Source organism: Cucumis melo, chromosome 6 (genome assembly GCF_025177605.1).
Source record: "Cucumis melo cultivar AY chromosome 6, USDA_Cmelo_AY_1.0, whole genome shotgun sequence".
Lineage (NCBI taxonomy): Eukaryota > Viridiplantae > Streptophyta > Magnoliopsida > Cucurbitales > Cucurbitaceae > Cucumis > Cucumis melo.
The window spans coordinates 33,075,473-33,147,561 of NC_066862.1; the positions used below are offsets into that span (position 1 = coordinate 33,075,473).

Consider the following 72,089-nt stretch of genomic DNA (forward strand, 5'->3'; position numbering starts at 1 on the left):
GGCATTAGAGAAAGTCACAACATTTAAAACCTACTTCAACTAAATCTCACTACTCAATGGGCAGCAACTTAACAAGAGATCAAAACATAAAAAATGACAATGACTATAAAAATGGCAGCAACAACATTCACAACAAGATGTTGACAGTCACAACAAAATCTTACTCACTAGGCGAGATTTGCTTGCTCTCCATAGTCCACCCATCTTTTGTAACAAAAATTTCTTTTGACATTCATCAATATTATATCGTGCCTGAAGAATAACAGCATTTAGGTAGTGATCATATAAGACTCATTATATAAATATATAACTATAAATTACATACTTGAATAGAATGCCACAATATTTCTTTTTGTCTCGTTGAAATTTTCTTCCAAGTTTCAACATTTACTGGCACCACTTCTCTAACCAATGTACCCAAGAATGAGGACAACCCAACTGATGTTTCTCCAATTGATTGTCCATATCCATTGTACCTTATATCTAGTTTCATTTCTGGCTCCATCGATATTTTTTGCATCTTCGTTCAGCCTTTAGTCTTTTTGGGACTTGGTTCCTTGGTATGAACTTCCTCACAATCCACATTTTCATTTTCTTCCAACTGAGATTCAACCTCTTCAACGGGTAATTTACGAACTGCTGATCTAGTACAACCAGCAAGTGAGTCTAATGGCCTAAATTGTGGTCTTCTAGCCTATGGATGAATGGTCGCATTGACATGTGAAGATGGAAGTGGAGTAGTAGCTTCCTCACAATCTACGTTACTGTGGTGAAGTGGGTCAGGAAGAGGTGATGTTTGCTTAATCTCTCTCTCTTAAATGAAGAGCTTCTCCCTCATTCTCCTCATCATTGCTACTAGGTTGAGTTAAGTCCATACTAAACGACTTTGCAAATCTCCAGGATGTTTTGACCAAGGTTCGATCCGATCGTCGTCGTTCTAATGTATGTGTTATGGAACGAGGTCTTTTCGATTTCTTACCAACGGTTTGTCCACTTTTTTCCTTATCAAAATCCTAAGACATAAAGCATTGAAATTAGTACAATAATATATGTATATATATGATATCTTCTATCTAAATATATAATTAAAGATAACTTACATGCATATTTGACTTCATGTCTTAGTCAATGGTTGAAGCTCCTTGACTCAAATAGTTCACACACAACCTGAAAAAAAAAAAAAGCACTAGCATAGCGATGGTTAAAGTGTAAAATATATATGCTGAGCGCTACAAGTGAGAATAAAGAGAACACTTATATATATATATATATATATATTATCCATGCAAAATATCTGTCAGCGTTACAAATTGAAATGGTTCACAATGCACACACCTAACAATTGTCTGTGCATATTTACAAAATGAATGGCTAGCACTATATTCACAAAAAAACCAACTAATATTATAAAATATGAATTGCTAGCTCTATATTCACAAAAAAAATACCAACTAATATTCACAAAATGGCCACAAGTGACATGTTAGAGCAAATTTACAAAATAACCGTAAGTCGTAAGCTATCATAATAAGATGCCTTCACAATTTTTTTCCCATGAATTGTTGCAACATTCAAACTCATCATCAATATCATCAAGCATTAGGGAAGATGAGATGCCCACAAAGCTTGTATCAACATTCTCATCATATTTGTCTAATTCATGAAATCCTCTCGGTGGTGCTTTCAATACAACATACCAAGGAGAATTGTCATTTTCTCTTGCATAAAAAACTTGTTTAGCTTGTGATGCAAGAATGTACGGCTCGCTTGAGAATTGACTTTGGTTTTGATGTAAATTAACAAGTGTAAATCCATCGTTAACTTTAACACCATTATGGATTTTAGCCCAATCACACTTAAACATTGGAAGCCGGTAGACATAGTAATCTAATAAAATTATTTCAGTTAGGACTCCATAATATGTAACCACATCAATCTTTGGAGATCCATCTTCATCGCTTGATCTACATATTGTACTTGCATCAATTGAAACACCACTATTTTGAGTCGATTTTTCTACGCTTTTAATACGGAATTGTTGACTATTTATAATATAACCTGAGAATGACATTGCGGTCTTGCGTGGTCCATTTGCAAGCCATTTCAATATATCTGAGTCTTTTGTGTTACCAACATCTAATGAAATTTATTCCAATTAAAAGCTATATAGTTAGATGAAGTCATGATTGAGTCCATTATCATAAATAAGCAAAACATTACCTTCTCTTTCAACCAATAGGAAATTGTTCCGAGTGAACCTTTATTAGTTGACTGCACTTGAATTTAAAGTCTTTTATTTGAAAGGATCAACTCGTTCCTGTGCATTCTAAAATATTTGATGTACCACTAATTAACATTCGAGTACAATTTTCAAAGGATGATAAATAGTGTACAATTGATACATCACTCACTCTATATATGGTTCAATTGCTTTTGTGTTGAACAAGACATATTGATGTGCAAGGTTGAGCACTTCATCAGATAATGTAATTTCCTTTCCAGTAGATATAGGACGACCTTCGAGAATGATATCATTATTAAATTATTCATTCTGACGTTGTTTATCATCAAGTCCTATTGAACCTTCAACACAATTCTTATAAAAGAGGATGCATTCTTCGGCTAAATAACGCTCTGCAATGCACCCTTCTAGACGTGACTGATTCCTAACAAACCCTTTTAGAGTCTTCATGTACCTAAGGTAAATATCATAAATATTATAAGATACGTAAGATATTTAGTTGTATGCTACCTATAATGTATGATATGAAAGCAACATACCTTTCGAATGGATACATCCAACGAAATTGAACAGGTCCACACAAACAAATTTCACAATCCAAATGAATAACCAAATGAGTCATGATGTCAAAGAACGAAGGAGGAAAATACCTCTAAAAAAGGCACAATGTTTCAATTACCTCTTTTTCAATCTCCAACATACTTTCTCGATCAATTACACGTTGGCAAATTTTATTAAAGAATCCACACATTTGTGTTATTGAATGTCTTGGGCCCTTTAAAAGCATTCCCCTAATGACATGTAACGACCCAACTTTCCAGACTAAGCTGAGGTCACTACTCAGTACTAAGACTCGACCACAAAACACAAAAATTCATAACGGACCGGTTACGATTCATTAAAACGTTAGAAATATTACAAAAACAGTTTCGGGCCCTATTTTAAATCACAGTCACGAAAGTTTCAAATAAAATACTCAAGTCATCAACTCAAAATCACAAAACCAAATATTCTAACAAAATACATCAGCGGAAGCATAAAGAAAACCAGACGCGTCCATATGGCCTTCACGCGTCCTTCCTGCCTCTCGTCGGTCTGCCCCTCGCTGTACCCTTACCTGAAAAGTTAAAGAAAAGAAAGGGTGAGTATAAAATATACCCAGTAAGGGACCCACTACTAGGCCCGTCAGGGAACAACAGTTAACTTCCTATTCAGGGGTACCCTACGTAAACAGTCTACTGGTTTCGTAGAACGCACACATCAGTCCCGTGATCCCGAAGGATGCACGTATCAGTCTAGTGATCCCGAAGGATACACCTATCAGTCTAGTGATCCCGAGCGATGCACATATCAGTCTAGTGATCCCGAAGGATGCACGTATCAGTCTAGCGATCCCGAAGGATGCACGTATCAGTCTAGTGATCCCGAAGGATACACCTACCCGTAAGGTACACTACCCTATAGATGAAGCTAACCGTTACCCCTCATTCCTTACTAGATCGTCTATAACAGTCACACTCCGACAACATCCATATTACAATTTCGCCATAGGCTTTGCCAGCCAGATAGTATAGGTTTAAACAACAACATCCTCAGTTGCTATATGCGTTTCCAATTTACACACCATTGTGATATTCCTTAGATCCAGTCAACTAGTCAAATCAGAATCGAACACATAGTCCTTCCACGACAACACTCCATGATCAACATCCAGACAATAGACTACCACACACCTAACCTTAAGATTGTAAAGACCAACAACATACAATTCCAGTTCACATCGTAGCCCATTAACACAACTACAATACACCGAACATCCGGGCATCAGTATCTAGCCGTAAACAACTCCTTACACCCGATGGTACACAAGCTACAACTAGCGGTCACGTACATTTACATCAGACAAGAGCATAGCAACGATACTTAAAAGTCAAACATACATCCATTTATTCAGTACAGTTACTAACGCGTAATCCCCTATGGATTACTACGTTTCCAACCTCGATCCGAGGTCCAGTAGTAGGAAAACCCTTACCTGAAACTTGGTTATGCCCATCGATCGAGTCCACGCTCAACAGATCCACCTAAACGAAAACACCAGGGTTTAAACGATGACACCAGTAAAAGTCACCTTTTTAATTCATTCGAAACAACAACGTCGGCTTACCCGAGTAAAGGGAGCTATTCCCAAATGAACTTGTCGTGGGACCCAAGAACTTGAGCGTCAAATCCCTACTACCTTTAAGGAACGAAAGATAAGACCCAGTCTTACTCTAATATTCAAACTCGAAACGGTTATAGCAACATTGGGTAAATTACCAAAATGATCCTTACCGAAGACTCACCGTGACCCGAAGTGGAGGGAGAAAAAAATATGGCTTAGGTGCCTCGGCTCGGCTTGGCTCACCCTCGGCTCGACTCAGCTCACCCTCGGCTTGGCTTGGCTCACGACTCGGCTCGCGGCTCAACTCGGCTTGACCCGGCTCGCGGCTCAACTCGACTTGACTCGGCTCGTGGCTCGGTTTGCGGCTTGGCTCGGCTCGGCTCGTGGCTCGTCGGAGATGGCGGCTTGCGAGGTCGTGCGAACAGCAATGAAGAACGACGAGGTACGCGGTCGTTCGTGGGCGGAAGACGAAGTTCAGAGGGTGTCGACGGTGAAGAAAGAAGGAAAAGAAAAAGATGAAGGCAAAGGGTTGGAGGTAGCGGACGTCGGCATCGGGCGAAGGAGGAGAATGGAAAAAGGAGAAGACGCGGAGATGGGCGGCGGCGTGAACAGGAGGAAGAAGAAGACGAAGTGGAAGAGGGGGGGCCGTCACGCGCCTTTTATGGTTTTTTAAAAAAAATTATTATTATTATTATTATTATATATATATATATTAACTAATAATAATATCAAATAATAATAATAATAATAATAATAATAAATAATAATAATAATAATAATATTAATGTTAAATTATAATAATTATAATAAATAATAATAATAATAATAATAATAATAATACTAATAATAATAATAATAAATGATAATATTAATATTAATATTAAATAATAATAATAATATTAATATTAAATTATATATAAAAATTATAATAAATAATAATAATAATAATAATATAATTATTATTATATTATTATTATATTAATTTACAAATATTAATTTAAGGAATTTCATATCCCTAAATCTCTTTTTTTTTCTACCCTCTTCTAAGGAAACTGAGAAATTACTCCAAAATTTTAAATTTCTGAAAAATTTACACAAAACGATAAAAGTTTACCTCGAAAATTCGGGGCGTTACATTCTTCCCTCCTTAGGGAACTTTCGTCCTCGAAAGTTTTATTCCTCGAACAGTTCGGGATAACGGGACCTCATGTCATCTTCTCGCTCCCATGTGGCCTCTTCGACACGGTGATTCCGCTATAAGACTTTAACCAAAGGAATTTCTCTATTCCTCAACATTTTCACCTCTCTGGCCAGCACCTCAACGGGTTGTTCCGTATAGCTCAAGTTTTCATCAATCTCTAGTGGCTCGTAATCCACTACATGGGATGGATCTGGCACGTACTTCCTTAACATAGAAACATGGAACACATCATGAACTGTCGATAGTGATGGTGGCAACGCCAAGCGATAAGCTACAGGGCCAATCCGCTCCAGAATCTCAAACGGCCCAACAAAACGGGGACTCGGCTTTCATTTCTTTTCAAAACGTAAGACACCTCTCATAGGTGCTACCTTTAAGAACACCTTGTCCCCCACATCGAACTCAAGATCCTTCCGTCTAACATCAGCACAACTCTTCTGCCTACTCTGTGCAGTCTGCATACGTGATCTAATTTTCTGTATCGCTTCGTTAGTAGACTGAACTAACTTAGGACCCATCAATCTCTGCTCGCCCACCTCACCCCAGCAAACGGGGGATCTACAGCATTTTTCGTACAAGGCCTCAAATGGTGCCATGCCAATAGTAGCCTGAAAACTGTTATTATAAGCAAATTCCATCAAATGCAAGTGGGAGTCCCAACTACCTGGAAATTCCAACGCACACGCTCGCAACATATCCTCTAAAACTTGGTTCAGACGCTCAGTCTGACCGTCGGTCTGCGGATGGAAAGTTGTACTAAAGTCTAACCTCGTGCCCATAGCAGTCTGCAAACCCTTCCAGAATTTGGAAGTGAAACGGGCATCTCTATCGGAAACAATCGACACTGGCACCCCATGTAATCTCACTATCTCAGACATGTACAACTCTGACCACTTACTAGCGGTATAGGTGGATTTACCCGGGACGAAGTGCGCTGATATGGTAAGTTTGTCCACCACAACCCAAATCACTGTAAAACCCCCCAGAGTTCTTGGCAGCCCTGTAATGAAATCCATGGACATGTTTTCCCACTTCCATTCCGGTATGCTCAAGGGTTGTAATAAACCCGCTGGTTTCTGCCTTGGTGCCTTAACCTGCTGACACACCAAGCATTTACTAACAAATTCTGCTACCTCCCTCTTCATGTTACGCCACCAATAAACCCACTTCAGGTCCTGATACATCTTCGTACTACCGGGGTGCATGGAAAATGGGGAACTGTGAGCCTCAGATAATAATTCTGTTTTAACCGCACTATCTGATGGCACACAGAAGCGCCTCTCAAACAAAAGTCCACCATCAGAGGATATGGAGAACTCAACCGCTTGCCCTGCCTTTGCTAGGCCACGCTTCTCAACCAAATAAGGATTGTTACGCTGAGCATCAATGATCCTTTGCCTCAAAGTCGGCTGTACCGTCAACTGGGCTAACTGTATAGTGACTGCCCCCACTGACAGTGCAATCTCAGCCCGCTCAAGATCTCGATGCAATGAGACCTGTCGGGTAATAAGTGCTGCTAAATGTGATACCTTTCTACTAAGAGCATCAGCTACCACATTTGCCTTGCCTGGATGATATAGTATCTCACAATCGTAATCCTTCACTAACTCAAGCCATCTTCGCTGTCTCATATTCAATTCCTTCTGAGTAAAGAAGTATTTCAAGCTCTTATGATCCGTGAAAATCTGTATCTTTTCACCATATAAGTAATGCCTCCATATTTTCAAAGCAAAAACCACTGCTGTCAACTCTAAATCATGTGTAGGGTAGTTCTGCTCATGACTCTTCAACTGACGAGAAGCATAAGCGACTACCTTACCTTGTTGCATCAAAACACAACCCAAACCCTTCTTGGAAGCATCACTATAAATCACAAAACTGCTAGAACTATCAGGTACAGTAAGAACCGGTGCGGTAACTAGCTTCTGTTTAAGGTTTTGGAAACTGTCCTCACATGCCTTGCTCCAAAAAAAAGGAGCTCCCTTCCTGGTCAACTGAGTAAGAGGAGTAGCTATACGAGAAAAGTTCTGCACAAACCGTCGATAATAACCTGCTAAACCCAGAAAGCTACGAACCTGACTGACTGTGGAAGGTCGGGTCCAACTGGTGACTGCCTCTATCTTAGCTGGATCCACAGAGACTCCAGCCTTAGAAACCACATGGCCTAGAAAGGACGCATGCTTCAGCCAAAACTCGCATTTCGAGAACTTTGCGTACAACTTATTATCGCGAAGTGTTTGTAAAACCATACGTAAATGCTCCTCATGCTCGACCTCCGTCTTGGAATATATCAAGATATCATCAATAAACACGATCACAAAAGTGTCTAGGAACTCCCTAAACACTCTGTTCATCAAGTCCATAAACACTGCCGGAGCATTCGTCAAACCAAAAGACATCACAATAAACAAATAGTGTCCATATCTGGAACGAAATGTTGTCTTCGATACATCACCATCCTTAATCCTCAGCTGATGATATCTCGACCGAAGATCAATCTTAGAGAACACTGTAGCTCCCTGTAACTGGTCAAACAGATCGTCGATCCTGGGCAAGGGATATCTGTTCTTAACGGTTACCTTATTCAACTCCCTGTAGTCCATGCATAGACGCATCGATCCATCCTTCTTCTTAACAAATAAAACTGGCGCACCCCAAGGTGACACACTCGATCGAATGAACCCCTTATCGAGCAATTCCTGTAACTGCACTTTTAGTTCTTTCAACTCTGCTGGGGCCATTCTGTATGGGGCTCTGGATATAGGAACCGTGTCCGGCTCCAACTCTATGGCAAACTCAACCTCTCTGTGAGGAGGTAACCCTGGAAGTTCTTCAGGAAAGACATCCGGGTAGTCCCTCACCACTGGTTCTGATGACAGGGATACATCGACCTCTCTAGTATCCACCACGCTCGCTAAGATACCCCAAGTACCCTGACTGAGCAGTTTACTGGCCCTGATGGCTGACATTACCTGAGGCGTCGACCTTGACCCTTCTCCCTTAAATTTAAAATTGGCCATCGAGGGAGGGTTAAACGCTACCTCCTTACGGGAACAATCTATGCTGGCATGGTTAGCGGCCAATCAATCCATACCCAGAATTACATCAAAGCCGAGCATGTCCAGGACTAACAGCATTACTTCAATCACATGGTCTGCTATCTCAATCTGGCATGCTTTCACATTTTCCTTCGACAACATACACTCCCCAGAAGGAGTAGATACTGATAGAACATGGTGAGGGGCTCTACCTCTAAGCGGGCATGCAACACAAATGCAGAAGAGATAAAAGAATGTGACGAACCTGAATTAAATAAAACTAAGGCGTAATGCCCCAATATCGGAAGCGTACCTGTCACCACCGTGCCTGCCCTCTCAGCCTCAGTCTTGTTGATAGCAAAGACTTTACTCTGATGTGGAGCACCTGCTCCCTGATTCTGCGCATTCCCCGTAAGTCTCAACGGGCATCTGTCAGCTGTATGACCCTCTTGCCTACACTTAAAGCAAGTCCTGGTCCCGAATAAACAACGGCCCAGATGGTGCTTCCCACAAGTGGTACACAACGGCTTCCCTCTGGCAGCTTCCCCTGCCTTAAAAGGTTTCTGCTGGAAGCGGCGAAACTCACCACCTGATCTGAAGTTCCGCTGTGGCACTGGAACAGGTTGCTGCTCAGCCTTCCTCTTCTGTCCCGAGGTTGAACCTCTACCAGCGGCCTTAGACGAGTTAGCCCTCTCCTGTAAACTGAGATCCACTGCAAGGCGCACTGCATCGGCATGAGTAGCGGGTCGGAAAGCTCGAACCAAACCCTGAATGTCCAGTCGGAGGCCTCTAACAAACTTATCAGCTCTAGTCGCCTCGGTCGCTATCATCTCGGGAGCGAAGCGGGATAACATGTCAAACTCTGCATCATACTGCTCCACTGTCATGTCACCCTGCTCTAAGTTCAGGAACTCCTGCCGCTTGGCATATCTCAAACTAGCAGAGAAGAATTTCGCATAGAAACTCTTCTTGAACTGTTGCCACGTGATCTGACCCACATCACCACCTAGCATTCTCTTTGTTGTCTCCCACCATGCAGTACCTCTGTCTGTCAACATGAAAACAGCACACTGAACTTTCTGATCCTCAGGGCACTTCATGTACCAGAATATGGTCTCCAAAGACGATAACCACAAATGAGCCCTGGTGGGGTCCTCCAAAGACCCATCAAATGTCGTGGGGTTATACTTCCTGAAATTCCTCAGGTGCTTGGCCTCTGCTGACAACTGATCCGGCACGACCTGGGGCACAACTGGAACTGGAGCCGGAGCTGGAGCAGGAGCTGGTGCTGGAGCTGGCGGGGCAGGCTACTGCTACTCCCGCATCTGCATAATTAAATCCCTGAACCTCTGCTCCATGGCAGCTAGGTCCGCACGAGTAACTGGCGCAGCCGGGACAGTGGCTTGGGCTACAGGCTGCACCTCAGGTTAAACACGTCCTGCTCCCCTTCCTCGGCCTCCTCGGCCACCCCTACGTGCACCTCTCCTTGGCGGCATTTCCCTAACAACCACCAATGATCCCTTTAGTCATAAGTGGTAATTAACTTCGCAGTTTAACTTAGGTAAGGTAATGCATATAGAGTTATACATATAATTTCATGAGAGCGTACCTGACGAGTGGCAAGGATCGTTTTAGCCATAAGGACACAAAACACAAACTCACATCATAAGTCAGCCTACATAACCTAAAACTTAGGCTCTGATACCAACTATAACGACCCAACTTTCTGAACTAAGCTGAGGTCACTACTCAGTACAATTACACGTTGGCAAATTTTATTAAAGAATCCACACATTTGTGTTATTGAATGTCTTGGGCCCTTTAAAAGCATTCCCCTAATGACATGTAACGACCCAACTTTCCAGACTAAGCTGAGGTCACTACTCAGTACTAAGACTCGACCACAAAACACAAAAATTCATAACGGACCGGTTACGATTCATTAAAACGTTAGAAATATTACAAAAACAGTTTCGGGCCCTATTTTAAATCACAGTCACGAAAGTTTCAAATAAAATACTCAAGTCATCAACTCAAAATCACAAAACCAAATATTCTAACAAAATACATCAGCGGAAGCATAAAGAAAACCAGACGCGTCCATATGGCCTTCACGCGTCCTTCCTGCCTCTCGTCGGTCTGCCCCTCGCTGTACCCTTACTTGAAAAGTTAAAGAAAAGAAAGGGTGAGTATAAAATATACCCAGTAAGGGACCCACTACTAGGCCCGTCAGGGAACAACAGTTAACTTCCTATTCAGGGGTACCCTACGTAAACAGTCTACTGGTTTCGTAGAACGCACACATCAGTCCTGTGATCCCGAAGGATGCACGTATCAGTCTAGTGATCCCGAAGGATACACCTATCAGTCTAGTGATCCCGAGCGATGCACATATCAGTCTAGTGATCCCGAAGGATGCACGTATCAGTCTAGCGATCCCGAAGGATGCACGTATCAGTCTAGCGATCCCGAAGGATGCACGTATCAGTCTAGTGATCCCGAAGGATACACGTATCAGTCTAGTGATCCCGAAGGATACACCTACCCGTAAGGTACACTACCCTATAGATGAAGCTAACCGTTACCCCTCATTCCTTACTAGACCGTCTATAACAGTCACACTCCGACAACATCCATATTACAATTTCGCCATAGGCTTTGCCAGCCAGATAGTATAGGTTTAAACAACAACATCCTCAGTTGCTATATGCGTTTCCAATTTACACACCATTGTGATATTCCTTAGATCCAGTCAACTAGTCAAATCAGAATCGAACGCATAGTCCTTCCACGACAACACTCCATGATCAACATCCAGACAATAGACTACCACACACCTAACCTTAAGATTGTAAAGACCAACAGCATACAATTCCAGTTCACATCGTAGCCCATTAACACAACTACAATACACCGCACATCCGGGCATCGGTATCTAGCCGTAAACAACTCCTTACACCCGATGGTACACAAGCTACAACTAGCGGTCACATACATTTACATCAGACAAGAGCATAGCAACGATACTTAAAAGTCAAACATACATCCATTTATTCAGTACAGTTACTAACGCGTAATCCCCTGTGGATTACAACGTTTCCAGCCTCGATCCGAGGTCCAGTAGTAGGACAACCCTTACCTGAAACTTGGTTATGCCCCTCGATCGAGTCCACGCTCAACAGATCCACCTAAACGAAAACACCAGGGTTTAAACGATGACACCAGTAAAAGTTACCTTTATAATTCATTCGAAACAACAACGTCGGCTTACCCGAGTAAAGGGAGCTATTCCCAAATGAACTTGTCGTGGGACCCAAGAACTTGAGCGTCAAATCCCTACTACCTTTAAGGAACGAAAGATAGGACCCAGTCTTACTCTAATATTCAAACTCGAAACGGTTATAGCAACATTGGGTAAATTACCAAAATGATCCTTACCAAAGACTCACCGTGACCCGAAGTGGAGGGAGAAAAAAATATGGCTTAGGTGGCTCGGCTCGACTTGGCTGACCCTCGGCTCGGTTCGGCTCACCCTCGGCTCGGCGCGGCTCACCCTCGGCTTGGCTCGGCTCACGACTCGGCTCGCGGCTCAACTCGGCTTGCGGCTCGGCTCGTGGCTCAACTCGACTTGACTCGGCTCGTGGCTTGGTTCGCGGTTCGGCTCGGCTCGGCTCGTGGCTCGCGGCTCAACTCGACTTGACTCAGCTCGTGGCTCGGTTCGCGGCTCGGCTCGGTCCGCGGCTCGGCTCGTTGCTCGCGGCTCGCGGCTCGTCTTGGTTTTCGGCTCGGGTATGGGTGGTGGCTCGGCTAGCTCGGCTCGGGTCGGGTTTGTAGCACGAACCGATTTAAGAGGGCCGACGAACGAAAAACCAATGCCGGCGATGACTGGGCGTACACGGCCGGTCGAAGATCGGGGTGAGGAGCCGACGACCTGCTCGGATACACGAAAGGAAGAGAGGGATCGTCGGGGATGGCAGCTTGCGAGGTCGTGCGAACAGCAGTGAAGAACGACGAGGTCGCGCGGTCATTCGTGGGCGGAAGACGAAGTTCAAAGGGTGTCGACGGTGAAGAAAGAAGGGTTGGAGGTAGCGGACGTCGGCGTCGGGCGAAGGAGGAGAATGGAAAAAGGAGAAGACGCGGAGATGGGCGGCGGCGTGAACACGAGGAAGAAGAAGACGAAGTGGAAGAGGGGGGGCCGTCGCGCGCCTTTTAGGGTTTTTAAAAAAAATTATTATATATATATATATATATATATTAACTAATAATAATATCAAATAATAATAATAATAATAATAATATTATTATTAAAATAATAATAATAACATTAATGTTAAAGTATAATAAGTATAATAAATAATAATAATAATAATAATAAATGATAATATTAATATTAATATTAAATAATAATAATATTATTAATATTAAATTATATATAAAAATTATAATAAATAATAATAATAATAATATAATTAATATTATATTATTATTATATTAATTTACAAATATTAATTTAAGGAATTTCATATCCCTAAATCTCTTTTTTTTTCTACCCTCTTCTAAGGAAACTGAGAAATTACTCCAAAATTTTAAATTTCCGAAAAATTTACACAAAACGATAAAAGTTTACCTCGAAAATTCGGGGCGTTACATGACAACTGGTAGAAGTTGTTGCATTAACACATGATAGTCATGAGATTTTAATCGCATTACGTTGCTTTCCTCCACTGAATCATAGTTCGAAATGTTTGAACTATAACCATCAGGTACTTTCAACTCGTACAACCTCTTGCAAAACAGTTGTTTCTCTAATTTGGACAAAGTGTGTAAAGCTGGAGGAAGGTATACTCGACTACCGCGTTCTTCTAGATGTAAGTCATGTCGTAGATTCATGTCTTGCAAATCTTTACGAGCATTGTATCCATCTTTTGATTTTCCACTAATATCCAACAATGTGTCTATCATGCTCTCACATACATTTTTCTTAACATGCATGACGTCTATGTTGTGGCATAACACAAGTTCCTACATTAGCGTAAAACATGTCAATGCATTACCTAATGTACAATGAAAGACTAGCCAATTAAACGACATTAGTAACAAAGTACGTACCTTCCAATATGGTAAGTCAAAGAAGATTGATCGTTTTTTCCACATTCCTTTCAACTCTTTTTGTCTCTTTCGTTTTTTCTTATCAACTTTTCCAAAACAATTTTGAAAATCTTTAAGTCGGGTATCAATTGCATTCTCACTTACAATCCTAGGAACTTGTTGGTCTTCAACTTTGCCATCAAACCATGACTTCTTTCTTCTATACAGATGAGATGGAGGCAAAAAACGTCTATGACCCATATACACTAATTTCTTACTATGGTACAACCACTGAGAATGTGTGTGCTCCCCACAAATTGGACATGTCGTCTTGCCCTTCGTTGTACACCCAGCAAGATTTCCATAAGCAAGAAAGTCATTGATCGTCCACATAAGCACAACTCTCAAATTAAAGTTTGATTTGCTAACTACATCGTAAACTTCCACTCCATCCCATAACAATTTCAAGTCATCAATTAATGGTTGCAAAAAAATGTTAATATCATTGTCAGGCTGTTTAGGACCAGGAATCAGTAAAGTTAACATTATATTTTCTTTCAACATGCATAACCAAGGAGGTAGGTTGTATGTCACAAGCATGACCGGCCAACAACTGTACATACTACTAAGGTTAGAGAATGGGTTGAAACCATCGGTTGCAAGACCGAATCTCAAGTTTCGTGGATCATTCGAAAAGTCGGGCCACTTTGCATCAATTGAGTCCTAGGAAACACAATCGACTGGATGACGCATCTTCTCATCACTACTTTTATGGTTCATATGCCATGTCAGTAATTCGGCTACATCATGAATTTGGAACAATCGTTTCAATCTTGGAATCAACGAAAAGTATCTTAACACTTTTGTTGGAACACCCTGTTTCATTCTTTTAGTGCGCTTATCCACCTCCCATCGAGAATGCCCACAAATTGGACATGTCTCTAAATCTTTATACTCTTTTGTAAACAAGCAACAATCATTTTCACAAGTATGAATCTTTTCATATCCTAGATCAAATACTTTTAAGAACTTTTTTACTTAAGTAGATTTTGGGATAACATTATTAAAGGGTAGCATATCATGCAACAACTCTAAAAGGCTAGTGAAACTTTTATCAGTCCAATCGTTAATAGTCTTTATCTTATATAAAGATACCACCGTTGACATTCTTGTATATTTTGTACAATGAGGATACAAGGAAGTGTTTGCATCTACGACCTTTTGATTAACATCACCATTTACGAATGGTTCATCAACCTTTTCGTCGCTCATGAAAGAAGTATTACAAAAGGGTTGGCCATCAAACCTACACTCTACCGGTACTTCTTCACCATGATGGTACCAAAACCTATAAGTAGGATCCATACCTTTTATAACCAAATGTTCATATACAACATCAAAGGTTTAATGATTCATGTTCCTACATATCTTGCATGGACACAAAATTTTTTCTATTCCACCCAACATGTTCTCTACTTGTTTCACAAAGTTCCATGCTCCTCTCAAATATTCATTAGTTGCTCTATTGAAACGATCCAAGTGTGCAATTAATATAACTAACTATATTAATCTATTTTAATTTGCTAAAAAATTGACATTTACTTACCTATTCAAATTAACCCAATTTTTTTGAAACATTATATCTTCAAATTATTGCTACAAGAATGCGGAATGTAATTGAGAACCAACTCTACCCAAAGTGAAATCGATTATACTAGTATACGAAGGTAACATCAACAAAGTAATAATCACCATTAACACCAACAGAGTAATAGTCACCATCACCATTAAAAAAAAGAACTATCATAGTAATGACAAATAAGCAAAGACTAAAGAAAACTTATATCTAAGACTTTAAATTCAAGTGCAGTCATGATATCTAAAAGAATGATACAAAATAAGTTCCAGAATTTCCACAAAACTCAACATTTATTTATTTAGGACCTATACGCACATATATTTTGAAGTAAATTTCATATCAAGAGTACTAAATTATGCTAACCCAAAATAAATATGGACCAAAAAGAAATGACACAAAAAACAATCTTATGTTCATATAAACACTTCTAGTCAAAGTGAGATAAAATAAATGAAAGTTGAGTTATTAATTATGAATTAGCAATTTAATAAATAGCTAGAATACAAAATAAATTCAAATAAATGTAAAATTAAAAATATGTACAATTTAACACAATTTAAATTGTTATCAGATAAAATCAAACATAACTCAGATTTAATTGCATGTATACATATCTAACACAATTTAATTGTTATGTGAATAAAATCACATAACCCACAGATTTAATTTCATTAATGTTAAATTTGTCACCAATTTGTTTAATTAAATTCCTTTTATGTTCCAATGTTCAGCAATTTTCACTTTCTTGATACATAACTATATATATATATATATATATACACACGCATGCGCACATAGATATCCAACAAATAGAACACTAATCACACTAACAAAACAAACATAGCAACACAACTAAATGAATAGGTATGCTAAAAAACGATTATAGAAAAAGGTTGTACCTGAGATGATGTAAAGACCGTTTGATTTTTCAGTATCAATGATGAAACAAGATATTACTTGTTTAAGAAAAAAAATTAAAAAAATCATCAATACGAGGAAAAAACTAGTTATGGTTTCAAGCATATTTTCCTCAAATTGCTACCAATTGTAAACTATGATCAACTTACCTTGACAACAAATTGAATAGTTGCGCCGAGAGCATCCAAAAGGGGTAATTTCCTCGGCTATTTTCTATCATTAAGAATCATAAGCATCAAACTTGAAATTTCCAGGATCTTTGATGTATAAAGGCCATGCAATGACACATAAAGTTTGACAAAAAATAGAGGAAAACATATATACCCATCAATTCCTAATTTGCAAGGATTCAAGGTTCACATCCAACATCAAAAATTGATTCCTTGAGAAGCTGCAATAACTGAAATTTGCAAATTGCATGTTAGTACTAAAACATGCATGTCACTGAAAGTATCAATCATTTGAATGATAACAATATGCAAAATTAATATAGTGGGATATACGAGAACTAAGAATCATGCTAAGGTCACCATAATCAACGTCAGCTGCATAACTAGGATTTTCTAATAAGAAAGTTACATACCACTTGTAACCTTTTAATAGAGAAAATCTAAAAGGTGAAAAATGATAAGCAGTAGCATACTTCATGAATATAATCATCACAGAAAGGTTGGCTATCATCATAAGTATAGATGGATTGGTTAAGGTTGGATCTTTGCCTTCTAATTTACTTAACTTTAGGTCGCGGGGGAGGGTGGAGCTTAGTTAACATAATAATAAATGATAAACGCAACGAAGCCTCCACATTTCAATTGTATGATATATCCAGTTTAAACATAAACACTTATGACTTTGCTTTTGGAACCACTCAGAAAATCTCATACAAGTGAAGACGATTGTTCTCGTTTATATACCTATGACCACTCTCTTCTTCCTAGTCAATGTGGGACTTTGTTTGCACCAAACAACAAAAGAGATTGATTATCGTTATCCCACTGTTTTGACAATACTTTGTCAACTAAATTACAAAAGATAATTATCTAACTTTTCCCTCCTTCTTTCATATGATGTACTCATATTCTTTCAAAGTTGCAACATTACTTTTAACCTTTAATCTTGTATAAACATTTCAAAACTACTTTTAAAGTAGAAATTCACTACAATGTTAAACAAAAATTAAAACTCAAAGTACAATCATATCATTTTAGGTCATCGTTACCCTCAATTGAAGTCTCGACTTTTTTATAAAACTAGATTTAGAGATTTAAAATAAGTGAGAAAAGGAAAAATAGAAGCATTGATATTGGCCCATAGGATGGGTTACAGATATTCGACATCACCATAACGTTGAAAAATGAAATATGAGACTAAGCTTACCTAACAAAACACGTCTTCCCATTTTGTTCCAAATATTGTTAACATAAAACATTGATTACATCATTTTAAGTCCAAAATCAGACAATGCAATTGGAAGACATAAAAGAGAGATTAAACATAATGTATCCCAAACTAAAATACAACAAATATCAGAACACACATATACAGTTTCAAAAATCTACATCCAACAGTTATTCTATAATGTAATTTTAATGAAATAACCTACTCTATTAAATAGTTATTCTACTGGCAGCTGACCTTGTTATTCAACATATAATTGGTAAGTTTTTTTCCCCTGTTTGTTTGTTTGTTTTTTTTCCATCTCTATCAAATCATTTTTATTGCTCTTTGGTATATCTAATCTACTTATACCATATCCATGGCAAATGACAGAAATTTGATGAAATTGACTAGTCATCTTGGAGTAGTCCTTCCATTTTGGATATCATTCACTTTCATGATTCTTTTGTCACTTTTCATAAATGTCAACAAACTTTTTTAGTTGTCAATCATTTCAGGGTTGCAGTTAGCAAAACAAGCAAGCTATTAAGAAGAATCATAAATTATAGCCTTAACCATGTAGAAAACATCATTCTAGCTTTAAGAAAATGGAAAGAAAAAGAAGAGAAACATCAATGTTGACTAAACGAAGCTAAGGTTTTCGAAATTTTGTGTTTATTGTAGAGTTTTCTAACTGGGTTGAACATGTGGGTGTGGAAATAATGGAAATTGATGGTGTTCTCTCTTTTCTTCCTTTTCTTCTTCTATTTTTTTTTTTTTTAGTTGTTTGCTTTGCTGCCATCAGGTCAGAATTGTTTCTGCAGATCACTACTAGAAATCAATGAAATCACAGATAAATAAACATCTTTTTAGAAGTTTGCACAACAAACTTTGGTCATTTCTGATACTTTTCTCCTTCTCTTTCTATCCCAATACTCATTGTTCACACGAGATTTCCAGAGAAATTTGATTCGTGGAGTTGAACTTGTGTTGATGTTGTATTTATGTTAATTTGATGCGATGTGGTTCGATCTCTAGAATTTGATCCTCTGATTCTCTCTCGGCTGGATGCTTACGCTTGATTTGAGGAAGCGAAGCACATGATGTTCTTGGAGTTGGAGTCTTGGAAGAAAGCTTGTATCTTCGAAGAAGCTTCAATCTTCGAGGGTGTTCTTGAAGTTGGTCGACTTCAGGAGTTGAGGAGGCTTCTATCTCTTGGGAGAATTCTCTCTAGACCTTCTGGAGTCAAAAATTTCCAACCCTCACAAATGAAGAAAACTCCTCTATTTATAGAGTTCCCTGGTGGGCTTTTATGGACTTGAGCCTTTTCTGGTCCATGGACCATACCCATGGGTTCAATCACATGGATTTGGGTCATATTTTATTTTAGGCTAAATTAAGCTTATTTTTGGGCTCAATTGAATTTTAGTCTAACTAAATAATATTTAATTGAACCAAAATAATTAATTTGACCCAATTGTCATAATAAAGACACGTGACATCCTTAGAATTGTCCAATTTTTCTTTAAATTTAATTTGGGACATGCCAATTTTTAGTTAATCCCAAATATAATTATTTTAGTAAATGATGTGGCAATTTGTGATTGGTTCCAAAAATTCTTATTCAACACTCATTCCAGGTTGAGAGTTCTTGTAGAAATGACCTTTAGATAGGCAATATCACTATTATAATTCCATAGATAGTTTTAATGCCTCATTCTTCGTAAATCAACATTTGTTTTGAACTTCATGACCTTATCTTTGTCGAATGAGTTTGTAAATTACCTTCAGTTCTTGAGTTCTTTTTACATTTATTTATTTAGGTTCATTTTGATTTATATACTTTCAACATGTATTTTCTTATACTTTGAATTTTAGTTCATTTTGGTGTTTGATTTTTTTAAAAAGTGACAATTTGGAGGAAAATTAAAATGAATGGATTAAAACACAGTCATTTGTTGAAAAATTAAAATAACCATTAAAAAATAACACATATACACATCTAGCTTCTATGTATACATATACATACCTAATTTCCATAAGGGTCCAAGAAAGAACAAATTGATACGTACAAACAGAAGTCTTGGGAATAAGCAACATCAACTTAATTTTTTTTTCACAAATATCCTTGCCAATACTCAAACATCAACTGAAAGGTTTTCCATAAACATCAAACTAAAGAAAAAATAACCTACATTATATTTAACACAAACACCAAACAACCACAGACATCAAACAACCAGAAACAGAAAAAAAAGATAAACTAGTCAAAGAATAGACAAATTAGGGCAACGGAAAGATGTTCGAGCATACCAGATGAAGATGGATTGATAATCCGGAAGAGCCCTTCGCGTCAAACTTATGCTACTCTACCTTATTATTCCGTGGTAGGCAGGGGGACTTACAGAAATAGATGGAGCTTGGAAATGAAGGTGATGGACTTAAGAGAACAAAGAAGACGAAGTAGAAGATTTGAGTTGTCGAGAAGAGAAGAGAAGACGATAAAGAGAAGATGATGGAGAAGACGATGGAGAGAAGATGATAGAGAAGACGATGGAGAGGAGAGAGCCAACGGGAGATCAAGACGTACAATCGATTACTTTTAGGTGTTTGGGCTCGAAATTATTTTTCGCCCAAATCTTTCCCGCTTTTCTTTTATTTTTCTTTTTAATAACACTTCGGTTATGTTTTTAATTTCTTTACTCTTTTTTCTCTCTCGCCCACTTTTCTTTTCTTTTTTTCTATAACATTTTATAATACATGTTATTAAAAAATGTTATTGAAAGCCTAATTTGTTGTAGTGGTAAAAGGTTGACCTCTCACGACGCATTGCATGCAACGTCAGCAGTTATGGGGAAAATGACCATGCATACACGCATGGTGTCGTGAAAGGTCTATATTATTATTTAAATAACGTTTTCATGGCATCTTCTTGCTCGGTGTCGTGGAAGCCTCACCCTCTGTCGACGTTTGTGCGACGTTGCCATACCTTCCTACTACCAATGTCTTCTTCATGGCATCGCTAAAAGGTTCTTCTTACGACGTCCCTTTTCCCAATGCCTCTTTTGGCGGTGACAGACCTTCGATTTTTTGTAGTGGTCGAGAATGGTGTCAACCATTCCTGGTGCCATAAGAGAAATGTCGGAAATGGATTGAACTATTTTTGACATTTCACTTTATGGCATCGAAAAATAAGGGATCTCTCAATCGAAGCCTCACCCTCTGTCGACGTTTGTGCGATGTTGCCATACCTTCCTACTACCAATGCCTTCTTTATGGCGTCGCTAAAAGGTTCTTCTTACGACGTCCCTTTCCCGACGCCTTTTTTGGCGGTGACAGACCTTCAATTTTTTGTAGTGGTCGAGAATGGTGCTAACCATTCCTGGTGCCATAAGAGAAATGTCGGAAATGGATGGAACTATTTTTGACATTATATTTCACTTTATGGCATCAAAAAATGAGGGATCTCCCAAGGTTTTCGAAGTGCATCAGGAGACCCCTTATTTATTTGAGTTCTGTGTTCACAGAACACAAAACTCAAAATGAAAGGAAAAACAGATGAGGCCGAGAGAGAGAGAGAGTGATCGTCATGTTGTTGTCGTTGTGTCGCTGATGTTCGCCATCGCAGTTAGGTTGCTCCGTCGCTCACTGTCCTCTCCTCGTCGTCCTATTTGGTCGTCGCCACTCGGCACCTAGGTTATGTTTTAAAAACGAAAGTTAAATAAATGTTTTGAATGAATGTATATTCAAATTGTTTGCATGGATAGAGTTAAAATTGTTAAAATATATGCTTAAACATATTGAAATTGTTTATTAAAATTGTTTAAAGTTTATGAATGAAATTGTAGGTATAAAACGTATATTGAAATTTGTTATAGATTTAAGGTTGAAATTGTTGAAATTTAAATACGTATTGAAATGGTTTAAAGTTTAGGAATGAAATTGTATGTATAAAACGTATATTGAAATTTGTTATAGGTTTAGGGTTAGAATCGTTGAAATTTATATTTAAATGTATTGAAATTGTTTGAAGTTCAATAACGAAATTGTATGCATGAAATGTATATTGAAATTATTATAGGTTTATGTTTTCAATTGTTGAAATTTATGTTGGGGTTGAGATTGTTAGAGTTTTAGGGTTGAATTGTTGAATTGTTTAAATTGTTGTGGCTATCCTACAATTATGGTAGACTCTAGTTTTTAATATTTTACTATGCTTTGTTTGTTGGAATTAAGTATTAGTTAGATTGTAAGATTGAAAGTATGCATTTTGATTCATTCGTAGTAACTATCTTGCAGTTATGGTAGCTTTTAATAGTTTATGATTGATTCATATGAGCAAGAGATGCCTTCAGAGAAGTTAGCAAACTAAGAGCTAATAACCTAGAAAATGCTAACTGCTTAATTGAAGAACGACGAACAATGTCAAAGTTGCATGCTCGAAAAATGAAAAAATGCCCAAAAAGTGAAAGAAAATGCACGAAAGATGGAAGAGATGAGGAAGATGATTAAGGAAATAAGTCAGGCACATAGAGGACCATGAACACTTGGGGTACGTATTTTTCAACTTTTAATTTGTTTAATTTATCATCGGTGATATATATCTAAATTTACTTTTATGTAATTGTAAGTTTGGAATTCATTGAATTTGGCATCCGCGGCAAAAATTAGGAGGTAATGTAGTTTTTTTTTTTCCCTTTTATGTAATTTGTTTTGAAGAATTTAAAGTATTTGTAAGTTTTTATACATTCGGATTTACTATTTAATTTTATAAATTACAATTTTTATTTTGATGATTTGTTGTTAATTTTGTGTCTAATGTATTTCATAACTTGTATTGAATTTATATCGAATTAATGGAACCTAAAAGAGTACCTCATGATAAAAAAAATAATTTAAATAAAATATAAAAAAAATTAATATAATAATATCTCCCGATGCAGACAGGACGTCGAAAGTAAACACTTTTCCGACACTCTTTCCATGACGTCAGAGAATATATTTTCGAAGCTGCGTCAGAAGAAACTACTCTCAACGCCTTGATGGGACATCGGGAGTAAACAACTATTGACGTCCAACATCCTGTTTGCGCATCAAGAATAGATCATTCTCGACACTGTCCCATTTGCACGTTAGAAATTACTCTCCCAATGCACTACTCCCAACGATCTTCCTAATGAAGCTTTTGACATCCGAAGATGTTTTCCTGATGCCTTAGAGCGTTGGGAATTTTCCTATTCCTTGTAGTGCATGCATACAAAAGAATGTTTGGCTTCAAACATATTTTTTTGTCGTGAAACACAATGAAGAACAAGCAATGCAACATGTGTGGCAATCCTAGCACACTTGAAAGCTTTTTGAGCTTAAATAACATTGCGAAGCAAGAAAAATATCCGCAAAATAAATCAATAGGGCTTTGGAAAAGGAAGACATCCAAGCGAAACAAATTTGTAGATTAATAAAGTAAACATGGAAAGGTAATATTCCACAAAAGCAGCGACCTTAGAGACCATTGTTGCGACAAGAATATTCTAAATCGTATTTAGGGATAACCACAGAAACAACTCAGCAAGCAAAATGTTGGAAAACTTAAATATATTTATCTAATTACAAAGGTACCAACAAAGAGTTTGAGTCCCTTTTATTTTTTCTAGTGTGGGATTCTCAACATACCCTTTAAGATGGTGCCTCTTTTTTTGTTCACCCACTACTAGAAAAAAGGCCTTTCTTGACGGTTGTAAATTTTATTTCTTGACGTTTTTTGAAAAAAAAACCGTCAAGAAAAGGATGATTGGAAGAAGAAACTGTCAATAATTTTTATGGAAAATCAATTTTTAGCTTTCTTGACGTTTTTTAAACGTCAAGGAATATTTTTTTTCTTGACGTTTCAAAAACGTCAAGAATTATCTATTAAATTCTTGACGATTTATAAAACGTCAAGAATATTTATAATTTCAAGATTCTTGACGTTTTGTAAACGTCAAGTAAAATGTATTTTTTCTTGACGTTTTAGAAACGTCAAGTTATATCAATGAAATTCTTGACGGTTTAAAACGTCAAGAATTTTTATTAAAAGCGGAGGGAGTTATTTTCAATATTTCTTGACGTTTTAGAAACGTCAAGATTAACTTTTTAATTAAAATATTAAATTTTTTAAAAAAAACTACAAATCTTTAAAATCCAAATCACGCGCTCAATATTTTCGTGGCCTCGCTCGTCTCCCCCATTGTCGAACGTCCCTCCGTCTTGCCGAATGTCGCTCTGTCTTCAGCCATCGTCTTCCATTCGCTGATTTTGGTCGTCGTCGTCATCTTCCATCTTCGGTCGTCATCGTCTTCCATCAAAAAATCCCTAGACCTCTCTTTCATCTGGTCGTCTCGCGTTCGGCCATCTTCTATCGTCTTCGCGTCCGGCCATCTTCGATCGTCTTCGCATTCGGTCGTCTCGCAGAAAGCAACCCATCGTCGATCTCTTTCATCTTTGTCTTATCGTTCGGCCATCGTCGATCTTCCTCCGGTTAGCTCATTTTCATATTTCACTTTTGCTATTTTTTTTATCTAATTCGTAAATGCTCTGAAAAATATATTGGGCTTGCATTTTTCAATGTATTTGTGTTTTCCAGTGGTCATTGCTCTATTTTTCAATGGGTTGTGGATTTTGGTAATTAAGGGGATTTTGTTGTCCCTTGCACTGGTGATTTAGAAGTGTACCTACTTTGGGTTTCTTTTACTTTCCTTTAGGAACTTTGTTACGTTTTTTGTTGCTGTTCTAAAGACTTCCTTATGAGTCATTTTAGGATTTTGAGTTTGGAGCCTTCTTATTTCATCTCTGTCCCAAACACAAACATATTAGATTGAATAGTTGTTTTAGGAGAAACACTCTAACAGTGGTTCTTGAAGCACTTTTCAGATTTGTTCATTTTATAATATTGTAACTGTAATTGTTTGTCAATGTTCTTACGTTTGTTTACAAAAGGAGTTGTTGCAAGAATCGAGTCTTCTTTAACTTCATACTTAGAAAATTTCAAGTTTGATCTTTAGAAACTGTCAAAAAACTTCCCTGAATTCATTCTTTATAAGTTTATTTGGGCTGAACGAACAAAGGGGAATAAAAGAGATTTTTTATCAATAAAAGCATATAAAATTATGGGTTACTTAATGCCACTTTTGAATGACGAAGAAATTATGTAGCACAACTACAACTACAGATATGATTATACCGTTTCTGATTGTAAATTAGGATTCTCAAGTTTATGCATCTGAATCTTGTCATTTTGTTTAGATAGTATACAGTGTTTGTCATGATCATGGAGATGCCTTTATTTGCACTAACATGGATTTTCACCAACACATAGATTGTATTATACTTATATAAGGGCAGGAGAGCCAACTGACCTTAATTCCATTTTGCATTTAAAACTTTCTCTTTCACTCTTGTTATTCTTATATTGTAGATTAGTTTCCCCTCAATTTGATGTTTACACCATGATTCAAAGATATACCTATTTAGTTTATTATTATGATCTAAACATTTATGAAAACCATTCTATAGGTTAATTTTGAAGTGTGGTAAGTGTGTAATCCAATTAGATGTTTAATTTAGATTTACATAATTTGTTTCAATATTCATATGTGTTACCAATGTATATTAGCTAGGATGAAACAAAAATTTGATGGTGATGATCGTTATTATTATTATTTATGGAGAAGGAGCATTGTTGAAGGGAAAAGAATAAAAGACGATGGGTTAATTTAGGGAAAGAATATATACTAGTGCTTAACCGTTGTGTTTGGTAATTTGGTAATATATACTAGTGCTTTTCTGGGATTCTCTCTAATAATCAATCACCTTTTGTGCTTTCTATTGATGTTCTTTTCAGACATTTTTTGTTAAATGAATAAATTTTTGTTACCACAATTATGTATATAGATTATTTACATAGGAAAAACAAATTACAAAGTAATAGTTAGAGAACAGAATTTATAAATTGTCATGATAGTTTAGGGACTTAGGAATAGAGCAAAGTATGAGGTGGCCCCTAAAGACACTGTAATCTTATTTATAAATAGTTTTAAGTTCTTTATTTGGTTAGTTGGTGGAAATTTAGTCTTATTAAGCGAATGTTCAATCTCCATATTTGTTCTCTTTTAATTATCTCAACAAGACTTTTTGAACTAATTTAATTTACTTTATTTGTCAATAGATTTACAAGTATGGATAAATCATGGATGCACAAAAGTAGATTATCCAAAGAATATGAGTTGGGTGTGGAAAATTTCATCAAATTTGGATTTTCGAGTACAAGTACCTCCTACATTCGTTGTCCTTGTTTAAAATGTGGGAATTGTGAAAAGCATAGTAGAAAGGGTGTCAGACATCATTTATGTAACGACCCAACTCCTTATACTGAGCCGAAGTCATTACTAAATGTAAAACACATGATTTAAGCCATAAAGTTTAGTAAAAACGAATAAAACTTCAGAAATTTATTTATGAAAATCAAATCAGGGTAATATGCAAAATGTAATTAAATATTAAAATCCTACTCGGGCCCTATCTACTTTTAAAGAAATGAAATAGTAAATAGTGAAGAAAACAAAACTCAAGTACTAAATGTCTAAAACGAGGTATAAGCGGTCTCATGGTTCTAATCACAAAACTAGTAGTAGAAATCTCTTACCTGAAGATTTGCTCGACGAGTCCTAACAGTGACAACACGCTTTCCCAAGCGGCGCAAGTCCCACGGTCGAGGTTGCAATGCTTGAGCCCCTACTGAAGAGTTCCAACACTCCCAGGTCACTCGGTCCAAGACGTTCCTTAAGCGATAATTTAATTTAGTCCAAATAAAATTATTTAGATTAAAGTTTCAAATCTTGGCTGGGTGTGAGAAACACTTTTGACTTACCAAAGTAGGTGAAAAGGAACCGGAGCAGACTAGCGGCTCAAGGGCAGGCGGATCGGCTCGGCTAGAGAAGCAGAAACTGGCTCGGCTTGAAGACTGGGATCGGCTCGGACACGGTGCAGACAGGCACGGCGCGGAGGGAAGCGGCTCGGCTACGACGTGGACGCGGCTCGGCTTGGGCGCAGGTGTCGTGCGCGTGCAGACGCAGGACGCTCGGATCGCGGGGCCGAGGCTCGGTCGGGTCGGGTTTACGCGTAAATGGGGCGCAGGGTGATCCGGCTAACACCGCGGCTTTGACGGCTGGCTTTAGCGGTGCTCGACGACGGCTTGCAGACGGGTTTCGGCTGGCGAGATGCGGCGGCTTCCGATCCACGAAGGCAACGGCTTGCGGACGAGGGAGTTCGACTGGCGAGACGAGGCGGCTTTCGATCCGCGAAGGCGACGGCTTGCTGGACTGCGCGGCTTCGAAGCTCTCGACTCGACGCAACGGTGCGGGACGGACGAGGGAGTTCAGCTTGGGGGTTGCGGCTGGGCTCCCGCACAAGTTGGCTGGAATCCGGCGGCGGCGCGGCGGAGCTAGGGTCGGCGGTGGCTAGGGTTTCCAAACAATTTCTTTTATTTTTTTTCTTCCAAAATTTCTCTAGGTTTCTCTCTCTTTTTTTCTTTTCCAAAGAATTTTACTTTTGGTACACGGGTCCCAAGGTTCATTTAAACCCCTAATAACTCCACCTTCTCTCTCCTCCTCCAAATCTCATTAAATCCCCCCTTTTTCTCTCTTTTTAAAAAAAGAATCTTTCTTTCTTTTCCCTAATTAAATCCTCACCTCTCTCTCCTTAACCATCCAATTTTAATCTTTAACAACAAAACTTCACCAATTTATTTCCAAATAAAACAATTAAAATCCAACCAAAATAAAAAAACTTCAAACCTTAATTAATCACAAATCAAAATGATAGAGTTCCTCAAATAAATTCGAAATTTCCATAACCACACTTAAATAGTGATAAAAGGAAATTAAATTTGTCGGGGCGTTACAATTTATATGTTAATGGTATTAATGAAAGTTATAAAATTTGGTTTTGGCATAGTGAAGAACTTCCTAACTCATCTTTCTATGGAGAATCTTCAAAGTTTGACACACATACATGTGAAGAGAATGATGTTGGAAGTGTAAAAGAAATGATTGAAGTTGCTCACGAGGAGTATTCAAAAGACCCAAATGGATTTGAGAAGTTGCTTATTGATGCTGAAAAACCATTGTACGAAGGATGTAAAAAGTACACCAAGTTGTCTACTCTAGTTAAATTGTATAATTTAAAAGTTAGATATGGATGGAGTGATACCAGTTTTTCAGAATTATTTAAAACTTTGAAGGAAATTCTGCCAACTACCAATGAACTCCCAAATTCGTTGTACGAAGCAAAGAAAACATTAGGTGCATTAGGAATTGAATATGAAAAGATTCATGCATGTCCTAATAATTGTTGTCTCTATAGGAAAGAATTTGCTAATGCCACCGAATGTCCTGAATGTGGTCAATCGAGGTGGAAAAACGTTAAGGATAGAAATGAGGAGAGAAAGAAAATTCTCTCAAAAGTGATATGGTACTTCCCACCCATTCCACGATTCAAAAGGCTATTTAGAAGTATTGAATGTGCTGAAAACCTGACTTGGCATGCTAGTGAAAGAATTGAGGATGGTAAGTTACGACATCCAGCGGACTCTCCAGCATGGAAGTTAGTAGACTTTAAATGGCCAGACTTTGGTTCTGAACCTAGAAATCTTCGCTTAGCATTTTCAGCCGATGGAGTAAATCCTCATGGTGACATGAGTTCTAAATACAGTTGTTGGCCGATAGTGATGGTTATTTATAATCTTCCACCATGGTTGTGTATGAAAAGAAAGTACATGATGCTATCAATGCTAATTTCAGGGCCAAAACAACCGGGGGATGATATATGCACATACTTAGCACCACTAATTGAAGACTTAAAACTTTTATGGAAAAATGGTGTTGAATGTTATGATGCTTATCGAGAAGAAGTATTCAACTTAAGGTCGGTTTTGTTGTGTACAATCAATGATTTTCCTGCATATGGTAACCTCAGTGGATGTTGTATTAAAGGGTATAAGGCATGCCCAATTTGTGAAGATAATACAAATTCTATAAGGTTACGACATGGGAAGAAAATAGCATACCTAGGACATCAAAGATTTCTAGCACGCGATCATCCGTACCAACGACAAAAAAAAGTCATTCAACGGTAAAAAAGAACTTGGTACAATTCCAGAACCACTTTCTGGGGAGGATGTGTACTTGAAATTAAAAGATCTTGAATTTCCTAAATGAAAGAAGATCCATAAGAACCTATCGATGAACATAAGTGAAAAGATTTGTTGGAATAGGTTATCTTCCTTTTTTGAGTTGCCATATTGGAAAGATTTGCATGTTAGACATTGTTTAGATGTGATGCACATCGAAAAAAATGTTTGCATGAATATCTTAGGTACGCTTCTTGATATTCCTGGTAAAAGTAAGGATGGGTTGAATGCTAGACGTGATTTAGTTGATCTAAAACTTCGACCGAAGCTTGACCCTATTAGTAGTGAGAAGAAAATATTCACTCCTCCTGCGTGTTATACTCTTACAAAGGAAGAAAAACGATGTGTTTTGAAGACTTTGTTAAGAATAAAGGTTCCCGAAGGTTACTCTTCCAATATTAGAAACCTTGTGTCAATGACAGATTTAAAACTTAATAGTTTAAAATCTCATGATTGTCATGTGCTCATACAACAATTGTTTCCCATTACGATAAGATCGGTGCTACCGAAACATGTTCGTTATGCTATAACTAGATTGTGCATCTTTTTCAATTCTGTAAGCAACAAGGTGTTAGATGCGCAACAATTAGACAAGTTGGAAGAAGATATTGTGGTAACATTGTGTTTATTTGAAAAGTATTTTCCCCATTCATTCTTCACAATCATGATTCATCTCACAGTACACACAGTTAGGGAAGTCAAACTTTGTGGCCCTATATATCTTCGATGGATGTATCCCTTTGAAAGATTCATGAAAGTGATCAAAAACTCTGTGAGGAATAGATATCGTCCAGAAGGTTGTATTGCCGAAAGTTATTTAATAGAAGAAGCTATTGAATTTTGTTCTGATTTCTTATCTAGAGTGGATCCCGTTGGGCTTGGGACTCGCAAGTCACAAGACCATTTAGACACTTCAAATATTGGTAGGTCGTTGTCCATGGAAGTTCCATTCAAACCTGAACAAGAACTTCTACGTCAAGCTCATCGATATGTGTTGGAAAATACAATTCATGTTCAACCATATATGGAGTAAGTTTATCTATTGATTTCTTCATTGTTTCATTCACTTTTATATAATTAAATCTAACTATATTACAATGTTTGAATGATGACTACAAAGAAAACATATGAAGACTTTGCAACTACAATATCCGAACAAGTCTAAAAATCAGAAATGGCTTCAAGAGGAACATAATCGAACTTTTATACATTGGTTACGAGAAGAGGTACAGTGTTGAACCTTGTAATTTAGTTATACATGTTATGTGTTGAACTTGAAATAAGAATTCCTATGCTAGGTATCAACTGAGCTTGAAGTTGGAAATAGTGGAGTTTCAGCTAACTTAAGTTGGATTGATCATGGCTCTCATCCTTTTGTTATTACATATAGTGGTTATGCAATAAACGGATGTCGCTATCACACAAAATCTTCTGAGAAGGATCGAAGTGTACAAAACAGTGGAGTTAGTTTAGTTGCAAAAACAATGCAAGTGTCTAGTTCTAAAGATAAAAATCCCGTCATTGGAGATATGTCATTCTATGGAGTGATACAAGAGATATGGGAACTCAATTATAATACGTTTAATGCTCCGGTGTTTAAATACGATTGGGTTCAGAATAGTGGTGGTGTTCGGATCGATGAACTTGGTTATACTTTAGTTGATTTAAATAGAGTAGGGCACAAGTTAGACTCATTTATACTAGCAAGCCAAGCAAAGCAAGTGTTTTATGTTGAGGATCCAAGTGATGTTAGATGGTTAGTTGTACTCACTCCACCACAAAGAGACTTTGAAGATAGATATAATGACGACGAACTTGGTGATACAATACTCCGGTGTGAAAGAATACCAATGATATGCCAGATGTCTATTTAAACAATGATTTGGATGAACATGTCTCAACGTACGTAAGGTCAGATTGTGAAGGCACATGGATACCTACATAATATTATAATGGTGTGTTCACAATTTTAAACAAGTAGACCATAAGTTTATTATGTTCATTTATCTTATTTCATTATTTATTGTTTAAAATTTGTATATCATGCTAATTTTTTCTTCATTTTGCTTGACAACTTCGCATAATATAATATGGACGATCTTAATGAAAAAGTTGGTGTCGGTGAGTTGAATGCAACAGTTGAAGAAACCTCAAAAGAGTTGAAGCGACGATGAGGACCTACTATTATGTTTGATGTAACTCGCATTAGAAGTTTGAGAGACAAGAACGTGGTGAGGTACAATGAAGACGGAGCACCTATTGGTGAGAATGGAGCGAAGTTAAAGTCTTTCATAGTGTCTGCAACCATTATCATGTCCCTATCACATATACGTCTTGGAAAAGTGTGCCTGCAGAACTGAAAGATAAGATATTTACTACAGTTGAGGTATATATAACTTTAATGTTCTTATTATATTTGATAACGTTCTTGTTGTATGGACACTTGATTAAGTACTTTTAATTATTTAGGCTGCATTCATCATTGATCCAAGATCTAGGAAAAACGTTCTCCAAACTGCAGGTATTTCGTTTCGTCAGTTTAAGAACTGGCTAACAACGAAATACATCATGCCGCATAAAGATGAACCACAATTGTTTCAAGTTCCACCTGAAAAGTATTCCTTCATTGAGCAAAATCACTGGGAATAGTTTGTAAGGTCAAGGTTATCTGAGACCTTTCAGGTATGAATAACTTTTATACATGAAAATCATTCGGAATAATATTTGCTACTTTTTCATTAACAAATACATTTGGATATAGGAAAAAAGACAATTACAACAAGATAGACGATCGAAGAACAAATACAATCATAGAATCTCAAGGAAAGGGTATGCCAATCTTAAGGAGGAAATGGTAAGATGTTTAGATGTTTAAGGAGGAAACTCCCATTTTTGTAGTTTGTTCTTTCTTTGTTGTCGAAGAAACCTTATAGAATTTGGGATGTCTGGTTTGATATCTGGTGTAATGCTCCTCTTTGCTTGTGTGGTGTAAGTTTGTTTGTTTGTTTGTTTCTTATAAAGGGTTTCATAAAAAGTTGTAAGTTTGTTTTTTGTAAAGCTTTCTCATTGGGGGGGGGGGGGGGGGGGTCGGTTGTTTCTTGTAAAGGATTTGCATAAAAATTTGTAACATGGATTATTGTATGACTTTGTCATTTGGGGAGGGGGGAGGGGGGTTGCATAAAAAGTTGTAAGTAGGATTCTTCTAAAGCTTTGTCATTTTGAGGGGGGTTGTATGTTTCTTGTAAGGGGTTGCATAAAACGTTGTAACATGGATTATTGTATGACTTTGTCATTTGGGGGGTGGCGGGGGGGGGGGGGGGGGGGGGGGGGGGGGGGGGGAGGGATTGCATAAAAAGTTGTAAGTAGGATTCTTCTAAAGCTTTTTCATTTGGAGGGGGGGTTGTTTGTTTCTTGTAAAGGGTTGCATAAAAAGTTGTAAGTTTGTTGTTTGTTTCTTGTAAAGAGTTGCATAAAAAGTTGTAAGTTTGTTGTTTGTTTCTTGTAAATTTTCTTTATACCTAAAATGGAATACAAGCTAATATGTTTACCACTTGAACTCCATGTTCTCGAATGAAGAAGGAGGGTTCAAATGAAGTTTATATTGATCGAGCTAAAATGTGGAAGAAAGCTTGAGTTAACAAACAAGGACGGTACGACAACGACGACATTCAGCAAGTCGTCCATAAAATAGTAAGTCATTACATGTAAATCACACATTTCAATTATCCATTACATAAGCAATCATTTCTATAACTTACATTAATTTTGCTATCTTTTTAGGATGAGATATCAATGAATACAGATTCATCGTCTGTGAATAGACACTATTCGAATGATGTGTTAACCCAAGCATTGGGTACAAAAGAGCACAATGGTCGTGTGTGTGGGGTTGGTGGATACGTTACTCCAACAACGTACTTTCATTCAGTAAAGAAAACATCAAAAGATGAGGTGAACATTCTAGTTGAGAATGAAGAACTCCGTAGGCGAGTTAGTGAATTAGAGGCACAAGTTCGCTCAAACTTATCTACACCATTGTCTGCACACGGGAGTTGTTCAAGGCCAAATAATGTTAGAGGGGATTGAAGAGAAGGGTAAGAGAATAGAAGTGGAATCGTTGGACAAACCAAAAGAGAAGGAAAAGAAAGGGAAGGAGGTGATGAAGGTGAATGAACCAGAGTTGGACGTCTTGAAGGTATGTAATCCACTATTAAACTCGAATGTCTAATATTGTACGTCTTACTGAATTTGGATGTTCTTGAATTAGGAGAGGGATTTAATAAAAATGCCTACAGAAAAAGAAGTTGCATGTGAATCGACATCAACTTTGCCATTAGCGTTGAAGTCGATTCTCAGATATGCTGAAAAGGTAATGGAGAAAGATTCCAGCATCACTTTTTCACTACCTGCTGACCTTTTTGGCATTAGTCAAAAGACTTCTGTGCTTCGAGAGGATATCATTGATCTTTGTAACATGAACGAAGTCAAAACGTTTACATTGGTGGTCTATATGATGTAAGTCAATTTCATTCCTTTGCATCTAAATTTGTATCTCCTTTACGAGATTATATATTTTGTAGGTACTTGTATTCATCTGTTATTGGTTCGAAAGAAAATGTGCAGTATGCCTTCGTAGAACCGTCCCTAATCTCTTCTGGAAACACACAAGAATCTCGAATTCGAAACTTGTGTAGTAGATTGATGGTGTCAAAACCAAACCAAGTAGTTCTTGCTCCTTTTAATCCCGGGTAAGTTTAGTTAGGGTATTGGTTTCATTGACAATAAAATAGTACTTACATTTTTGTATAATTAGGGTTCATTGGACACTGCTTGCTATAAATGCGTATGAGGATACAGTGTTTTACCTTGACTCGCTAAGGACGACATCAAAAGCAACTACAAGATATGTAACCGACACGTAAGTTTAATCTTTTATATCATGTAATGTTGTTAATTCTAATGCATGTACAATATTCTAAGATATGAGCAATCTTATCTTGCCAAAACAGAGCAATAGCGATATTTCACTCGTAAAAGAACATTAATAAAAGCAGGAAACAAACTTTATGGCGAACAGTAAAGGCAAGTATAAATATTTAAATTAAATTGTATTTTGTAGATTACTAGCAATTAAGACTAGTCCGTTATTCTAATTTGTTGTTTTTATAGTGTCCACTACAAGTCGGGAGAACTACGTGTGGATACTATGTCATGAAGTATATGAGAGAAATTGTAAATAGGGGAAGTATTGTCATCTCGGATTCGGTATGTTATACATCAAACTATTTCTTTTGTACGTATAATAATTTTCATGAATACTAATTCATTTATTTTGCATGTCTACAGATTGATACACAAAAATCATACTCACAAGCTGAGTTAGAGAGGTGCGGGTTGAGTTGGTAGAGTTTTTGAGTTCGTACATATGATCTAGGACTTATTTGTCATCTCTAAAAAAGGAAATTAACTTTATTTTTTGTGACTGATTTTTTGAAATGTTCATATGGAGGGGAGGGGTTGATTGATATTCTTTTGAGACTTTGTAAAGGATTAGAGTTTAGATGAATTGTTGATAGGTGAACTATTCATATGTAGGGGGTTGCCATTATGAAAGTTTATGTATTGGGGATGATATACTTATGGGCTAGGTTAGTTAATTAGATGATGTTTAGTTCAATTCTTGGAAATCTGTTGAAATTGTTTATATATATATTGGTTTTGTAAATGATATATGAATATGATGCAAAGTTTTGGAAATGATATTGAATGGATGATGTTTAGTTGCCATTTGATGTATATTTGTCGTTTATATGTAGTTGAATTTTTGGACCAATGAGAGCATAATACAGGAAGAATAATATAAAATAAATTACAATTATAAAAATGAAAAATTGTTTGATGGTTTTGAAATGTCATTAACAATACATTTCTTGATGGTTTGCAAATGTCATAAATAACAAAATTCTTGACGGTTCTAAAATGTCATTAAAAAGCACTCATGACGGTTTCCAAATGTCATGAAAAAGAGTACTCTTGACGGTTATTAAATGTCATGAAAAATGAACTCTTGACGGTTTCTAAATGTCATGAAAAATGCACTGTTGACGGTTTTAAAATGTCATGAAAAATGCACTCTTGACGGTTTTAAAATGTCATGAATAGTCGTATTATTGACGATTTTCGGGCTTCATCATCTCATTCTTGACGGCTCTAAACGGTCATAAAAACGTATCCTCTTGACGGTTCTCAACTGTCATGAAAAATTGAATACTTGACGGTTATAAATTGTCAACTATACCAATTCTTGACACTTTTTACGACCATCAAGAAAGTGGCATTTCTTGACACTGGATTCAACGACGGTTTTGAAACCGTCAACAATACTCATTCTTGACAGTTTAAAACCGTCAAGAGAGTCAGTTTTTGTAGTAGTGACCAATCGTGGTCGAATCATGATATTATCTTTCAATTAGATAAAATACCCATGTGGACTTTATATGTTCTTTGATATCATCCTAAATCACCTCTTAATCTAAAAATTTAAACTAGTAGGTGAAGGTAAGCTAAAGGTAAATTTACTCTGGCCCTCGCTTATGGAATTGAACCATATGAAAGGCTCTATATATAAGTATCGAAAATGAATATTAATTGTAAAAAAAATAACAAAGTAGGAATTTGAACACAACTTCCTAAACTCTCGTACCATCTTAAATCACAATCTATCCAACAAAATTAGTACAAATAAGAATGAGAGTTTGAACTTAGAACCCTCGTAGTTTTCAACATACGTTAGTTTTAATTGAGTTAAACTCTTATTGATCTCACAATTTTAAACTTATGGGTGAATGTAAATGTAAATTTAATAATTATATATAGTTTAATAGTTTTACCATCAAAATGATTAGCACAGAGAGTCTACAAAATCTTGCTCTAAAGATGATGTATCAGAAATCTAAACATAGTGAAATATTTTAATTTAAGCAATATATTTTCATCACGATTTCTTTTGTTATTGATATTTGTCACAATTCCCAACAAAATACACCATACAGTTAAAAGTCCAAATTTGAAATGAGAATTTGGAGTATGAAGCTGCAGTTTTGAAAAACAACAAATCGGTCACTATCGGTCACCAACAATGAAAAATTAAAGCTTCTTTTAGTTGGAATTAATAATTATTTTCATTTAATATATTTTATAATTCTAAAACCATTATTCTTTATTTATATATATATATATATATATATATATATATATATATATATATATATATATATATATATATATATATATATGTTTTAAAAAAAAAATTGAGTATGTAGAGTTTTTCTTTTTACCAGAAAAATCTTAATTATTTTCTTTAAGCAATTTTTTCTCTAATTCTACTTCTTACTCCCACGAGTGTATGTTTAAGTTGGAAATTTGTGTTAACCTTGGAGAGTAACCGACATATGCAATTTTAAACTGAGGTCGTGTCGAATTTTGTTTTCAAGACAGTGGTTCGACACGGCACATGAGCAAGAATCAACATTTGTTTCCAACAATTTAAAAGCGACATTTTTTTCCAACACTTTTTTCTCACTTTCATACTAAAGAAGGTAAAATGTAATTTAACTAGAGTTAGCATATCTAAGCTTAAAAAGCTTTTAACGGAGACAACTTAAAACCAAAAGGCTTCTTTTATAGTGCTTTGGAGTGACCGCACAAATTTGATTTATACGGAGAACCTATTCACAAAAACGTCTAATCATAGTGGTAAATATAATCTAGGTTGAACATGGAGAGCACATAGTTTTCTACCGTAAATAATTTGCAACATGAGGATAACCGAAGGGATAATTGAATATTGTAAAAGAAAATAAATTGTACAAAGAGAAAATTGGATTGAGTTCAATACTTAAAAAGAGGGTAGCTTGGATTAACCAAAATATTTATTCGTCAAAATTTTGCTTGGTGAAAAGTAGTGGGAGCCATAATTGCAAAACCCCATTCTTATATCACTACTCAATACAAAGTCCCATAGAAATACATATAATATGTAATATAATAATAATATATACATAGCACATGTCAATCCCTGCCTAAGAGCATGATGGTGGTTACCGGTGGTCAAAAAGGAATGGGGTAAAGCTAAAGATGTATGTGGATCATACACACATATTCATAAACATATAAAAATAACTCCAATAACTTTACTTTATTATTCTTTTCACATCAATAGTATTAAACTCGCTTTTCTCCAACCATATTAAAAGTATTTTTCAAAAGTAAAACTATATATATTAAAAGTATGTCCATCATTGTTACATCCAAATCCGACCGACAAATTAAAATATATTATTGTAAATTTTGAAGAGTAGTGATAGAGAAAATAAAATCCCAAGAATAAACATTTTGTATTTAGAATTAAGAATTTGTGATACGATAGAAATTCACAATGAATAAAACCTCAAGACAATTATACCAAATATTATTACAAATAGTTTAATATGGAGTTGGGTTTAGTGGGAAGAGATTAGGGGAGGGGGGAAGACACTAAAAGCTCTAAAAGCAGAGATGATAGCCAAGAGAAAGAAACAACCAAATCCCAAAGCTTGAAAAATGAGAGCCATTTTCATGTTGTTACAGAATTTGCCATATGAACTACAAGCTTCACTCCATGAAACCTCTCTATCTCCGTTGTATGCTATGTATAATATCTCCCCCACCGCCGCCCCCGATGCAACCATCAAATAAGCCACAATCTAAATCACAACCCAAAAATGAAAGAAAAACAGAACTCAATTCCTAAGTGTACAACGACATAGACGAATGCAGTCAAAGTATCATTTTTAAAACTAGTTGATTTAAATTTGGATTGAATTAATAACGTACAGTGATAGCAAACAAATTCTAATGGCTAGCTACTAGGAATCCATTGTCAGAAGTTGTGAATTTGAGGGAATTTTGTTAATATACTATGTCTTTTTGTTACGTTTCTAAAAGGGAAAATGAAGTTGCTCATGCTATTGGAGCTTTGGCTTCCTCGCACGAATCTTACATTGCCTAATTCTTTCAATATGATATACATAAACAATTCAATTGAAACGGAAATTCACAAACCTGATCGGAAACGAAGAATACCCAAGCCCTAACGATGAACCACCGGAAGCAAGACACGGCGGCGGCAAGAAAAGCGTAGACGGCAGCGATGGCAGATATGCAAACCAAGTACCTGAAACAGAGAAGAAATTAGAAATTACAAACAACCCCATTAAGAAGATTAAGATGAAATTGGATGAAATTTCGTAATTAATTACTTGAGACCACTGAGATTATGAAACTCTAAGTTGCCATAATCTGGATTGTCTTGTCGGTTGGTGACAGTGAGCCACAAAGCAGCGATGCTGAAAGGAACAGAGCATAATCTTAAAGAGAAATCAAGAAATTTGAAGAGAGAAGGATTGTTGGTTTCAGCCATTTTTGGAGCTAATATTTTTGATGGAGTTTGGTGAAGAAGGGGATGTAGATGAATAAGAAGGTGTGAAATGAAAGTTGAGAGCTTTTCTTTGGCTTTTTATGGAGTGAGGATTAGTGGGGATTAGTGGATTGGTGGGGTTTTCATTGTAAATGTTTTATTATTATTATTATTATTATTATTATTATTATTATTATTATTATTATTATTATTATTTTTCTGTATTGGAATGATGGGTTTGTGTTTGGTTTGGGGATTTGATGTTTGAATGAATTGTGGTGGTGTTGGTGTTGGTGTTGGTGTTGGTGTTGGTGTTGGTGTTGTGCTTGATGAGGCTTCAAATTTAAGGGATTTTATGTTGAATGAATGCAACCTATATCTCTCCCTTTCTCTCTCTTTATTCAAATTTGATAAGACAATAAATTAACTATTTTATACATATTTTATTAAACTAATAAATTCACTAAATTGTTCGTAAACAAAAACCCTTTAACCTTTTTTTATTATTACAACTTTCAAACTTTCGTTTTCAAATGTTTTTATTTTATTATTAAACTTTCCATCAACATTCAATTAAGGCTGAATTATACCCAAAAAAAAAATGCCTTTATGGTTCGTGTAAAAATTGTTCTAAACTTTTAAAATTTTAAAAATGATCTCAAACTTAAAAAAAAAAAATGATTTAAAATACACTTAACCTTTTTGTTTGTATAGAAACTAAACTATTGAAAATTTTTATAAATATCCTTTTAAACTTAAAAACGTTCAAAAATGTTCTCGACAATCCAACTTTTACACCAAATTTCTTAGCACCCAAAATAAAAATCGAAATTTCAAGTTAAAATGGTAGTTTTAAACTTCTATAGATATGTCGACATTTTCACATTTTCATGGATTTAATATCAATAAAAATGGTGAATCGATATTTGTATTATATCTTTAAAAAGCCCTAAATCACAAAAAAAAAAACATAAAAATGACTCTAATATAAAGATAATATAGTTAATAGTCATGTTTGCTTATTTGAAAATAATAAAGCATTTATTTAATAATTTAAATTTATTTTTTTAATTTTTTATAAATTTTTAAGAAATATCCATCAAAATCGAAATTTCTGTAAAGTTAAGACTTTGATATATTCATCAATGTCGATGTTTTAAACCGTAGTTAAAACATAAAATCTCACAAAGTTCTAAAATAAAAATTATTCCTTAAAACATACTAAAACAATAATTGATCTAGTTAATTAATCAATCAAATACATTTTTTATTTGACAATTTATTGTGGTTGTGTTCGTGATTCTATCATTATGTGTTAATAATCAACCACTTAAAACTACATTTTAATTTTAGTCGGTGAAAAAATTGGTGTAAAATTGACATCAACTTTTGAACTTTCTTAAGCTCAACAGACACTTTTCATCCAAAATTAACGATAAAAGTATTTTTGTTTTTTAAACCTTCAAAATGTGTGAAGGCATTTTTGGAACTTTTAATATATATATATATATATATATATATATATATATATTACTACTTAAACCTATATTAATGAAAAATTATAATATTTTATACTAAGTTTCATAACTAATTTGGAATTGAGATACCAAAATGAAATAGGTATTCAAAGCTTGAAAACCAATATAAAATTTACTCCCTAAAATAAAGTAAAAGAAAAAAAAATACAAGAGCTGAAGTAGATATGAACTATATAATATGGTTCATGTGAAAACAATAGCAAACACTTCTTATGGTGATTGATTAGCCACATAGATTAAGGCATCAGAAATGCCTCTAATCCTATGAGCTGAAAGAATGGTATTTTACAATCACTATCTATATTTACTCTTATACTTCAAAAAAAAATCACAACAAAATGCCTATTTTTGTTTACGTTTTCTACTAAGCTTGTTAAAAATATACTGTTGCTTATTAGAAAACTGCACTCAACAATGCATTCTCTCCCTCTCCGCATCGGCGGTGAACCTCCTTCATTCGCTCCGCCGATTTGCATATCCCACTGCAACTCCAGTCAAACGATGCGATGCAGATGTTTCCTGCTTGAGCCTTCCACTCGCAATCTGTTTTAAACAATATATTGGCATCGTCAAACTTACCCATAACAAGTCTTGGAATAGAGATTATCACATCCGCGTTTCGTCAAGTTAAACAGAAAGGAAGCTAAATGAATTACAGAACTCGCTTTCTGATATAAATGAACAAGTTCCAAGCATGTGATGCTCAATGATGAAAATATTGAACACCCTTTATCATTTTGTTCCTAAGAGCGACAAAAAAGTAATAGTGGAAGGAAAGTAAGGAATCATACCAGGTGGGGTGCCACAACATAATCTCCGGTCATCGATATGCTCCACGTCCAATCCGATAAACCAGGAACCTAACGAGACGTCTTCATTTGCGTACTTGTGAAGTATATGCCTATACAATGATTCTTCTCAGAAAACTGCTCGTAACATGAAGAGAAAAATGGAGTTTCTTTGTAAAACAAGAAAACATACTGGTTGATTGATATGTAAGTTGCTAAATCCTTTGAAATGGCATAAAGCTGCCCTGTGGCGTGACGGAAATACTTGTTTCCTTCCTCCCCAAATTTCCAGTACTCAGGTTCGTGGTATCTGACTCCTCTGGTGATGAAATAAACCAGGATGAGGCATTAGTTTGATTACATAATAGGAATTCACTTTGAGAAACCTCCGAAAAATCAACTTACTTTTGTGCGAGGACAGGACCAGATTTCATGCATCCCATGTAAACACGGGACTTCGACCGATGTCTAGCTAATGTTGATGCAAGTGTTGCTGCAGACAAATATAAAAGAAATTGAGTGAAGAAATTGAGTGCAGAAAAGGGAGATGAATACATAAATACACTTGATCTCGGGTATAATAACCCAAATCTTATAAAGATGGCAATATTAGCAACATATCGTTTTCTTTCTGATCAAAACCAAGCTTCAGTTTTACGACTTCGTGAAGGGAAACACTTACTACAGGCCAACCAAATTTTCATCTTTGAAAAGTATATATAAACAACTTCGCAGTTTTCATTGGTTCTTTATTTTCAGGTCTTTTAAGGGTCGGGTATGGCGGAAAAGAAAAGGAACAAAAGAGACTGTAAGCTTCAATATACATCTGCATCTGCATTTACCTATGTTCACATGCACATCATCGTCAACCTTCACATAAAAATCAGCATCCCACAATGCAACAGCGGTGGCAAAGTAAGCTTTCGTCTTGGCTGACAATTCGAGGTAACCTTCGACGTGATCCTTCCCCAAAAATAACAAACAAAACATGTCAGCTTCCATTCTTCAAATACAACTATCACAAAACAGGATATTATTTATAATCAATTACACAAACAAGAAAATTAAAGGCTATATAGGGATGAGGAAGTCAGTACCAGCCTCATAAAATCACCATGCCTTTTGTCCTCAGCTTCAATAGCTCTATCGAGAATACCACCCGGCGTTGTACTAACAAAAGAAATAAATAAATGATGAGTGTTTTGTAATTTATGTTTTAAAAATGTTTTTGAAATTGTAACTAATTTGGTTTAAATTTTGCCATCATTAGAAAATAAGTCAATCAACTTCAGCCCAAATGCCATTTTCTTTCTCAGTGCGATCAAGTTATCAAAAGATAGAAGATTTCACTCTAAATAACTTCAAATTTTATATAGTCTAAGCACCTGTGACCAATTACAAAGCGGACAACAATGCCTTTTTCTTCTTCAAGCTTTTTTCTTTTATCACCTATTTATAAACAGAGCCAAAGCGAAAATCTTAGAACACAGATCAATGATCAAAAGAAAAGATTTGAACATGTAAGTGATAACTGATAGATATTCAAACCTTGGGGCATCCAAGTAGCACGAACAGAGTCCCGCCGCTTCCGACTACTAAATGCCGTATTAATACCTACGACCATTACATATTTTCTTTTACGAACTGATTCAGAAAGCTTAACATTTTCCATCAGTGGAGAACCGTTAAGAATAGAATCCTGTGCAGCCCTTGCAGCAGCTAATTCCATCTCCAAACTTGAAATTGTTTTATCTAATGTCCTGCATTTCGTACCAGTAAGAAATTAGCTGATTTTCAACTAAAACCAATAACCGAGCGATGAGTTACGAGTTACGAAATTAGCTTACTGTATAGCATTATGAGTTTTCGAAACTTCTCCCAGAATGTCTTTGGACTCGTTGCTTCCATCTTTCTGAAGAAGAAAGCTAACTTATCAAACTCATAATGTAAAACATAGTTATTAAAAACTTTTCTTTTCCCTGTTCTGAAAATTTTCGTAATATATTGATCCAAATTAGGTGAAGATAACTCACGTTTGATGTATTACAACCCTCTGATACCATCTTTAACTTATCTTCTTCAGAACCTGTTGATCCTCCAGGCATATTTTCAACTTCAGGCACAGCCCACATTCTGTATCCCCAAAATAAATCTAGTTAGTTTCCGCAATATTTTCCTTTAGAAATCTTTCAATCTAAAATATAACTTGTTATGTACAACTTTTTGTGTATGTAAACCACTCTACCCCTAACCGATTTCGGTCCATAATCTATAAACAAATGATTCTATACATCACTCAGCAAGAGTTACATTACGTTACAGGACAGCCCTCGTGACAAATTCATCATGAGAGCTTCGCTGCGATTTGGGGCAAGATTCCAATACATAAAGCATATGGAAAGTAAGATCAAATGATTCGTGGCCATTGCAAAAAGTAAGGTATACAACATCATGAGAGATTCAACAACATTGATTACAGTAGTGATTTGAACACGATAAAGCAGAAAGAAAGAGAAAGCCCCAGTAGATCCAATTACAAAAGCAATCATTGCCATCTAATTACTTTTCAGATCAGCTCAGAAAACACTTCTTTTTCTTTTCAAGATTTATCAGTAGAAAAGAACAAACCAATCCACCCCATCAAATTTCCCTGAAGAGAAGGACAGCAGAATGAATTTGAACAAGAAAAAGAATCAAGTGGTAAAGAATTGAGAGAAATGAAACCTATCAGAGAATAGCATTCCAGCACAAAAGCATCCAATGCAAAACAGAAAAGTCCATTTACGAGAAACAGAGCCCCTCGTACTTGGCTCAAATCCTCCTCTACTCTTCCACGACATAATGTCCTTCTTCTACTTCTTCTTCTTCAAACCACAGTGAGCTAAAATCAACCCACCATGACCAAATCCCAAATCAACCCAACAGTCCAAACCCAAGTCAGATAGCAAAACAACCAAATCCAATGAAGAAATCAAACCCCAAATAGCAGAACTCCCAAAGTCAAAACTCAAAAAGACCTAAAGAGAGAGATGAAGAAAAGAAGGGAGTGTTGGGAAAAAAAAAAGTTGAATCTAATCAGAAAAACCTCAAATGGGAAGTGGGTTTTAAACTTTAGAAGAGGTGGATCTTGAACAACAGTAGCTAGTGGTGGTTAGAGCGTCGGTGGAGAGCTTCGCTATAAAGTGACTGATTGAGGTTTGAGAAGACCCTACAGCGTACAACTACAGCCCCATTTGAAAAAATTTACCATTTTTCCTTTGTCTCTTTGTAATGGGGTTGTTGGATTACTTGAGAAATCTTAAGGAAATGGGTAAAAAACCATATCATCAAAGAATGGAAAATGTCTTTTGGTATCAAGTTTAGTACTTTAACAAGGGAAAGAAATTGGATTTGGGAAAAAGGGGTTGGGTTTTGTTGGTTTTAAATTTTTAGGACAGATACGGAAGTAAAGTAATTGAAGGACAAGGAAGGGTAAGGATTATTGGTGTGTTGTTGTTGTTGTTGTTTTGTATTGTTGGTTCATCTTTTTCTACGTGTTGTTTGTCGCTCGTTCCCACTCACTGTTTGTGTTCTTTGAATATTGTAAATGACACCGACAATCGAATATGGTTCTTGCACATGGAGCACGTGCAAACACAATTAGATTATGATTTTTTTTACCCATTTTATTTTTAATGTTTGTAGTTAAATATATGTATTTGATTAATTGATTATAATCTAAAATTAAAACTAAATAATTTAATATAATTTTAAATTAAAGTTAGTCCTATTTAATTTATATGGGTATCGAAAATATTTATAAACATAGTAAAATATCATTACTTTTTACATTTTTAAATGTAGTAAAATAAACTAATATATTTATAATATATGACAAAATATTAAATTCTATTTAGGATAGATATTGATAAACTTTTATTATTGTCTATAAATATAACTGATAGAAGTATATTAGTATCTATCTATATTTATCGTTAATAGCATATGAAATTTTATTATATTTGGTAAATATTTTGTCAAATTTGTTATTTTTATAATTCTTATTCTTTTTATCAATAATAAACAATTAGACAATAATGATCTATCGATCTCTATCATTATCTATCGCTAAAAGATAATAAAATTTTACTATATTTGTAAGTATTTTAATTCTATTTAAAAATAATATAAAAGGAATGAGTAATTAATATTTCATATTAATTAAGCACAATTAAATTAATTAGCATACTAATAATTAATTTTTATATTAAATAATTAAGATATTATAAAATATTAATTTTAAGTTTATTAGTTGAAAGTTATTACGTTTAAGTTAATGTTTATTCGATAGCATCTTTTTTTTTTTTTTTTCATTTTCTACAATTTTCTTACATTTTTTTATGTGGAAAATTTAATAAGGTTTCATGATAATGATGTAGTTTAAAAGTTGACCTGGAACATTAATTAAAGAGAATAATTTTAAATGACAAAAATTTTAAAAATATTAACAAATACAACAAAATATAACAATATATATAACAGTTCATTATATCTAAATTGTGATAATTTGTTTTATGAGTTTTTATAATAGGTACTTTTTTGAATAAAATACTAAGATTACCAACTTCTTAAACAATTTGCAAATATAGCAACTTTTTTATTTCTTTTTTATATACTCCTAAAATGCCCTTAGTTTAGATGGAAAATACATCACATGATTTCCTTCCTTTTGACGATGGTCTTCTTCATTCTCTACTATAGTTGTTTTCTGTAGGATCTTCTCCTCAATCTCTATTATCATCTTCTTCATTCTATCAAACCTAAACAATTTTTCTCTTTTTTTCATGATTCGTCCTCTCTCTTTCCTTTTGTGATTTTGTCTACACCTCCATCTGGTCGATTTTCCATTCAATTCTCTCCTCCAACCATTTGTCCTGCGTTCAATGATTTTGGGCGTTCAACAATTTTCGGCATTCAACAATTTTCAGCATTCAACAATTTTTCATTTGCTTCTACTTTAGGTCAATGTTAGGGTTTTGATATCAATTTCATTAGTATGTAATCAAATTTTCTTTAAAAAAACTAAAATTTGTTTCATAGTTTTTTCATCCAATTTATGCTCATCATCTTAGTTTGATATTTTTTTCAGATGTAATTTGTCCCTAAATTTTTCATTTGACTTCATCCCATTTTTACAATTTGATTTTCATCTCTATAGGTTGATTTTGTTCAATTCAATTGGATTATTTTACTAGAATTTTATAGAAAAAAATGTGTTTATTTTACTTGTATTGGACTTGGTCGAAATTGAGCATATTATGAATTTTACGTTTTTAGGTTTAAAGAAATTGAGTTTTTTTTTTCTTTCTAAAATCTATTACTAATAGACTATAGTTAATATGAGCATAGTGATATTAGTCTATCGGTGATAGACTTGATTAATCCTTGTTTATAATTGATAGTAGTCTATCAATGATAGACTCGTATCCTAGTCCATCAATGATATTAGTCAATCAGTGATAGACACTATCTTCTACCAATGTTATGAGTGTAACACTAGGATAATAACTGTATATTTTTCTTTTTGCAGTAATTCAAAATTATGACTAATCAATGTTATGAGTGTAACAGTAAATACTTTCTATTTGTTTGATTCGGGTGACTTTATTAAGTAGAAATATGAATCAATGTCATAATGGAGTTTAATTTTTAGCTGATAGTTTCTATCGATTATAGACTTTACTATGAAGTTTATCGTTGATAGCTTCTATTACCAATATTAGTCAACCATTGTTGATAGCTTCTATCAATGATAGATTTTACATGTATATTAACAAAAAAATTCTCAATAAAATGCACCAATTAATACTAATTTGCAATTATTCAACCTGTGATTCAACATGTATAATACTAATTTCTCAATGGAAACACAAAGGCACATAACTAAACGTGAAGATGTAATGTCACCATGAAGTTTTTCACCATTATCGTTAATAAACTTCAACATACATTGAAGAGTCACGACTATTTAAGAATATAAAGTGGAATAATTTGGAATATTCAACCTATGGTCCAACATTTTTTTGTATCAATAGAACAAAATCAAATAAAATGTGAAGTCTATCATTGATTTTTTCTATTATGAAATATCCACAAAACTAATATAGTACAATATAAATTTACTCAATGAGAGAGTTACAAATCAAAACTAGGGACAAATCAATCGGTCTCTTACAATATTTTAGTCTTTTGCATTCTCCAACATTTTCTTTGATCGGTTAAGTTGTCTCTTCGGCCTAATTAACACTTTTAACATTCTTCGTTATTTCCATAGTTTCCACTTCTTTCTTTTCTTGAACAACTTGAAATGATAAAATTGAATTTGAGTTTATAAAAAGTGCTCATTAAACTAAAACATCTAATAACAATCCAAAACAAACAAGTAAAACATCCTTCAATTTGATAGAAACATATCATTGATAGAACATAAACAACACCACTTAAAAATATACATTAAATTAAATTATCTACTAACATCCCAATGCAAACAAATTAAACATCCCTCAAGCCTATCAGTGATACAAACATGTCACTGATAGACCCTAACCCTAAGCAATAACACACAAACCTAAAATAGATCAGCATTGTAACGACCCAACTCCTTATACTGAATCGAAGTCATTACTAAATATAGAACAAGTGGTTTAAGTCATAAAATTTAGTAAAACGCATAAGGTTTAAGAAATTTTATTTATGAAAATTCAAACAAGGTAGTTATGCAAAAAATGAAATGCGTTCTAAAGTCCTACTCGGGCCCTATCTACATAAAAGATGGTAAGTAATGAAGAATACTCAAGCTCAGGTACTAAAGTCAAAGAAACAAGAATAAGCGGAAGCAGAGTCTCTATGGCTCGCCACGGTCACTTCGGGTCGCTCGCCAGCTTGCCTTTGCCCTTGCCTCGTCCTCTACCTGAAAACATGACATGAAGAGAGTGAGTATAAAATACTCAGTAAGGGACCCACTACTAGTCCCACTAGGTGCCTGTTAACTTCCTGTCAGAGTCCTGTAACTGGTACCCAATCTCTGGCACGTTCCCGAACACGTGCAACATGCGCTCCCGTAGGAACGTAACTCTGGTCTTCGGTGCCCCGGGGGACACCTAGGACGATCGGGATGCGAGGACCCCGTCGAGTCACTCGAGTCATATCTATATCCATGCTAGACTGGTGTCCCGTCGGACCACACAGTCCTCAATAGGTGGTGATCCCGAAGGACACCCATGCAGGTACGACTCTAACAGGTTAAGCTAACAGGTACCCTAATCGCAGTATACATACACATGGCATCAGCATATAACATAACAGATAAATCATCATTACACTCTCCATCTCGACATCCGTCGTACAGCCATAACAGCTCTCGTCATCACACAACATGCTATAATATGACCATATCGTCATTCGCATCATACTATCATTGATTTCATGCATCGTACGGTCTAGTCCTCAACATGCACAATTGAAGTATACGTAATCTCATAATTCTAAACATGGAGCTAGTAGTAGAATCTCTTACCTGGAGATTTACTTGACGAGTCCTAACCGCGAGGTAGTATGCTTTCCAAGCGACGAGGTCCTAACTGTTTAATACGCCAAAATTCGTAATTAGGTCACCAACGACTAACGGTTCAAGACTCATTTGAAATGACTTACCCTAGAAAGAGGTTGCAGTGCTCGAGCCCCTACTGAAGAAATCCCACGCTGCAGCAGTTACTTGGTCCAAGACGTCCCTTAAGGAAAATAATTTAATTTAGTTCCAAATTAAATTAATTAGTGTCCAAAACATTGAGTCTTACTGGGTAATGCCAAAATAATTAATTTGATTACCAAAAATTAGGTGGAAGGAGCCAAATTAGGCTTCGCGGCTCGACTGGAAGAAGAACAGGGATCGGCTCGGCTCGGCTTGGCGCAGGGATCTTGCGCGTGCGGCTCGGCTCGGCTTGGCGTAGGGAGGCGCGGCTCGGCTTGCAGTGCAGGCGGCGCGGCGCGGCTTGCACGCGGGGAGAGCTGGACACGTGTGGGCACGGACGCGGGTTCGGTTTCGGGTTCGGGCGAGCGGGCGTGGAGCGGTTCCGGGTTCGGGTTCGACGGCTGGAGGCGCGCGAGGCGTTGGCTGCTGGACTTCAGTCGGCGCGACGGCTGGCTGACGGGCGGCTGCGGCTCCTCAGCGCTTGATCGGAGCGACGCGACGCGGCTCGGCTGCTCTCCTTAGATCGAAGCGGCGCGACGCGGCTCGGCTGCTCTACCTTAGATCGAAGCAGCGCGACGAGTTCCGGCTGCAGACACGGCGCGGCGTGCGTAGCTCTTCCTAGGCGTGCGGTGGCTTGACTCGGTTTGAAATCTCCGGCGCTGCTGGGCGTGTGGCGTGGGTCGGCGGCTAGGGTTTCAAGAAGTACTTTAATTGCTCCTCTCTTTTTTTTGTTTTTCTTATGCACGGGTCCCAAAGCGGCTTTATATAAGAAAATTATCTTCTTTTTCTTTTTCTATTTTCTTTAATTAATTTGAAACCAACCACCTCCTATGTCTCCAAATCTCTTGAAATTTTCCTTATTAACCCCAACTAGGTCCCCACATTTCTCCCTTAACCAACCAACTTTAGTTTAATAAAAACTTCCCCAATTATTTCCAAATAAAAAAATACTTATTAACAAAAAAGAGAGTCCAAACCTTAATTAATCGAAATTTCAAAATGATAAGGTTCTTCCAATAAATTTGAATTTTCCATAGCCACACTTAAATATTAATGACAATGAACAAAAATCGAATTTGTTGGGCGTTAGAAGCATGCCAAACAAACACGTTAAACATCCCAACATAAACAAGTTAAATATCCTCCAAATCTATCAATCAGTGATATATAAACATATCATTGATAGACCTTAACCCTAAGTAACAACACACAAATTGAAAAACAGAGCACAACCATACAAAAAAAATGAAGGAATCAATTTCAAACAAATAGAAAAAGAAGAAAATTTACTTCAAACAGGTTACGACCAAATGAAAACAAAGATACGTTACAAAAATAATTTACTATTTCAAATGAAAAGCAAATAACTTACAATTGTACAGGAGAATAATGAAAAGCAAAAAAGTCTATAAGATGAAGTGGAGAACATAGCAAAGCAGAAGGCACCGATACCAGCACTGAAAAACCAAATCAGAATACGAAGAAAGGAGAAGAAAGTTTAATAGAAGGAAAATGTGAAGCAGTCTGTTTGAAATTGAAATACTAAGCGACAGAAGCTTAAAAATGTATATGTATGGGCATTTTCATCTTTTACCTTGAACTATCGTTAAAATTAGCCATATTTGCAAATTTTTTAAAACTTTTGTTGTATGCTTAATTAATTTAGAGTCCAATGTTATATCTCCAGTCAGCCTTTGTTTTATTTTGTAAATATTTTAGTTCATTTTACTATATTTAAAAATAATCATAAACTAAATCTACAAATGTGAAAATTTAGTATGACATGTCAAATGAAAAGGTAAGGTTTTTTAAATTAAGATAAATAAATGTATATATATATATATATATATAAATAAATTAAGGTCCTTACAAAAAAAGTATGAACGGGTGAAATTGTGGGTGTTATAAAAAAAATAATATGAAAGATGTATCGTTTCAAAAGTCAATTGACTATAAGAAAAAAGAAAAAGATATAACTCGTGTATATTATATAAATTGTAGATCGTAAGGTTTTCATATCTTTTCAATATGAGACTCTCAATATTTTTTTTAGATCAAATATTCATTTGGGTTTTATGAATCCTAATACCATAGTAGGTTACCATAAAGAAAATTCAATCATGACTTAATAAATATTGGATAAGATAGGAGTTTCTATCCTAAAATCAACCTTTTGGTTCTCCTAACTTATTATGGTTGAACTAACAAAACAACCAAAAAATCAAACCATGTCTCTAAACTTTAAAGGTTATAACAATTGAAACTTTAAAGTGGTTAAAATAAGCATAACTCAATTAAATGCCGACTAATTATAAATTAGCCTGAATTTTAAATTAAATTTAAAAATAATCTCAAATGGACATATTTTTAGGTTATAATTTAAAAAAAAAAAAAGAAAAAAAGAAATGTCTCTTAAAAACTCTTATTTTTATGATCAATATTTTCTAATAAGACTTCATAGAAGTTAATATTCTTATCATTTTCAATCATATTTTTCATGATTAGTTCACTTATTAATCATTCCCAAATGGAAAACTTTTGTCAACGAACCACCTTAATGGGCAAAGTTGTAAATTCACTTTAATGAATGGTTTTAGTCCACTAGAGATAAATATAATTAAAAAATTTAGAAATTTTTGACCTTTGTATAATACTTTATAAGATTGGATTGAGATTTGTACCTTCTCCATATCAATTTAGTTATTCTAATTAAATTTAAAATCTTTGTTTTTATTTTAAAACATTTGATAACGATTTGTTTATAATACATTTGAAAATGTTAAGAAAAAAAGTATTTTAAATTATTGTCATATACTTAGAATAGAATATGACGCTCTCAAAGATAACAAAAACTTAGCTCATGGACTCTTTTGACAAATTGAGATATTTGTCTGATTCCTCCTTTTTCATTTATAAAGAAATCACAAATCAAAATAGACTATAGAAAACTTAAATGGAAAATAATTACAAAATAAATGGGAATATACTTACAAATCATGTATGGAAATATGTTTTCAAATAGTATTATTATAAAAAATTATCCAAAGTTTTCTCAAATTTACTATTTTCTTTTCGCTTGTGAACTTTTATCACCTCTTATTTTTTAAAAAAAGTAGAATCCAATGGAAAGTAATGGTGTGCTTTGACAAGCTACAAAAATTGCTCTTTTTCATCCGTTAGTTAGGATTTTAAATCATTTTGTACTTTTATGTTTGGAGTAAGAAGTGAAGTGAAATAGTGGATTATCAAGTCTAAAGAGTTAGTTTACTTCAAAAGATACTGTATAAGGTGCTAATAAAGTATAACATGCGAACATTTCTACTACTTTCATAGTACCATACTCCCTTTTCATACAATAAACTTGTATTCATTGACATTTATGTTCTCCACCATCCACTATGATGTTAGTAGGTCCCATCATATTTTTAAAAGGCACTAATGTGACACAGAATAACTTGAGGCAATCCAGAGATTTTATCATACACTACCATATTAAAGGAAATTCTTACCTAATAAATATGATGCATTTTTAGTAGTAAAACTCACAAACTTCTTAGCCCAAACAAGAAGTGTAACTAACATATTTGTTGGGATTACAATGAATCATTTTAAATTATTATGATGGTATGGAAATTGAAATATATATATATATGATATTCTATTATTTGTCATATCTTCTCTCTCGCTCTCACTGTCTTCTGTCTTCACCACTATTCTCTCTCACTCGAACTCTCCGGACAATCCACCAAGATCGAAGTGGGAGGGGGGGAAAAATGATTAAAAGAATTTTGTAAAAAAAGTGGTACAAAAATCATATTGTTAATAAAATTATTAAAACAACGGACGAACCAAAAATAGTAAGAATATGGTACTTTACCCAAAAGTTTGCCTTGCCTAAACATATGATATTCAAGGAATATGGGAAGTGCCACATCCCTCTCCATCAAACATAGCTGTCTCCAGTTGTTATTGACAATCTACCTAATTAATCTAAATCAACATCCCCAACCATAATTCCAAAAAAGACTCTTAAATCTCCTCATTTGGCAATTACCATTACACCTCTCACCTTCCCCAATCTTAACCAAAAGAAGAAAATTCAAAAGGGACATTTTACATTGCAAAATTATAAATTACAAAGATGGGAATGAACATATCAATTATCTTGGTCACCTACATGAATTTGGCCTTTTTTTTCCCCTCATGAGGGTCCCCCACCCCCCATGGCTTCGAAGAGAGATACTAAGAATACATTACATCCTAATGCCTTGAATTGATGTTAACATAACAGAAAAATGAATCATCCAGTTGTTTACCATAGTGACAGAATCTGGGAGTACCGATAGGAGCTGAGCATGATGAATGGTATCTAAGCCAAAGAACATGAGCAGCTTCTATGAAAATTTAGATCTTTTGCTTCAAGACCTGGCGCAATTGGACCTTATGGCTTTCCATCCTTGCCTCCAAGAGCTTCGCCTTTAAACTACCCTTGATTGTGTTGCGAGGGATGCATCCTTTCTTCCCTCGCGTTGCATGCCCATTGCCTGAGTCAGGGGAGCTCCACTGTCCGGTTAATTCTGGAGGACTAATACCACTTCTGACCGAGCCTCCATCTGCGGATAAGATACTTGCACTTGATAATCTTCCATTTGAGAGCCTGGCATTTATGCCCTCAAGTGAGATTAGTTTGTATCCTTCGTTGTTTGAGCAAGATTTCCAAAGTCTTGCAATAGATGATATCTTCTTTAATTGCTTTGATGGAACCGAGCAGACTTCGCTAATTTCGGTCACAGGTGAGTCTCCGCCTCCATTTCCTTCCCATTCGGTCCCACTCACTGAAGCATTACTCTCTCGGCGATTCTTTGTGACAGATGCAATACTCTCTTCTGGGGAATTGCTTGAGCCCTGATCCTCTAGATGACTCACAGTTTCCCATCCACTCTCATCTTCTTCTATATCACCAATACCGTTATGAGCAATAAAGGAATTTGTATGTTTCTGGATGCCAATCCTATCGGTCATGTTAGCTTCAAGACTCGCAGTCTGGACTTTAGAAGCATGATTAGGTGGGCTGTACGTAATGCACTGTCCGATTTCCCTCTCATTCGATTCTCCAAAATTAACATCTTCAAACACAGAGAAGATATCATCTGGGTTTGAAGGTTCATAAACAAATTCTGTGACATCTTGAATATTCACAGTAGCGGCAGCCTCTCTAAGTAATAAAGCTTTTTTCATCTCTGATACATCTGAAGTTTCACTTCTCAAACTTAGGAAATCTTCAAGGTCTGCTACTAGATTACGCATTTGTGAGTATTTCTCTTCGAGTGCGACCTTGGCATCAACCAGCTTCATTTGAACACGTTCTTCACGCCAGACCTCAGCCATCTGTAACATTCTCCGTTCTTCGTCCACTTCGTCTCTCAATTTCAAGGTTTCTCTTTTCAGAGATTCTATTCTTGCTTTGTCTTCGCCAATTTCCTTTGCGAGTTCATCACATACTTCCTCAACTAAGGATCTTTCCTTCCTTTCTTTTTCACAATCTTGCATAAACCGCTTTGCGGATAGCTTAGCATCAGCCAACTCATTTACCAATTTCGAATTGATCATTTCCACCCTTTGTCGGGTTTTCTTTTCTCTATTCAACTCAGCCTTTATATCATCAATAAATGCTCTTACTTTCTCATGCTCTCTGCTTCGCCATAAGGCTTTTTCTTCACTAACTTTCCTCAAGAAGTATTCAAGCTTCTTTTTTGAAGCATTACGCTCAGCTTGAAGTTCCTCGATCCGCAAGTGGGCCTGTTCTAGTTCAGCTTCAAGTGCAGAAAGGGCCGAAACAGCACCTTGTTGATCAACAAGTCTCATTTGATTGTAAATCTGACGTGCTTCAACTGATGTTTTCAAGCATGCAGGTTCCCACTTTGTTGCCCCCTCCATTGCCGAGTTCAAATATCGAAATGAGGGCTCAAACTGGAAAAGCAAACCAACAATTTACAGAACAGGGTCATAAAATAACTAAGGGAATATAAATAAGAAACTAAAAGAGAATATAAAACATACTATACATTAATGAAGGAAAAACTTCATTATCCAATTTGATGTGGCTAGAACATCTTACATATTATCAGTTACTAATCAATTTCATTCATCCTTAATACTATACATTAAAGAATGTGTTTCAAATGACATAGAAGAATTTATAATAAAGTAGAAAGATAACTAGTTAGAAAAGATATCAGATAACCAGTTCGTTAAATGAAAACTGAAAGATATATCCTCTCATATTATCTGAAAATCAAATATTTTTATTAAACTTATGTGTATAAGAAAGAGTCAAACCTTGCACAATCGTCCATTTCTTGAATCCGAGACAGAATGCGGACTATGTAAAAGATCATTCATTTCAGAATTAAATGCGATCTTATCATCAGGATGGAAAGCTGAAACGCCAGAATGACCATTGCGAGGCTGAAACAAAAAGTTTCAACAAATATAAACGAATGAACTTGAGTCCTAAAATCTCAAGAACTTGAATCATCATGTTTGAACTGTTCAACTACGAGGTCAACGAGGACCACATATCCAACCATTTTGCAGCAAACAATAAATATTGATCTAAATCCTACAACTGAATCATCCATGCATGCATTACCAGTTTCTAAAATGGTAATTAAGCTGTTAATTCCTAAACTTGACATTGTTTCAATCAGCACAAATAGTTAGAATTTCAAAAATAAATTTAGATGAATATTCAACTTTGCATAAAGAGAATAATCATTAGATTCATCTTCACCAAAAACAAACAAAGAACTATAGAAGAGGACATGATGACACCTCTAACATCAATTGTTTTTATTATATGAAAAATGCACGACATTAACTGACATGATGAATTATCCAAAAAACGAGGTAGGAAAGTGAACTCCTAGTACAAAATCAATGTTTTCATCGTTATAATTAGTATTGATGATACACATTTAAATAAAAGTTTTCACTGTAGTTAATAGATCAGACCAAAAATCAAAGCTTAAACAAAGAGAACCAATCATAAACCATCAAAAATCCATTCAATCATCTTAAACTCCAGAGATTGAATCAAATTTTCCAATACAGAACCAAAACGAAACTAAACCAAGAAAAGACAGTAAATTTTACCTGAAACCCTAGAAGATCCTCCGTCCTCCGCTGGTCGCCGCCATTCCTCCCTTCACTAGCAACCGCCTCCTGCAATTGCAATCTCCATATTCCAGCCGCAAGCTTCCTAGCCGAAACAACGACTTTCCTTCCTTTACTTCCTCGAAACCGACCTCTCTGCCTTTTTTCCATAGCCAACTTCTTCTCATCTTCTTCCATTTGAACTCCATCACCTCCACTCCCAGGGTCGTCAACCTTCCACTTGAGCAAGGGCGTTTCAGGACGACTCCGCTTCCCAACCGGAGCAACAACTCTTCTAACACGAGCTGGACTTCGGATTCTCCGTCGTGTCGGCCGACTGGAACCAGGCTTGTAATGAAGATCCAAATCTGGGAGTTGGTTGAGTGTAGGCGGGAATGGCGCAGGAAGCTGCGGCTTCTTTGCAGATACCTTAGTCATCTCCGGCGAGAGAGTGCCATTGAGATAGATGGTGAGATTTTGAGTAAGAAAAATGGTGGGTTTTGGTTGAGATTGAGATTGAGCTGGAGGTCTGGGTATGTGGGTTTGAGAGTTGTAGTGAAAAGGGGTGAGAGAGATGAAGAAGAAGAAGAAGAAGAAGAAGAAGAAGAAGAGGAAGAAAAAGTAAAGGGGAGGAGGAGAGGATTTAGTTTGAAGATGGTGATGGAGAAAAGGACAGGCGTTGGATAATACGGTGATAGAGTATTAATACGGTAGGAGTAGAGAGCATTGTATACGAATCTATTTTCGTCCCCTCCTCCCCCACCGCCCCTCACGGCTTAAAGCTTAAAATATCAAAATTCAATTTCTTTTCTTTATATATATAATTAAAATTATTTTTTAAATTAATACCCTAAGCCCCTTCCCACCTTCACCTTCTCCCTCTCTTTTGACTTTTTCAATCTTTAAATCTTTATAATTATATATATTTATGAGTATTCGGACCAAACATTACCATATTTAAAACTAATCTCCAAATTATTATATATATATTTCTTTTCTTTTCTTTTCTTTTCTTTTTTTTGTCGGATTTACTGTTCAAATATATCTATGGATTTAGTGATATTCGTTGTTGATGTGAGATCAAAAACACATTATAATGATTATATCAAAATCATTGGTTGTTTGTGCAGTTAGAATTACTAGAAATATGAAGGTTGTGAAGTGTAAAAAATGGGTGGAAAAGAAAGTTGGGTTGAAAATTTTCAAATTAAGCTTGGGACCTTCCTTTCTAACTTTTGATTAATTACATTTATTATACAAGTTTATTTCACCACGAACCTAAAATAATTTATATAACTCATTTTTACCCAAATCACTTTTCTAAATTTTCTCTCTGACATATTATAATTTACGTTTTATTGTCAAGAATTTGTTGCTATTGTTATAGCTTCTTTGTCTTCGTTTATTATTAAATTTTTAAGTACCAATATCTCTAGTTTACTTTGAGATTTTGATTTATATATCGGAAAAGTTAGGTTTTTAGTATTCAAGTTTTGATAAATACGTGCATTGGTTCTCGAGTTTTAAAAATATATATCATTTTAGTTCCCATGTTTACAAAATAGATCCATTTTGGTTATTTTGAAACTGAATCTTTTTAACTTTTCTTTTTAACCTCTAAATTTTTAAATATAGATTTAAAAGTTTGCATGAGTATTTTTAGTTTGATTTTTTAAAAATAAGTATATGAAATTTAAAACTAGAAAAAAATTAGTTTTAGAGAATATAATTTTTAGAATTTTTTTCCAATTTAAAATATCATATAATTATTAAAAATAAAAGTTATAAACTTATTTGAGAGCATTCAAGACTAAAAGAAGTATATTTTAAAATTTTGAATACTAAATGAATCCATTATTATAAATCTATGACAAAAGGATAAATTTTTAAAAGAAAAATAGTAAAAAAAAAAGGAAAAAAAAGAATATTTGATTGAATATTTATATTTTATAAAAAAATAAGTAGAAAAATTTATGTATTTAAATGGTTTTGTTGTATGGAGTATAAATAGTTAGTTAAATTTCTCTATTTTTCAAAAAATCTCTTTTTAAATCTCACAGAACAAATGCTTTCGATCTTTAAATCTAAAATTCCTTTTATGCTCTTAAACTTCCATTATTTTTATAAATCATAACATGATTTATTAAATGCTCAATACGTTTGTATGATTTAAAAAATTACTTATATAAAGAAACAAAACATATGTCTTTTTTTATTTAACTAAAGTCCAAAGCAAGAATGGCCAAATTATGATATAGATTTTTTATTTTTCATGATTCAATTAAGTTGTTATAATTTTATAAATAGTTTTTTTTTTTCAATATTTAAAAATACTTATAATTTCTTTTTAATTATTAACGCACCTGTATTTTCGATTGAGCTATCCTTGATTTGACTGAATTGCTATCGCTACTAAATTAAAAAGGGTTTCATAGGAAGAATCTTTATATACCTTTTGCATTTATATATTTTTATGAATTTTCATATTGCCATGACTTTTGAGTATATGTATCATTTGAAAGACAATATAGATGACTTTAAGAATGCAATTGATGTTGGCAAGAAGTTATTCTTTGAGAAAAAATGTAATAGATAACCACCTCTAGCCCCTACCAATTATATTTTTGTTATGGACTTAACTCTAGCCTTTGTTTTGTAAAGAACTTTGTATCCTCTCTGTTTAGTTGAATATGTATCAGAATGATGAGAGTGTTAAAAGGATGTCTACCTAGTGGTGATCTTTGATGCACCTACTAACCCATGTTGGTATCCTTTTAAAAAAAATGTGAGATGCACATTTTTCTAATGTACAATATATGTGAAATGCATGTGTAAAAAAAAATAATAAATTAAATACTTTAAATAATTCCATGAGATCCAAAGTTCAGATAAAATAAAAAAAATTATTAAATGAAAATAATAATTAATACCGTAAAACAACACATTATTATTTTGTGTGTAACTTCATAATAGAGAAATAAGAAGGTGTATATATCTGGAAAAAAAAACATAATACACATATCATATCCGTCAATTACTATATGTTAATTTATGTATATTATTGTATATATGAATGGATATATATTTAAAAAATAACATAACACATATATCATATTAGTCGGTTACTGTATCTCAATTTATATGCATTATAGTATATATGGAAGGGTATATATAAACTAATTCACATAACGGACAATTGAAATTCCTTGGAGACTGTATGTAATAAATATATGCGTTGTTATATATATGAAGTAGTATATGTCTAAAACAAAAATTTCGGAATATAAAGTTAAACGTTATAGGAATACAACGATTTAATGGAGTACAACAAAATATAATGAATTAAAGAAGACAATTAACTAGATGCATGAGGAGAACGAAAGGACGAAATAAATTGAGATTCTGTGAATAACGAAATCGGAATTGGTGATGGACGAAATATAAGGAGATGAAGAATGAAACTGGATTGAATTGGTGAAGAAATTCGATAACTTTCCGTCGAAGGATGTACCGGAATTGGAGGAGAAATTAGATAAATTGCAGGCAACATATGTAACAGAGAACTGTTGACAAACAGAGGTGAGGATGTAAGAATTATGTGGCTGATGAATAATTAAGAAAATTTTTTTTGGAAATTATTTTCCATATTCAAATATATATTATTTGATGATAATTTAAAATAAATTATATAAGGTAACATTTTTTCATTAATAATTAAGATTTTACATTAATTAAGATCATAATTAAGAAAGTTATAATTCACCCAATGATAATAAATGTAATGTAAATAAGGTAAAATATATTTTTTAATTTTGAATTACCTATATGTTAATCATAAGATTAAAATTGTCTTACAAATATGTGAATTTTTAATTAAGTAAAAAAAATATTTTAGAATATTTGTGAAATTTAACGGTGAAATTAGGTTTTTTTCTAAATTTTTCTAAAAAGCATTACATTAAGTAAGAAACATAATTAGAACTACAAAATTAAATATATGCAGATGTTTTATAACTCTTCATCTGTATTATATCTATATCTATAGTTTATATAAAAATCTTGATGGGAGAAACATTTTCTTTTTATTTTTATCTTTCATCTTGAATATTCTTACTACTAATTTGGTGGCAAATTTGTTGTTTAATAATAATATGTGTATATAATCAATGAAAAGTTTGTCCAATAGTTCTAATCTTCGTAAAAATATATACTTGGAACCATTAATAAAATCATTAACTAAAGTAATTTAGCAAATTAATTTATTATTATTATTTTTTGTAATAAAAGCATTGAGAATGCATTACTATTACAAATCAAATAAAATCCCCAACTAAACAAGTCAAATCTTATAAACAGATTATTGGATTGAGAATAAAATAACAACATATATATAGCAAAAGATTATTTAAATGTGGGGAGAGGTGTCTACATGCACATAGAAGAATGTGCACAATTGAAGCATTCTTTCTAAGATTTTATTCTTCTTTACAATCTTATTACCTTCCCATTAATAAACCCATTTGAATGTTCTCACTAATTGAAGTCTCCATTGCAGAAAGATAAGATTATTGTAATTGTCACAACATATTCTTTTCCATCTTTATCACTAATTTACTTTTGACTTATTTGTTTTTCTCTTTTAGGCAAAATCAAAAAAAAAATTAAAAAAAAAAAGTTTGTAGAAAAAATATATAAGACTATCGAGACCAGAGAAAACAGAGGAGATCAATAGGAGAAAGACTAGTGGAAGAGAAAAAAAGTTAGATTGGTTTAGGGTTTATGGAGAGACAAATGATTCAATTTTATTTTATAACTTAAAATATGTTGTTCTTTTTTAGGAAAAGAAAAAGTTGTCATTTGTAAGTTGAAGTTATTGGTTATACCTTTCGTTATTTGATTATTCAATTTTGATTTGAAAAACTTGACAATAGAATCGAAATAATATTCTTGAAATTTGGATATTACTCAAACTTTCAAATGTATGTGTTTCTTGAGTATAATAAATACGCAATTGGTATCAACGGGTTGTGAGTTGAGATAAATAAATCAAACTTTATGTTTTTTTTTCAACTTAGGAGTGATATGCATGTATAATAATAAAAAAACATGCCTTAAGAAAATGATTTGATATACAATCCAAGTTAGAGAAAAGAACGGGATAGAACGTCATGAAAAAGTATAAAAAATTTTAAATTTAGGTAATATAAAGTATAAAAATTGGCTCTCAACTTTGTAGTTTATATAAAAATACTCCAATTATTCTTAAACTTTTGAAAATTATTCAAAAATACATTTACCAATAGTTTTGAATAGAAATCGTTAAATTTTGTTTCAAAAATATCTCTAAACTATTGAAAAGTTTCATAAATACATTTAAACTAAAAAAAATTAAAATCCTTTCATTAATTCAATTTTACACAAAATTTCTTAGCACCCAAAATAAAAAGCAAAATTTTAAGTTGAAACCATAGTTCAAATTTACATTGATATGTTGATATTTCCATCGGTATTTTTACATTTTTATGGATTCAATATTGATAGAAGAAGTGAATCGATATTTTCCATTTACATCGTAGAAAAATTTACGAGTACAAAAAATAAACATCAAAATCACACTAATATAAATATAATACAAAAAATATAACATATTTACTTATTTAAAAATAATAAAATATTTACTTACTTTATTTTATTTTATAAATTTTTGTTTTTATAATTTTCTTTTAGAAATATTCATCGAAATCGAAATTTCTATAAAATAACTAAGACTTCGATATATCCATCAAGACCGATATTCTAAACCTTGGTTAAAAATATAAAATTTCACAAAATCCTACAAAATTCTAAAATCAAAATTCCTCCTTACAACATATTAAAACAACAATTCGTCAAATAAAAAAAATATCACATAATATATATTAATTACAACAATAAATATTGAGATTGTGTTGTGTTCGTGATGTGTTAATATTCAAATAAATTTAAAATTACAGTTTTTAAATCCAAAACTATTGGTAAGCATATTTTTAACTCTTTAAACAAATTTAAGGTCATTTTTTAAATTTTCGAGAGCTAAAATATATTTTTACACAATCTACAAAGTCTATGATTTTTTTTTTTTTTTTTTAATTTAAGATAAAGTCTGTTGCATTTAAAAATATTGAACAAAATTGTATACATAAAATTAAAACAAAATTGAGATCAAAATTAAATTGTAGGGATTAGAGTTTCGAACTGCATCACTCAGTATGATCATTATCATATATTTTAGTTCTCAATTTTTTGTATAAAGAAAAACTGCATCAAAGTATTAATAAGATCATGGGCAAATTATTAATATTTTAAAAAAATTATTTCGTGAATATAATTGATGCGATTAATGATAATAATAATAAGGAGTATTTTTAAAAAATAATAAAATAAATTAAAATAGATACAAACTATAGCAAAATATTTAAATTTTATCGATGATAGAAATTGATAGACTTCTATCAATATCTATTAATTATATTGACATAAGAATATCAGTATCTACTAAATTTTTATCATCGATAGAATCTAAAATTTTACTATACTATATAAATATTTTGTTAAATTTCTATTTTTAACAATTTCCTAGAGAGTATGTGGAGATAGGTTATAATAAATTAATGTAGTTTTTCTTAATGAATTAACATGCTATATCATATTTAGACCGAATTCATATATTTTATTGAATTAATAACTATTGAAATTAAATTATCTTAACCTTTCATATATTTTATATTTTTATTGTATTTTAAAATATTAAATAATATTAAATAAAAACATTTAGATTTCTAAATTGGGTCAATGTTATAAACGTCTTTTCAAATATATAACAAAGCGGTAAAATATTTATATTGTATTGAACTATTCTGAAAATAGAAAAAGCCTATAGATCCACAATAGAAAATATCAAAAATGCTCTGTCAACCATGTCGTCAATAACGCACATAATATATTTGGTACATGATCGTTTAGATTTGCGTTTATATTTGGATAGCAAAATCTAAACGGTTTATTTTTTTAATTATATCTTTTAATTTGGTCACACGATTGTTTAGATTTGGTTAGACAATAGTTTAGATTTGGCGTTTAGATTTGAAATCTAATAAATTTTTGTTTTAAAATTTGGTACACGATCATTTAGATTTGGTTAAATAATTTTTTTCAAGATTTTTTTTGGTACATGATCGTTTATTTTTTTAAGATTGTTTGTACACTTCGTTTTTTTTTTTAATTCTTTTGGTACGCAATTATTTATCTTTTTATATGATTGTTTAGATTGGGATAGCCAATATAAACAATTTTTTTCAATATTCTTTATAAACGATATTTAAGATTTGACTATTTTTTGTATACGATTGTTTAGATTTGGTAAATGACATAAAAAGGAAAGAGGAAAAGGAGAAAGACAAACAGATCTAGAATATTTAACAAGTGGTTTGTTATATTTATGAAAATTTCTCTAAAAACAATCCATTTATTATTTAAGATTGAAATATCTGTTACGTACTGTATTATAAATTATTGGAGACCTCGGTTTTTATGAAGAGAAATTTTTCTTGTTAAATATATCGATTTTAGAAAAGAATTTAAAGAAAATGTCTGAAATTTAGATGATTATTTATTATGACTTCTCACTTAATTGGTAATTATTTCTTTTAAAATAATAGGTCATTGGATAATTATTTGATTATTTGTTTTTACTTGTTAAAAATTAAGTTTATAAATAATGATACCACTTCCAAAGTTTTCATTTGCCCATTTTCAAATATATCGTAATAAACAAAATTATTTACAAAATATAGCAAATTTTCAGATTCTATTAATAATAGACATTTATAAGCTTTTATCAATATCTACAAATGTATTTAATAGATATTGATAGACTTTTATTAGTATCTATCGTTGATAGAATATGATATTTTGCTATATTTTGTAAATATTATCAACAATTTTACCATTTTTAATAATTTCTCATTTTATTAACGATTTTACAAAACCAAGCTAGACTTTGAAAACTAAAAAAAAAGCAACTTTAAAACCTTGTGTTTTATTTTCAGAGTTTTGTTTAGCATTCATCTATGGTAATTAAAGAAATATGTAAATGATGATAGAAATGAAGAGAAAATGAATTAAATTTTAAAAATTAAAAAAAAAAAAGAAAAAAGAAAAAACGAAATGATTATGGAATGAAGTTTAAAATGTCATATTAAATTAATTAATGATGGTATATTTATAAATGCATTGAATTTTCATCTACAAAATTATTAAGGGAATTATCATTTTACAATTTATTTCAATATTTATGCATACACAACAATTTTAACTGATTCAAATGTATATGATACGATTGTTTTTTCTTCCATTTCTCATCCCATTAGAATTAGGTCTCGATTGTGCTCCGATCAGGCAAACGAAAATGGACATCTCAAGTATGTCTTTATCGATTTATAATTCTATATAGTTCAAATATTTAAATCAACCTACTAATTATTATTATTGTATTCAAATGTTTTTCTCACCTCGTAGACATCTTATATTCTCTAAAATCAAATAAATTATCAACGGAGGAGAATGAGAACGTGTGATGTATAATTTCAACTAACTGTAATCTAAAGAAAAAGAAAAACAGTATTACTAAATAAAGAACCTTGAATTAAATGGAGAGAAGACCAAAAATTAATAATTTGATAGGTACAATAAATAAATGAGAAATGTAGGATACAAATATTTATGAAGAGCCTTTAATTTCAATGACTATGATGACTTCTACTTTCTTTCTTTCTCTCTCTCTCTCTCACTCAAGTCATTTTCAATTTATTCAATTATATATCCAAATTAAATTCACAGAGATTTTCTTGGGAATCCAAATAAAAAAGGTTGGAAATCTGTGAGTGTTTAACTTCACCAAATTAAATCTTATACTTCTATTAATATCATTACATTAATTAAGTTCAAAACTGATTACTCAACAACTTTCATTCTCATCAAACTATTTGCTTTCTTACACTTCCAACCATTTTCATTTTCTCCTAAAATTTACATTTTTAGTACAACAATTACACAAGTAATTGTATAAAAAGAATTAAGTTCCAACAGCTTGATACGAACATCATGTTCATGACATCGAGTCAAACTTACTTTAAAAATATTACTCTTCAAAATATTTTTATTAAGTTCACAAAACCAATGACCTAAGATTCAAGGAAGTCATAACAAGCATAAGAACACAAATTTTTATCCCTATATTTTAAATTTACATTTATTCGGTCTCTTAGTTTTTACAATATACTATACTTTTGATATTTAAGTCTTAAGTTCGAGTTTAATTTAGTCTTATAGTTTTCAAAATGTTACCATTTTATAAGATTTAAGTTTGTTTCAAGTTTATCCTTAGTTTTTAAGGTTCTTTTTTTAATCTTAACTTTTTATTTAATATTCACTTCTCAATATTAAAATTTAAAGTCGATGTCTATTAATTTAATTTAAAAGAATTATACTTAATTGAATTTCAAAGTCTTTTGTTAAAATCCCTATTAAAATTAATTTAACAAAAAGTAAAGGGTAAATTAGAAAAGTTATGCCAGTGATGCCCAAATTTTAACTGTTGTATATATTAATTTTATCCCAAAAAAACTATAGATCCTTATTCTAATAACGTCTTTTATGCAAATAGAGTTTTTAGTTAGATTAAAAGATTACGAGTCAAAATTTGAAACTAAAAGAAAAGAAAAATATTTTTTAAAAAAGTTTAACTAAGAATTCAACTCTTACATTAAATTATTATAAGATTTGAGAAGAGGTTGATTTAATTTTTAAAAACAAACGAAAAAAATATTAAACAACATTTTTTTAAATTTTATTTTTAAAAATTAAGCAAATAAATAGTATATTCATTTATGAAAAATTTGGACATAAAACCTAAAGTAAGAGGTCGAAATGAAAAAAAGGTATTTTTTAAAATCAATTAAAAGTGGGATTATGCTGACTATCATCTTTTAATTAACTCCAAAAGCATTACTTTTCTCTTTTATTCGTTTTGCAGTTTTCCTTTTTTATTTTCCTCCCCACTGTCTCTTCTTCTTTTTTTTTTTTACAAATCTAATTCTTTTTGCACTCCTTCTTTCGTTTTTCTTTTTTCACTTTTTCTTTCTTTCCCTGTGTTTTCTCTATATTTTTTCCTTCCTTTTTCTCATTTTTTGTGCATCCCTACTCTTCCCTTTTCTTTTTGTCTCTTTAAGTATCGATCATCGATCATCAAGTGTGAAGTATATGATATATATATAAAATGCAAAGCATCAAGTATCGAGTAGCAAGTAGCAAGTATATCTAGTATTGTGTATCTACTACATAACATGGAGAATAGATCATAGAGCATCAAATATCAAGCAATGTTCATCAAGTGACATTTTCAATTGTAATCGTGCATGTGGTTTTCTAGGACAAATTTGTAAATTCACAAGATGCTGACACAAGCAGAAATTTGCTGTTCATTGATTTTAGAAAAAACATGTCAATTTTTCATTATGGTTTCTAAAAAGGGGTTCATCTGTACAAGATACCTTTTATTTATAAGTTTTGATATCAACACTTTAGAGTGTTTTTTCCGTTGTATTAAATAGTTTAAAAAAACATTTTTTTTTTAATTTTTGAAAAGCCACTAAGAATTCAATAAAAAAATATGAGAAATAAGAATTTGTAATAAAACAAACACAATTTTAAAAAGTTAAATGGCTACCAAATAAGGTATAAGTTAATTAGATGTATCACGGGTGTTACTAAATTTACTATTATTATCATCATAATCGATTTTAGTTCAAAATGATGCAGTGATATTTGAATCTCAATTTTTTTTGGTCGAATATATACACTTTTATGCAAGTTGGATTACATTCGCATACAAACTATGCAAACAGGATTAATTTAAAAGCTATTTTTAAAGTTATTTATTATTATTGTTATTTAATAATAGAATTTTATTTTTGAATTTATTTTTTTTAAAAAATTTGTTACTTAAGAGCACATTGTTTAAAAAAAATTAGCTAAAAGTAAAATATATGTCGATCATAATCAATAAGTCTAAATGTCGAATGAAAAAAATTCAATAAAGTCACTTCACACTAATAAATCTTAATTAGAGTCTTCTAAGATAGAGAATTATTTTTCACGACGGTGTCGAGTCCCTTTATGAGTAAGAATCTCTTCTCAACCGTAGAAGTTCTAGAGTCCCCTAAATCGAGATAATCTTAACTTTGTTGTAATCAATAAAGGAAGAAACTTGTCTAGTAGAGAAAAATGAGCAATGAGTAAGAATCCAATAGTCTATTGAACAAAAGACTTTGTATCAATAAGCATATGCGACTTGTATGAAAAACACAAATGACTTGCACAATAATCATGTTCCATAACCCTAAATACATTTCACGATTTACTTTATATAACGAGCTAATCATATCTTCTTTTCCTCTTCTTCTTCTTCCTTTTTTTTTTTTTTTTCACAAATGAATATGTCTAAATTAGTACTTCAGATCTACCAATTTATTTAATCCCATTCATATATAATAATCTCTGTTTCAGATTTTTTTTAAGAAAAAAAGACTTAAAGAGAAGGCAAAAGGGTATCCAAAGAAGGAAATTAATACATATGTCATCCTTTACAAGACCAAAGATTTTTCTTTTTTATTGTCAAATAAAATTATTTTGATCATAATATATATTAAACCCTTTGGATTATGTTTAACTGCTTTGTTTATATTTTTTGTTTCTAACTTTTTAATATTTTATTTCATTTTGTTTGTATTTGATCCTTTGTGCACACTTCATGGGCAGATCTGACATAAGTCCACCTTTTTAACTTTGAATACACAATATTTTCAAAAGATTCTTGCGTTGATCCATATTTAGTTATTGCTTTTAATTGAGTAATAACTTAATCTTTTGATTTGGTAATAATTTAATCTTTATGTTTAAATTTTGTTTTTGATTCTTTCTTTTAGGATTGTTATGGTCGTTGTCCTACGAACACACAGTTTAGAATTTGGATCTAAATCTCCAAATTTCGAGATTTTCATAGGTTTCAATACTTTTGTAGTCAAGGAATTTCCCAATTTCTGAAGTTTTCTGATATTTCCATCCAAATTTCGAAATTTAAAGTTCTTTTTATTGTAATTAATTAGATATGGGAATTGAAAGGAAGTTTTTTCCCTTTTGCCCTACAGATTATTTTTCCAAGGAATCACATATTCTCGTTCAAATATTTTCTATTGGATTTTCGCATTATTTCATTTCAAACTATTAACTCTAGTTTTCTAATATCCCTCTCACTTTTTTAAGCTCTATCAAATGTGATAGAAATGAGTATTTGGTGTCCTATAATGGAATGAGTTTATAATATAACGTAGTCCAATAATTATGTTTATATTGGATGTTTTGGGCTCGATTTGTAATATAAAACTTATTTTGTTTCGATAGTTTTTAATCTAGCTAATATAACTCTCTTTCTCAATGTTTTTACGTTTTTCATTTTTATTTTGTCATCGATTACTCATGCTTTTCAACACGTCTTGTATTTTCAATAATCTTTGATTTATATATTTCTTATTTCTTTTTCATTATATTGTGTTATGTTTTATGTTATGATTCTTTTATTCTTCATATGTTACGTTAGTTTTATGCTCTTGCGCCATGTTTTATCTCATCCTTCGGCCCCCTCAGCTTGGTTTCTGTCAGTGTTCTGCTTGCTGATATGTCTGTATTATGCTTCACTTCTTCTTTTGTTGAAAATTCTTGTTTGATTTAGGATAAGTGCTCATTGAGGATGATTGTTGGGATGATTCAGTTATGTCTTTAAACATAACAAGTCGGCCTTTTGTCTTACTTTTTCTATTGTTTATTTGTCATTCAAGTTTTTTTTTTTTTTTGTTGATATTTCATATGATAGACTTGGACACCCTTCCTCTAAATATTCGTCTACCTTGATAAATTTTATTCATTTTGTTTCTCCTACTTCTGATCGTTCTCAACCAATGTCTGAATATTTGCCCCTAGCTAAACAACAACGATTGCAATTTCATTCCAATGGTATGGTTGATCATTCTTTTGATCTTCTCTGAACTATATGATATTTGGGGTCATTACAATGCTTCTACTTATGTGGTTTTAGATATTTTCTAACACTTGTCAATGATTTCTCTCGTTATGTACATGGGTGTATTTCTAGGACAAAAATTCTGATGCTTCAGTTGCTATTCCTCATTTTTTATTAGTTCAAATATCTTTTATTGTCTTTCCTTATTTGAACTAATTCCTTATTGTTGTAGTCAAAGATTCTTGACATTATGGTTTTTTATATTAATACTTCAGTGGTTATCAGGTTATTTGCCTATTAGGTGAGTTGCCGTTGGGCGTGTGTTCTAAGCAGTTTTTAATCTCGTATTTTTGTAGTGGGAATGGTCGCTTAAGTTTCGACTGTCGTATGTATTACATTGCACACAGTTTGTGATCGACAAGTTGAACAACATTGTATGAGAAAGAGAAGTTGTGATGGTTAGGGGAAGCCTAATAACACTATATAGTGCTGGATTGAATAATTCACAAGAGAGCTAGCCTAATTCTATTAAGGAGAGTCAATCAAGTTTTCTCAACTTAAGGATAGCCTTGAATGATGGTTAGTCTAATCTTGTTGTCTATCAAATATAATTTGAAAGATAAGTTGCTACTTGTAATTAATCCTTTTCATTTACTCTAGTGAATGTTCTTTTAGCCTCCTAGAAACAATAGTCTCAACGACAATCACAAGGATTAATTTTCACTATCAATACATGAAGGTTGAGGCTTAAACAATCTCTAAGTTTAAAATGTTCAATCACACACTTATCTAATGAGGCGGCTTAACCCAAAAATGAATAAGAGCATCATATAAATATGACTTGCTTTGAAAATATATTTTAGGAATAATAAATATTAGTTGCAAGAGAATAAAGTAAGAAATATATGACTGATGAAACAAGATCCACGAAATATGCAAATCAATCTTTCATAGAATATTTGCAGGGGTTTCAATGTTTGTCGTTGACATGTTGTTTAACATGTTAATAAATTTTTTGCGTTTAATAAAATTAGTCGACCAATGCATTAACATAAAAAAAAAAAAAAAAGACTTGAAACGTGTGTACTTGCATTGAACCAAGTTTGTTCATGTCAACCCTAAACTAAATGCTTATGTGCTTCCGTATGTTGCAACTCGTAAGCTATCGAATCAATTCGATCTCTTTGAAGCCTTTCGATTCACTTCAGTGATAGAATTTTATCTACTTTAAGTGGTTTTTTTTAATATTCAAAATTGATGATTAATTATTTTTTGTTAAAGGAAAATTAATTAATTTTCATAAAATAATATATTTTTCTCAATTAAATAGAGTATATTAGTATGGAATAATATATATTTTAGGGATAGTGGCAAGTATTAGCAATTAGATTGAAACCAGGTTGAAAATACTAGTCTATAATGATAGACTTCGATAGATTTTGTTCTATTTGTAATTTTTTTTTTAAATGTTGCTATATACTTAAATATTATTTATAAAATAGTTACCTTTATAATTATCCTATATTTTAATACAAATTTTTAAGGAAAATTGTTTTAAATAAAAAAAATGTAGTTGAAAATATTTGTAGATATAACAAAAATTTCTTTGTATTTGTGATAAAGTGCACTACAAGAAAATGGAGCATTTCCGACGCAGAAAAGCACGTCGGCATAAACAACGTCGGGAATAAGGGCTTTCCCGACGCCCTCAACAACGCGTCGGGAGATGCGTCGGGAAAACCGTCTTTCCCGACGCACCACGAAGGCGTCGGCAAGAATACGTCGGGAAAAGGGGTTTTTCCCGACGCCGTGAACAGTGAGTCGGGAGCGGCGTCGGGAATAGGGGTTTTTCCCGACGCCGCGTAAAACGTCGGGAAAAGGGGTTTAATGAGCGTCGGGAATTCCCCTTTTCCCGACGCATTTTGAGGGATTTCCCGACGCCACGTCACTGCGTCGGGAAATCCCCTTTAAATTCGTTTCAGTTCTGTGAATTACAGAACTGAAACCGAGAGGAGGAGAAAAAGAAAGGAGAAGAAGAAGAAGTCGCCGCCGTTGAAATTTCCTTTTGTTCCGCCGCCGTCCGTCGCCGATCGCCCTCGCCGTTGTTCCTCGTCGCCGTCTGCCACTTTAGGTAAGTGAAATATGTAAATTTATTTAGTTTAAGTTTATGTTTTAGGATTTTTTTTGATAAAAATTAGTTTAGGGTTTTACAATTAGTTTAGTTTAAGTTTATGTTTTATGTTTAGTTTAGTTTATGTTTAGTTTTATGTTTAGTTTAGTTTAAAAAATTAGTTTAGTTTAAGTTTATGTTTTATGTTTTAGGGTTTTTTTTTGATAAAGTATTACAATTTCTATATATTTTATGCAAATTATAAAGTTTTTTTTAATATATAAAAAACATAGAAAAATAATTGAGGCAAATTTTCGAACAATGAAATCGTCATTTATTTTATTACTTTATTAGAAAAAAACCATTATATAAAGAAAAAATTGTATGAATAGAAAAAAAATAAAACTATTTATAAAATATAGAAAAAAAAGAAAAAAAACTTAAAATGGTTTAAATTTGCTTTAGTTAATTAGTTTTAGGATTAGTTTTAGAATTTAGATTTTGAAATAGTTTTAGGATATAGATTTTGAATTAGTTTTAGGTTTTAGTGTTGAATTTGAATTTGAAGTGGTTTTAAGATTTAAGATTGACGTTGAGATTGAAGTTGAAATTGAATTTGAGATTTTTGAGGTTATATTGAATTGGGGGGGTTTATTGAATTTGGGATTGTGATTTAATTTGAACTTAAGATTGAATTTGAGATAAAGATTTAATTTGAATTTTGAATTTGAATTTAAATATGCATACAAATATGAATTTGAATTTCAATTCCAATTTGAATATATATATATATATATATATATATATATATATATATATATATATATATATATATATATATATATATATATCTTTGTCATGCCAACAAAGTGTCTTCATGCTCATTCTATCATTTTGTTTCTTTATGTATAATATAAACTTCTTTTTGATATCCTTCCATTATTCAATTCAATAATAAACTAGAAGCCAAGATATAATTTGTCCAAAATGCTCTCTAGCTCTGCGATACGTATATGTCTCTATTATTCTTAAGTTTTTGCAAATATATGATTATGTACTAAATTTAGTTATTTTTATATCATTTTTAGGACCGAAGGTGTAGAATGACGCGCATACGCACCTCGTTGGAAGACTTTTTCTTATGTTTATGTTTTTTCTATTTTGAGAACTATATTTATTGTAGTGAACTATATTTTCGTATTATTAATTTTAATTCTATTTTTTCAATTTGTGTTTGTATATTTCTTAATTTATTTTAATTTATATTCAATTTGTTTTAATTTAATCCAAAACGTCAGAATTTTTTT

At 33.5% G+C, this 72,089-nt stretch overlaps 3 protein-coding genes and 1 long non-coding RNA gene across 5 annotated transcripts; 1 reads left to right on the forward strand and 3 right to left on the reverse strand.

Annotated features, from left to right (window-relative positions):
* The first annotated feature begins 21,103 nt into the window (after window positions 1–21,103).
* LOC127149779 (uncharacterized) lies at window positions 21,104–23,244 on the forward strand. Its single transcript, XR_007821458.1, has 3 exons — window positions 21,104–21,363; window positions 21,967–22,219; window positions 22,611–23,244. It is a non-coding gene; the product is annotated as an uncharacterized LOC127149779 (long non-coding RNA).
* A 14,089-nt stretch (window positions 23,245–37,333) lies between these two features.
* Window positions 37,334–38,703, reverse strand: LOC103501577 (CASP-like protein 2D1). The gene is made up of 3 exons (XM_008465184.3): window positions 38,191–38,703; window positions 37,994–38,105; window positions 37,334–37,635 (listed from the first exon to the last, which is right to left on the reverse strand). The coding sequence occupies exons 1-3, from the start codon at window positions 38,349–38,351 to the stop codon at window positions 37,393–37,395; spliced, it is 516 nt and encodes a 171-aa protein (XP_008463406.1). The 5' UTR covers window positions 38,352–38,703; the 3' UTR covers window positions 37,334–37,392.
* A 1,337-nt stretch (window positions 38,704–40,040) lies between these two features.
* LOC103501578 (probable beta-1,3-galactosyltransferase 3) lies at window positions 40,041–44,135 on the reverse strand. Of its 2 annotated transcripts, none has more exons than XM_051085683.1 (11): window positions 43,399–44,135; window positions 42,708–42,807; window positions 42,522–42,586; window positions 42,223–42,434; window positions 42,060–42,123; window positions 41,772–41,844; window positions 41,517–41,637; window positions 41,080–41,167; window positions 40,868–40,993; window positions 40,678–40,787; window positions 40,041–40,429 (listed from the first exon to the last, which is right to left on the reverse strand). In XM_051085683.1, the coding sequence occupies exons 1-11, from the start codon at window positions 43,512–43,514 to the stop codon at window positions 40,281–40,283; spliced, it is 1,224 nt and encodes a 407-aa protein (XP_050941640.1). In that variant the 5' UTR covers window positions 43,515–44,135; the 3' UTR covers window positions 40,041–40,280. The 2 variants fall into 2 exon arrangements, with proteins under 2 accessions (XP_050941640.1, XP_050941641.1); XM_051085684.1 differs by having other exon boundaries at window positions 43,760–44,070.
* Window positions 44,136–52,501: 8,366 nt separating this feature from the next.
* Window positions 52,502–56,311, reverse strand: LOC103501579 (uncharacterized). Its single transcript, XM_008465186.3, has 3 exons — window positions 55,559–56,311; window positions 54,743–54,871; window positions 52,502–54,373 (listed from the first exon to the last, which is right to left on the reverse strand). Exons 1-3 carry the CDS (start codon window positions 55,994–55,996, stop codon window positions 52,808–52,810), a joined length of 2,133 nt encoding a protein of 710 aa, XP_008463408.1. The 5' UTR covers window positions 55,997–56,311; the 3' UTR covers window positions 52,502–52,807.
* Window positions 56,312–72,089: the final 15,778 nt, after the last annotated feature.

Excerpts from the sequence above, each read along its gene's own strand:
- LOC103501577 (XM_008465184.3), bottom strand. The coding sequence starts at position 38,351 with ATGGCTGAAACCAACAATCCTTCTCTCTTCAAATTTCTTGATTTCTCT. Across the intron at positions 38,106-38,190 it reads CATAATCTCAGTGGTCTCAA|GTACTTGGTTTGCATATCTG; the intron begins GTAATTAATTAC and ends TCTCTGTTTCAG. Across the intron at positions 37,636-37,993 it reads TATTCTTCGTTTCCGATCAG|ATTGTGGCTTATTTGATGGT; the intron begins GTTTGTGAATTT and ends GTTGTGATTTAG.
- LOC103501578 (XM_051085683.1), bottom strand. The coding sequence starts at position 43,514 with ATGTCGTGGAAGAGTAGAGGAGGATTTGAGCCAAGTACGAGGGGCTCT. Across the intron at positions 42,435-42,521 it reads AAAACTCATAATGCTATACA|GACATTAGATAAAACAATTT; the intron begins GTAAGCTAATTT and ends TACGAAATGCAG. Across the intron at positions 41,845-42,059 it reads CGCTTTGTAATTGGTCACAG|TACAACGCCGGGTGGTATTC; the intron begins GTGCTTAGACTA and ends TTCTTTTGTTAG.
- LOC103501579 (XM_008465186.3), bottom strand. The coding sequence starts at position 55,996 with ATGACTAAGGTATCTGCAAAGAAGCCGCAGCTTCCTGCGCCATTCCCG. Across the intron at positions 54,872-55,558 it reads AGGATCTTCTAGGGTTTCAG|CCTCGCAATGGTCATTCTGG; the intron begins GTAAAATTTACT and ends TTTTTGTTTCAG. Across the intron at positions 54,374-54,742 it reads GAAATGGACGATTGTGCAAG|TTTGAGCCCTCATTTCGATA; the intron begins GTTTGACTCTTT and ends TTGCTTTTCCAG.